The sequence below is a fragment of the Ranitomeya variabilis genome, chromosome 4 (genome assembly GCF_051348905.1).
Source record: "Ranitomeya variabilis isolate aRanVar5 chromosome 4, aRanVar5.hap1, whole genome shotgun sequence".
Taxonomy (NCBI): domain Eukaryota; kingdom Metazoa; phylum Chordata; class Amphibia; order Anura; family Dendrobatidae; genus Ranitomeya; species Ranitomeya variabilis.
The window spans coordinates 213,229,800-213,301,888 of NC_135235.1; the positions used below are offsets into that span (position 1 = coordinate 213,229,800).

The 72,089-nt window shown below is 46.1% G+C and overlaps 1 protein-coding gene across 1 annotated transcript; it reads right to left on the reverse strand.

The window, feature by feature from the left end:
* Positions 1–20,104: 20,104 nt before the first annotated feature.
* LOC143768641 (cell adhesion molecule CEACAM7-like) lies at positions 20,105–46,121 on the reverse strand. The gene is made up of 7 exons (XM_077257287.1): positions 46,069–46,121; positions 45,572–45,925; positions 44,652–44,918; positions 43,903–44,052; positions 43,211–43,269; positions 21,849–21,881; positions 20,105–20,466 (listed from the first exon to the last, which is right to left on the reverse strand). The coding sequence occupies exons 1-7, from the start codon at positions 46,088–46,090 to the stop codon at positions 20,419–20,421; spliced, it is 933 nt and encodes a 310-aa protein (XP_077113402.1). The 5' UTR covers positions 46,091–46,121; the 3' UTR covers positions 20,105–20,418.
* Positions 46,122–72,089: the final 25,968 nt, after the last annotated feature.

Sequence of the window (72,089 nt, forward strand, 5' to 3'; positions counted from 1 at the left end):
CTTTGGCGCGAAAGTCGCGTACCGCATGGCCGACCCCACACAGGGATCGGGTCGGGTTTCATGAAACCCGACTTTTCAAAAAGTCGGCGACTTATGAAAATGACCGATCCGTTTCGCTCAACCCTAGTCATGATTAGTGTTGAGCGATACCTTCCGATACTTGAAAGTATCAGTATCGGATTGTATCGGCCGATATCCAAAAAATATCGGATATCGCCGATACCGATACCCGATACCAATACAAGTCAATGGAACACAAGTATCGGAAGGTATCCTGGATAGTGTTGAGCGATACCGTCCGATACTTGAAAGTATTGGTATCAGAAAGTATCGGCCGATACCGGCAAATTATCGGATCTAATCCGATACCGATACCCGATACCAATACAAGTCAATGGGACACCAAGTATCGGACGGTATCCTGTATGGTTCCCAGGGTCTGAAGGAGAGGAAACTCTCCTTCAGGCCCTGGGATCCATATCAATGTGTAAAAGAAAGAATTAAAATAAAAAATATTGATATACTCACCCCTCCGGCGGTCCCGGCTCTCACCGGTCCAAGCGTGACCGCTACGCGACCAATCACAAAGCAGTGACGTCACCTAAGGTCTTTCAAGCGCTTGAAATACCTTAGAAGACGTCCGCAGCTTCTGATTGGTTGCGTAGCGGTCGCGTGACCGCTACGCGACCAATCACAAAGCAGTGACGTCTTATAAGGTATTTCAAGCGCTTGAAAGACCTTAGGTGACGTCACTGCTTTGTGATTGGTCGCGTAGCGGTCACGCGACCGCTACGGACCAATCAGAGCGCAGTGACCTCATCTAAGGCCCTTCAAGCGCGCATTCTTAGGTACAACGGCTCCCGGTTACGGCGGTAAAGTCCAGGAGCCGCCGGAGAGGTGAGTATATCCCTATTTTTAATTTTAATTCTTTATTTTACACATTGATATTAATCCCGATACCGATTCCCGATACCACAAAAGTATCGGATCTCGGTATCGGAATTCCGATACCCGCAAGTATCGGCCGATACCCGATACTTGCGGTATCGGAATGCTCAACACTAATCCTGGATGGTTCCCAGGGTCTGAAGGAGAGGAAACTCTCCTTCAGGCCCTGGGATCCATATTCATGTGTAAAATAAAGAATAAAAATAAAAAATATTGATATACTCACCCCTCCGGCGGTCCCGGCTCTCACCGGTCCAAGCGTGTGCCTCCGTTCATAAGAATGCAGGGAGTGAAAGACCTGCGATGACGTCGCGGCTTGTGATTGGTCGCGTGAGCGGTCACTCCGGTTGCAGCGGTTACAACCAGGGCACGCCAGAGGGTGAGTATATCCCTATTTTTTATTATTTATTTTTTACATGAATATAGATTATAGAGTCTCCTCTCCTCCAGACCCTGGGAACCATACACTGGGAACTTCCTATTCCGATTTCCGATATCACAAAAATATCGGATCTCGGTATCGGAATTCCGATACCGCAAGTATCGGCCGATACCCGATACTTGCGGTATCGGAATGCTCAACACTAGTCATGATCCGTTCCGGGGTTTTGTCCTGTCTGCCCTTTTTCCAGGCGGATCATGTCAAGGGTTAACTTTGCTCTGCCTCATTCTGGGTTCTGGTTTGCTATTTAGCTCTGATGCATCCTGCTGGCAGTGTCAGCTATAGTTCTGCCTTCGGTGTGTGTTCCTGACTCTGGTAGATCTTGATTTGTCCTGCTGTGATCCCTGACTTGCCCCATGTCTGTTGACTCCCTCTGTCTGCCCTTTCCCAGTGTTTCCATGTAAGTTTGTTTGATTCCCTGGTTTTGATTTGGCTTGCATTCGGACTCGCTTCTGCCTTCTGTCTTTGTCTTATCCACTTCTGACTGTTGCTGAACCACCTGGCTTGTTCCTGACCATGTGTACTGCTGCAACCTCTGGCACTTCTGCTTCTGACTGTTTTTTGACTCGGCTTGTCTGACCACTCTCTCGCCACTTGGTGGCGCCTGTGCTGCTGCTCTGTGGTGCTACTGCTCTGTGGTGCTAGTCTGAGTGTGCAGCCACACTTCCCTCACAAGCTCCCAATGGTGGAGGTTGCGCTATACTGCACTGCAGCAGCATGACACACAGTACCTTGATGATAATTGCCATGAAGGAAGTTTATACTATAATGTGTTTTGGCATCCTTTTTATCACTGGGTGCATTTCAGGGTCTTTAAAAAATAAACCAATACAAAAAGTAAATTAAAAAGTTGCATTAGATTTATGTAAAAGCAGACATCACTCTCTATCAAGTTATCACCTACACTTAGGATAGGTGATAACTTGCTAGTCGCTCAATGTCAAATCCCAGGAAGGAAGCTTTATAGTGCCTCATCTGAATAGAACTCTGTTCAAGGGTGCTCGCCACCGCTTCAATCATTGTCAACGGGGGTGCCCGACATATCTGAGTTCTGCGACATCTAAGTTCTGTATATTACCTTCTATAGCAAAATATGCTATTATGTTTAATGCATTATTCCTTAAGTCCATACAGAAGCCCCTATAGATACAGTATTTTGAGTAGATATGATCTACAAGAAGGATATATTGTGTACAATAAATGGTATAATTGTGTAGAGTCCTCTACTCGAGACACTCCTCTCTGAGCCAAACTCTAAAACCTCTAACAAAGGGTAGCTCATGCTTCGACAGATCCATCTGTTTTAGGGAAATGCTCATTTACATGACAATTATTTATTACATTCAATGTAATTGCCACGTAAACTGCGAAAATGCACTAATCAGATGTGTTGAAATAAAATCACTGGTAGATCTACTCCTAAAAGGGTCACCTCTTCAGGTCGTGTTCAGTAGGTATGGTACACAGACAACATACTTAAGCATCAGGCCTATATGGCATTGCTTCTCAGAAGGTCAAAAAGTCAATGTCTCTTGGAGTACTGTCAAATCATCCGCCCACATGTCTGAACTAGGGTTGAGCGACTTTCACTTTTTTAGGATCGAGTCGGGTTTCGCGAAACCCGACTTTGTCAAAAGTCGAGTCGAGTGAAATCATCCGATTATCGCCAAAAGTCGGGGATCGACCGAAACACGAAACCCAATGCAAGTCAAGGGGGAAGCATAGTCGACAGTGAGTGGAGGCCAGGAAAACACCTACAGTGCCCATTTTAATGGCAAAAACATCCATTCTTGTTACTGAAGCTTGTCAATCTTAATTTACCTTATAGTTAGGCATTGGAATTGGGGGTCATTTGGCTAAAGTTGTGGTGGGTAGGGCTGGTTCAAGTTTTTAGTGGGCCCAGGAAACGTGGACTATGTCACGGCGGTGGAGCAGTGAGAGGTAAGTATTTCAACTTTGCAAGTGCTGTGATCCTGAGCAAGCAGGGGGGGCCCACTCTTTGGCATTGGCACTGGCACAGGGCCCCTCAAAGTACGGCGGTGTGTTTGAATGGCGGGGGCGCCTCCCACAGGCAGTGACACTTTTGCGTACTATGAGGGGCCCTATGCCAGTGACGTCTCCAATGAGTATGCCCCCCCACCCGATGAAGGAACCTGCACTTTCATCTGCACCTTCCTCTTTGTTCCTGTGTAAGGTGGTATAGTATGCGGGAAGGGGAACCTGACTTTCAGCAGGGTCAGATTGTGGCTGTGTAGCGTGCAAGGGGAATGTAGTGGTCTGGGTCAATGTACCACAAGAGTCATCTAGCACTGGCTGGGCAATGGGCAGGATGAGGAGGAAACACAGATATAGGCCCAAATAATAAAGTGGGCTTAATGCAGTTCAAAATTGGTAAAAGGACTAACCAGGTGGCATTGCTTAGTTCAGTGGAGGACAACTGTAATGAGAGGCAGACACAGTTAGTAGGCCCAAATAATAAAGTGGGCAAAATAAAGTTCAAAATTGGTAACAGGAGTAAACAGGTGGCACTGCTTTGTTCAGTGGAGGAGAACACCTTGGAGCGGCAGACACCGTTAGTAGGCCCCAACCAAACTAGTAGGCCAACTGCAGTGTTATATTAACTACTTAATGAGAGCCTGAAGATTGAAGCTCAGGCAAGTAAACCTGGAGAAAACCTTGGAGCGGCAGACACCGTTAGTAGGCCCCAACCAAACTAGTAGGCCTAATGCCGTGTTATATTTACAACAACTTAATGAGAGCCTGAAGATTGAAGCTCAGGCAAGTAAACCTGGAGAACACCTTGGAGCGGCAGACACGGTTAGTAGGCCCCAACCAAACTAGTAGGCCAACTGCAGTGTTATATTAACAACTACTTAATGAGAGCCTGAAGATTGAAGCTCAGGCAAGTAAACCTGGAGAACACCTTGGAGCGGCAGACACCGTTAGTAGGCCCCAACCAAACTAGTAGGCCTAATGCCGTGTTATATTAACAACAACTTAATGAGATAAAGACAATGCACACGGCACTCGAGGATCCTATATGGTGCCCAAGTCAGGTTTCCAGCCCGTCAGTAAGATAATAACAAATCACTTGGCACTCAGAGTTTCTTTGCAAGATGAGAAGGTGGCCCCCGGGAGCTCCTGACATAGCGCCACGGACCTGGCTACCTAAGCGTCACCCATAATGGCGGGTTCTCGCCTCTCCCCAGTGCATTCATCCAGGATCCCAGAGACGCTCCAGGGGTTATTTTCGTTCCGGGTTTACCCAGTTCAGGCCGTTCGGCTTTCACACACCCCTTGTTTATTGCTTCCAGTTTTGTTAAAGATATTTCTGATGAAGGTCTTGTGTATGGACCGAAAACGTTTAAATCTTTGAACTGGATGCACAAATAAACGGAATACTCATTCTCATCTTGCAAAGAAACTCTGAGTGCCAAGTGATTTGTTATTAACAACTTAATGAGAGCCTGAAGATTGAAGCTCAGCTTTGTTCAGTGGAGGACAACACCAGGGAGCGGCAGACACCGTTAGTAGGCCCAACCCATTTAGTATCCCAAATGCAGTTTCATATTTCAAATATAGGCCGAAAGCCTGAAGATTGAAGCTCAGGAAAAAAAAACAGGAGAACAACAAGGAGCTGCAGACACCGATAGTAGGCCCCAACCAAACTAGTAGGCCCAATGCAGTTTTCAAATTCCTATAGGCTGAAAACCTGACAATTGAAGCTCAGCTTTTTTCAGAGGAGGACAGCTGTATTGAGTGGAGCAGACAGACACAGGTAGTAGGCCTTAAACAAAAAAGTTGGCTCAATGCAGTTTAAAAAAGGTTACAGGCGTACACAGGCAGCATTGGTGTGGTCAGCGGAGGACGATTGCAAGGAGGGACCGCAGACAGACTTACTAGGCTGTTATGACCCCAATGGCGAGGGTCTCAGAGATATCAGCAAGTCTGCAAAGTACAAAAATCCAGCTCATAGGGCAGTGGTAACTGGGTTGACCATATATCTACTCCTAACGCCAACCCTAGAAGTAGCCGGGGAACATGCCTACGTTGGTCGCTAGATGTCTCGCGCCAGCCGGAGAGCTAACTACCCCTAGAAGAGGAAAACAAAGACCTCTCTTGCCTCCAGAGAAAGGACCCCAAAAGTAGGATACAAGCCCCCCACAAATAATAACGGTGAGGTAAGAGGAAATGACAAACACAGAGATGAACTAGGTTTAGCACAGAGAGGCCCACTTACTAATAGCAGAATATAGTAAGATAACTTATATGGTCAACAAAAACCCTATCAAAAATCCACGCTGGAGATTCAAGAACCCCCGAACCGTCTAACGGCCCGGGGGGAGAACACCAGCCGCCCTAGAGCTTCCAGCAAGGTCAGGATACAGATAATATACAAGCTGGACAAAAAATGCAAACAATAACGAATTGCAAAAAGCAAAAAAAGCAGACTTAGCTTAAACAAGCAGGAACCAGGATCAGTAGACAAGAGCACTACAGATTAGCTCTGATATCAACGTTGCCAGGCATTGAACTGAAGGTCCAGGGAGCTTATATAGCAACACCCCTGACCTAACGACCCAGGTGAGCATAAAAGGAATGACTGACAAACCCAGAGTCAAATCACTAGTAGCCACTAGAGGGAGCCAAAAAGTAAATTCACAACAGTACCCCCCCCTTAGTGAGGGGTCACCGAACCCTCACCAAGACCACCAGGGCGATCAGGATGAGCGGCGTGAAAGGCACGAACTAAATCGGCCGCATGCACATCAGAGGCGACCACCCAGGAATTATCCTCCTGACCATAGCCCTTCCACTTGACCAGGTACTGAAGCCTCCGCCTGGAGAGACGAGAATCTAAGATCTTCTCCACCACGTACTCCAACTCGCCCTCAACCAACACCGGAGCAGGAGGCTCAGCAGAAGGAACCACAGGCACAACGTACCGCCGCAACAAGGACCTATGAAATACGTTGTGAATGGCAAACGACACCGGAAGATCCAGGCGAAAGGATACAGGATTAAGGATCTCCAATATCTTGTAAGGACCAATGAATCGAGGCTTAAATTTGGGAGAGGAGACCTTCATATGAACAAATCGAGAAGACAGCCATACCAAATCCCCAACACGAAGTCGGGGACCCACACCGCGGCGGCGGTTGGCAAAACGCTGAGCCTTCTCCTGTGACAACTTCAAGTTGTCCACCACATGATTCCAGATCCGCTGCAACCTATCCACCACAGAATCCACCCCAGGACAGTCAGAAGGCTCCACATGTCCCGAGGAAAAACGAGGGTGGAAACCAGAGTTGCAGAAAAATGGCGAAACCAAGGTGGCAGAACTAGCCCGATTATTAAGGGCAAATTCAGCCAAAGGCAAGAAGGTCACCCAATCATCCTGATCAGAAGAGACAAAACACCTCAAATGCGCCTCCAGAGTCTGATTAGTTAGTTCCGTTTGTCCGTTAGTCTGTGGATGAAAAGCGGACGAAAACGACAAATCTATGCCCATCCTACCACAAAAGGATCGCCAGAACCTGGAAACAAACTGGGATCCTCTGTCCGACACAATATTCTCAGGAATGCCGTGCAAACGAACCACGTTCTGGAAGAACACAGGAACCAGATCAGAAGAGGAAGGCAGTTTGGGCAAAGGAACCAGATGGACCATCTTGGAGAAACGATCACATATCACCCAGATGACAGACATGCCCTGAGACACCGGAAGATCCGAAATGAAATCCATAGAGATGTGTGTCCAAGGTCTCTTCGGGACAGGCAAGGGCAAGAGCAACCCGCTGGCACGAGAACAGCAAGGCTTAGCTCGAGCACAAGTACCACAGGACTGCACAAATGACCGCACATCTCTTGACAAGGAAGGCCACCAAAAGGACCTGGCCACCAGATCTCTGGTGCCAAAAATTCCCGGGTGCCCTGCCAACACTGAGGAATGAACCTCGGAAATGACTCTGCTGGTCCATTTAGCAGGCACAAACAATCTGTCAGGTGGACAAGAGTCAGGCCTACCAGCCTGAAATCTCTGCAACACACGTCGCAGATCTGGAGAAATAGCTGACAGGATAACTCCTTCCTTAAGAATACCCACAGGTTCAGCGACTCCAGGAGCATCAGGCACAAAGCTCCTAGACAGAGCATCGGCCTTCACATTCTTAGAACCTGGTAAATACGAAACCACAAAGTCAAAACGGGAGAAAAACAATGACCAGCGGGCCTGTCTAGGATTCAGGCGTTTAGCAGACTCGAGGTACATCAGATTTTTGTGATCAGTCAAGACCACCACACGATGCTTAGCACCCTCGAGCCAATGACGCCACTCCTCAAATGCCCACTTCATGGCCAACAACTCCCGATTGCCCACATCATAATTTCGCTCTGCCGGCGAAAACTTCCTAGAGAAAAAGGCACAAGGTCTCATAGTAGAGCAACCAGGGCCTCTCTGCGACAAAACGGCCCCTGCCCCAATCTCCGAAGCATCCACTTCAACCTGAAAGGGAAGTGAGACATCAGGCTGGCACAAAACAGGCGCTGAAGTAAACCGGCGCTTCAACTCCTGGAAAGCCTCCACAGCAGCAGGAGCCCAGTTAGCCACATCAGAGCCTTTCTTGGTCATATCCGTCAACGGTTTAACAACGCTAGAAAAATTAGCGATAAAACGACGGTAGAAGTTAGCAAAACCCAAGAACTTCTGAAGACTCTTAACTGACGAGGGTTGAGTCCAATCATGAATAGCTCGAACCTTGACTGGGTCCATCTCCACAGCAGAAGGGGAAAAAATGAACCCTAAAAAGGGAACCTTCTGTACACCAAAGAGACACTTTGAGCCTTTAACAAACAAAGAATTTTCACGCAAAATCTTGAAAACCATCCTGACCTGTTCCACATGCGAGTCCCAATCATCAGAAAAAACCAGAATATCATCCAGATAAACGATCAAAAATTTATCCAGATACTTCCGGAAAATGTCATGCATAAAGGACTGAAAAACTGAAGGTGCATTAGAGAGCCCAAATGGCATCACCAAGTACTCAAAATGACCTTCGGGCGTATTGAATGCGGTTTTCCATTCATCTCCTTGCTTAATGCGCACAAGGTTGTACGCACCACGAAGGTCTATCTTGGTGAACCACTTGGCACCTTTAATCCGGGCAAACAAGTCTGACAACAACGGCAAAGGATACTGAAATTTGACAGTGATCTTATTCAAAAGCCGATAGTCAATACAAGGCCTCAAAGATCCGTCCTTTTTAGCCACAAAAAAGAATCCCGCACCAAGAGGGGAAGAAGAAGGACGGATATGCCCCTTCTCCAGAGACTCCTTGATATATGAACGCATCGCGGTATGTTCAGGTACCGACAGATTATACAGTCTTCCCTTAGGAAACTTACTGCCTGGAATCAAATCTATTGCACAGTCACATTCCCTATGAGGAGGCAATGCACTTGACCTAGACTCGCTGAAGACATCCTGATAATCAGACAAATACGCCGGAACTTCCGAAGGCGTAGAAGTAGCAATAGACACGGGCAGGGAATCTCCATGAATTCCATGACAGCCCCAACTTGACACTGACATTGCCTTCCAGTCCAAGACTGGATTATGGGTCTGTAACCATGGCAACCCCAAAACAACCAAATCATGCATCTTATGCAGAACAAGAAAACGTATCACCTCCCGATGTTCAGGAGTCATGCACATGGTAACCTGTGTCCAAAACTGCGGCTTATTTTCTGCCAATGGCGTAGCGTCAATACCCCTAAGAGGGATAGGATTTTCTAATGGCTCAAGAACAAAACCGCAATGCTTGGCAAATGACAGATCCATAAGACTCAGGGCAGCACCTGAATCTACAAACGCCACGACAGGATACGATGACAGTGAGCAAATCAAAGTTACAGATAGAATGAACTTAGGTTGCAAATTACCAATGGCGACAGGACTAACAACCTTAGTAAGACGCTTAGAGCATGCTGAGATAACATGTGCAGAATCACCACAGTAGTAACACAAGCCATTCTGGCGTCTATGAATTTTCCGCTCATTTCTAGTCAGGATTCTATCACATTGCATTAAATCAGGTGCCTGTTCAGATAACACCATGAGGGAATTTGCGGTCTTGCGCTCCCGCAACCGCCGGTCAATTTGAATCGCCAGGGCCATGGAATCATTCAGACCTGTGGGAATGGGAAAACCCACCATCACATTCTTAATGGCTTCAGAAAGGCCATTTCTAAAATTTGCAGCCAATGCACACTCGTTCCACTGGGTCAGCACGGACCATTTCCGAAATTTTTGGCAATACACCTCAGCCTCGTCCTGGCCCTGAGACATAGCCAGCAAGGCTTTTTCTGCCTGAATCTCAAGATTGGGTTCCTCATAAAGCAAACCGAGCGCCAGAAAAAACGCATCAATATCAGCCAATGCCGGATCTCCTGGCGCCAGCGAGAAAGCCCAATCCTGAGGGTCGCCCCGTAAAAAAGAAATAACAATTTTCACTTGCTGAGCGGAGTCTCCAGAGGAACAGGGTCTCAGGGACAAAAACAATTTACAATTATTCCTGAAATTTCTAAACTTAAATCGGTCTCCGGAAAACAGTTCAGGAATCGGTATCTTAGGTTCTGACATAGGATTTCTGGTAACATAATCTTGTATGCCCTGCACACGAGCAGCAAGCTGGTCCACACTTGTAATCAAGGTCTGGACATTCATGTCTGCAGCAATCACAAGCCACTCAAAGGTAAAGGGGAAAAGAAAAAAAAAAAAAAAATGAGAGAGAGAAAAAAAACTCAGAACTTTCTTTCTTATAATCCCACTTCTGCAATGCATTTAACATTTAGTACTGGCCTGGCAAACTGTTATGACCCCAATGGCGAGGGTCTCAGAGATATCAGCAAGTCTGCAAAGTACAAAAATCCAGCTCATAGGGCAGTGGTAACTGGGTTGACCATATATCTACTCCTAACGCCAACCCTAGAAGTAGCCGGGGAACATGCCTACGTTGGTCGCTAGATGTCTCGCGCCAGCCGGAGAGCTAACTACCCCTAGAAGAGGAAAACAAAGACCTCTCTTGCCTCCAGAGAAAGGACCCCAAAAGTATGATACAAGCCCCCCACAAATAATAACGGTGAGGTAAGAGGAAATGACAAACACAGAGATGAACTAGGTTTAGCACAGAGAGGCCCACTTACTAATAGCAGAATATAGTAAGATAACTTATATGGTCAACAAAAACCCTATCAAAAATCCACGCTGGAGATTCAAGAACCCCCGAACCGTCTAACGGCCCGGGGGAGAACACCAGCCGCCCTAGAGCTTCCAGCAAGGTCAGGATACAGATAATATACAAGCTGGACAAAAAATGCAAACAATAACGAATTGCAAAAAGCAAAAAAAGCAGACTTAGCTTAAACAAGCAGGAACCAGGATCAGTAGACAAGAGCACTACAGATTAGCTCTGATATCAACGTTGCCAGGCATTGAACTGAAGGTCCAGGGAGCTTATATAGCAACACCCCTGACCTAACGACCCAGGTGAGCATAAAAGGAATGACTGACAAACCCAGAGTCAAATCACTAGTAGCCACTAGAGGGAGCCAAAAAGTAAATTCACAACACTAGGCCTAAAATAAAAAAGTAGGCTCTATGAAGGTTTAAATAGGTTACAGGGTTACACAGGCAGCATTGGTGTGGTCAGCGGAGGACGATTGCAAGGAGTGACCGCAGACAGACTTACTAGGCCTAAAACAAAAAAGTTGTCTCAATGCAGGTTTAAATAGGTTACAGGGTTATACAGGCAGCATTGGTGTGGTCAGCGGAGGACGATTGCAAGGAGGGACCGCAGACAGACTTACTAGGCCTAAAATAAAAAAGTAGGCTCTATGAAGGTTTAAATAGGTTACAGGGTTACACAGGCAGCATTGGTGTGGTCAGCGGAGGACGATTGCAAGGAGTGACCGCAGACAGACTTACTAGGCCTAAAACAAAAAAGTTGTCTCAATGCAGGTTTAAATAGGTTACAGGGTTATACAGGCAGCATTGGTGTGGTCAGCGGAGGACGATTGCAAGGAGGGACCGCAGACAGACTTACTAGGCCTAAAACAAAAAAGTTGGCTCAATGCAGGTTTAAATAGGTTACAGGGTTACACAGGCAGCATTGGTGTGGTCAGCGGAGGACGATTGCAAGGAGGGACCGCAGACAGACTTACTAGGCCTAAAATAAAAAAGTAGGCTCTATGCAGGTTTAAATAGGTTACAGGGTTACACAGGCAGCATTGGTGTGGTCAGCGGAGGACGATTGCAAGGAGGGACCGCAGACAGATTTACTAGGCCTAAAATAAAAAAGTAGGCTCTATGCAGGTTTAAATAGGTTACAGGGTTACACAGGCAGCATTGGTGTGGTCAGCGTAGGACGATTGCAAGGGGGGACCGCAGACAGACTTACTAGGCTTAAAATAAAAAAAATAGGCTCTATGCAGGTTTAAATAGGTTACAGGGGTACACACGCAGCATTGGTGTGGTCAGCGGAGGACGATTGCAAGGAGGGACCGCAGACAGACTTACTAGGCCTAAAATAAAAAAGTAGGCTCTATGCAGGTTTAAATAGGTTACAGGGTTACACAGGCAGCATTGGTGTGGTCAGCGGAGGACGATTGCAAGGAGGGACCGCAGACAGACTTACTAGGCCTAAAATAAAACAGTAGGCTCTATGCAGGTTTAAATAGGTTACAGGGTTACACAGGCAGCATTGGTGTGGTCAGCGGAGGACGATTGCAAGGAGGGACCGCAGACAGACTTAGGCTACGTTCATATTTGCATTGTGCGCTGCAGCGTCGGCGCCGCAACGCACAACGCAAGCAAAAACGCAGCAAAACGCATGCACAATGCTGCGTTTTGCTCCGCATGCGTCCTTTTTTGATTGATTTTGGACGCAGCAAAAATGCAACTTGCTGCGTCCTCTGCGCCCGGACGCGTGCGCCCCAGTGACGCATGCGGCGCAAAATGCAAGTGCGACGCATGTCCATGCGCCCCCATGTTAAATATAGGGGCGCATGACGCATGCGGCGACGCTGCGGCGCCCGACGCTGCGGCGCCCGACGCTGCGGCGCAGACTGCAAATGTGAACGTAGACTAACTAGGCCTAAAATAAAAATGTAGGCTCTATGCAGGTTTCAATAGGTTACAGGGTTACACAGGCAGCATTGGTGTGGTCAGCAGAGGACGATTGCAAGGAGGGACCGCAGACAGACTTACTAGGCCTAAAACCAAAAAGTTGGCTCAATGCAGGTTTAAATAGGTTACAGGGTTACACAGGCAGCATTGGTGTGGTCAGCGGAGGATGATTGCAAGGAGGGACGGCAGACAGACTTACTAGGTCTAAAATAAAAAAGTAGACTCTATGCAGGTTTAAATAGGTTACAGGGTTGCACAGGCAGCATTGGTGTGGTCAGCGGAGGATGATTGCAAGGAGGGACCGCAGACAGACTTCCTAGGCCTAAAATAAAAAAGTAGGCTCTATGCAGGTTTAAATAGGTTACAGGGTTACACAGGCAGCATTGGTGTGGTCAGCGGAGGACGATTGCAAGGAGGGACCGCAGACAGACTTACTAGGCCTAAAATAAAAAAGTAGGCTCTATGCAGGTTTAAATAGGTTACAGGGTTACACAGCCAGCATTGGTGTGGTCAGCGTAGGACGATTGCAAGGGGGTGACCGCAGACGGACTTACTAGGCCTAAAATAAAAAAGTAGGCTCTATGCAGGTTTAAATCGGTTACAGGGGTACACAGGCAGCATTGGTGTGGTCAGCGGAGGCCGATTGCACCGAGGGGCAGACACAGTTAGTAGGGCCAAAAAAGTAATAGGCAAAATGCAGTTAAAAATAGGTTACAGGAGTACGCAGGCGGCCTTGCTTTGTTCAGTGGAGGACAACTGTAAGGAGTGTCTGACACAGTTAGTAGGCCAAAATAAAAAAGTGAGGTTAATGTCTGGCCCCCCAAAAAATTCACAAACAAACAGGTGGCATACCTAGGTACAGGGGTGGGCTCCTGTGCTGACTGGCAGACAGTGGTAGTTGGCACAAAGTATTAACTGGTGTAAATGTAGGGCAGGGCCCCTGAACATTTTTACTATCAACAATCATGTCAACAAATTGGTATTGGCAGTGCCATTGAAGGATTTAACAGCACAGACTAAACAGTGGTGGAGCAGTGAGAGGTAATTTTGCAAATGGTAGAGCACTGTTTGAGCTGGGGGGGAACACTCTCTCGTGGGCGGCGGTACTGGCTCAGGGCCCCTCATGTTACGACGGTGTGTCTGACGTTGGGTGTGCACCACCGCCGCCAGAGACACTTCATTGTACTATGAGGGACCCTGTGCCAGTGCTGTCGCCCAAAAGGGGGAACACCCACCTGTTTAGTCAAACGGCTCTCGCACGGGTGCTTGCGCCAAGAGGTGACCACGGCCCCGTGGGGGGGGAGTCAGCCCATTTAGGGAGGTGTAAAAAAGGACTATGGTGCACATACAGCAGCTGCAAATGGAGAAATTGGAGCAGTCAGTAAGACGAGTCCAAAAGCAAGACCTTTTTACAGGAAAGCTAGGTGTCAGCAGGGAAAGGTGGGGCAAAATAATTAGAAATCCATGATTGGTTCATTTTAATGAAGGTTAGATCATCAACATTTTGGGTAGCCAGACGAGTCCTTTTTTGGGTCAGTATTGAACCAGCAGCACTGAATACTCTTTCTGATAGCACACTAGCAGCTGGGCAAGCGAGCTCCTGTAATGCATATGCAGCGCCCCAGAGTCCTGGTCGTTGCAGTACTGATGCTCCGCCGCTAAGGGGGGCTATGGTACGTCTGATGGCACTGAAGGAGTTCACCTGACCAAGTATCACAGACACCAATACACTTCACGGTCTGGCCTCCAGGGGAGCTAAGGGTGCTATGTATTAGGCCACTCCTCACAGTCTGGTAAAACTGGGGGTTAGATAGGAAGTTAGAGAGAAGCTGACTGGGTTGGAACCAGGCAACATCCTGTGGCAGAGGGTGTTGCAGGGGAAGATTCGGGGGGGTCCCTGTCAGGGGTGGGATCCTGACAGAGGCCTAGCGAACAGAAAGAACGTTACGGGACTGCGCCTGCACTTAATTGCGGCGGTTCCCCAAGAAAGGACAAGAAGCGAGGTTTATTGTGCTGAGTGAGAAACGAGATCAACGCAACAAGGAGAAACACCAGTAGGAGTCGTGCTGTAAGACGAGGCAACATCCTACTGAGGCGCGCAGCCGGTGGCCGGAAATGCCGAGGAAGTATTGAGCTCCAGGCCTTACTTCAAACCTACGGCAGGACAGTCAGTTATAGGCCAACATCACCTAAGCAGACATAGGGGGCAACATTTGGAGAGGGGCGACACTAGGGTCCCGGAAGACCTCCGAGCCCACAAGTCATACGGGTGCGTCCTAGCCATATCATCTGGGGGGACGAAGAAGAACATCATAATCGAGTTGTGAGGGAACTTCAGAAACAGACACAACAGTTGTGAGGACTATCCCGTAAGCACAGCAGGGAAGGACTGCAACACACAAGCGCTAGAAGGTAGGCACAGATTTCCAACTGCAAAGGGAACTCTGGAGGTGCCATCGGACCGGCCGGACTCAGGTAGCCCGGTTGACCGTATTCCGGACTGAGGATCCTGAAGCCTTCAGTAAAGAGGTAAAGAGACTGCAACCTGGTGTCCTCGTTATTCACCGCGACCTACACCACACCACAACATCTGCACATTGGCAACTTTCACTGGACGCCCCTCAGCAGGGTCACGGACCGGGCCTAGCCACCGTGACAACCCCAGAACCGAGACACAGAGGCCCGGTACCGGGTGCCCCTCGGCCCTGCAGCAGTGGGGGCGCTTCACATATTCTGCCAATTCAGGCCAGGTGTCTGTTTTAGATGCCCAGTAATCAAAGGGGAATGACGTGTGAGGTAGAACATCGATAAGGGAGGAAAAATAGTTAGTAACCATACTTGACAAATGTTGTCTCCTGTCACTTTGAATCGATGCTGCAGTACCTGTCGTGTCTGCGGTCATTGCGAAATCACTCCACAACCTGGTCATAAAACCCCTCTGTCCAACGCCACTTCTGATTTGTGCCCCTCTAACACCTCTTGCATGTTGCCCCCTGCAGCTTGTGTGAGAACCATCACAGCCGCTGTGTGCTGGGAATGCCTGAACCAAACGATCTACAAGAGTTGCTTGTTTGGTAGCCAATATTTGCTCAAGGTTCTCATGTGGCATGATATTTTGCAATTTCCCTTTATAGCGTGGATCCAGGAGGCAGGCCAACCAGTAATCATCATTGGTCATCATTTTGATAATGCGGGGGTCCCTTTTTAGGATACGCAAGGCATAATCAGCCATGTGGGCCAATGTTCCATGTGTTAAATCAATCCTTGTGCTGGGTCGAGGAGCACTTTCTGGCAAATCCACATCACTTGTCTCCCGCAAAAAACCTGTACCTGACCTTGCACCACCAACACTTTCTATTCCCCCCTGAGATGCTTCCTCCTCCCATAAATAATCATCCCCATCTTCATCCTCCTCCTTTTCATCAGCAGCCTCGTCCCCGAGACTTCCCTGAGCAGACAATGGCTGACTGTCATCAAGGCTTCCCTCCTCGGCTGCAGACGCCTGCTCCTTAATGTGCATCAAACTTTGCATCAGCAGACGCATTAGTGGAATGCTCATGCTTATGATGGCGTCGTCCGCACTGACCAGCCGAGTGCATTCCTCAAAACACTGAAGGACTTGACAGAGGTCTTGGAGCTTCGACCACTGCACAGCAGACAACTCCATGTCTGCCATCCAACTGCCTGCCCGTGTATGTGTATCCTCCCACAAATACATGATAGCACGCCTCTGTTCGCACAGCCTCTGAAGCATGTGCAGTGTAGAGTTCCACCTTGTTGCAACGTCGATTATTAGGCGGTGCTGGGGAAGCTTCAACGATCGCTGATGGTTCTGCATACGGCTGGAGTGTACGGGCGAACGGCGGATGTGAGAGCAAAGTCGTTGCACCTTGAGGAGCAGGGCTGGTAACCCCAGATAACTTTTCAGGAAGCACTGCACCACCAGGTTCAAGGTGTGAGCCAGGCAAGGTATGTGTTTCAGTTCTGAAAGGGCTATGGCAGCCATAAAATTCCTCCCGTTATCACTGACTACCTTGCCTGCCTCAAGATGTACACTGCCCAGCCATGACTGAGTTTCTTGCTGCAAGAACTCGGCCAGAACTTCCGCGGTGTGTCTGTTGTCGCCCAAGCACTTAATTTCCAACACAACCTGCTGACGCTTACCACTAGCTGTTCCATAATGGAACACTGGCAGCTGCGGATGGAGTGGTCGTGCGACTGCGCTCTGTGGATGAGCTTTCGCTTCGGCTGGAAGAGGAGGAGGAGGAGGGGTGGCAAACGCTTACAGCCAACTGTTTCCTAGACCGTGGGCTAGGCAGAACTGTCCCACTGTGGCTGTCCCCTGTGGACATTGTGTCATTATCCTGCTGTGTCATTATCCTGTTATTCAGTCTGATTCGCTTCAGAATTTCTGATCATAATTCACCACTGACTGGATGAATTCCAAACCCGATCATCCCCTCTAAATAATTATGTCTTTTAAAGAGCTAATGAATAGTGATGAGCAAATATACTCATTACTCGAGATTTCTCGAGCATGCTCGGTGTCCTCCGAGTAGTTTTTAGCGCCGCAGTTGAATAATTTACATCTGTTAGCCAGCATAAGTACATGTGGGGATTCCCTAGCAACCAGGCAACCCCCACATGTACTTATGGTGGCTAACAGATGTAAATCATTCAGCTGCGGTGCTAAAAACTAAAACTCCGAGCACTAAAAAATACTCGGAGGACCACCGAGCATGCTCGAGAAATCTCGAGTAACAAGTATACTCGCTCATCACTACTAATGAAATTTGAGTATTCCTTCCTTAATGGCCACATAAACAGGAACCTAGGAAAGGAAGCATTGTCATCTGTGACAGGATTTGAATAGCTTGTTTGGAACATTAATCTACTTTATCCTCTTATTTATCCAATAACCCATAGTGCGTATTATGTGAAATTTACTGTAGGCTTGAGAAGAACAAGAATACGAGCTACACATACACGGCATCTCAGGTTTTTGTTGTGCACCTCCACATTACTCCTACGAGAACTTTTCTGACCTTCTACTCTACATCCATAGACAATGATATGGAGTCGGCTCCACTGCAGATATAACAGCTCACGCTCTTCTGGGAAGACTTTCTACAAGATTTTGGTGGCATCTGCGAGAATCTTTGTCCCCTCAAGAGCATTTGTGAGGTCAGACCCTGATGTTGGGGAGAGGTCGGGTTCACAATCTCCATTCTAGGTGTTGGACGGGGTTGAGGTCCGGGTCATATTCTTCCACCAAACTCCCTCAACCATGTCTTTATGAACCTTGTAACCTGGGCTCAGTCATGCGAAACAGAAAAGGGTCTTCTACAAAGTAGATGTTAAAGTTGGCCAAGATGTCTTAGTATGCTGTATGTTACGGGGTCTCCACTTTGTGGCTGACTTGCTGTGGTTCCTTCCGCTTCTCATTAATTTAACTCACAGGTGATGAGGGAAGATTCAGAAGGGAAGAGATGTCATGAACGGCCTTGTCACCTTGGTGCCTCCTATTACAGGACCACACTTGTATCAGTGAGCTCTACACCAACAGCCATTCTGTCCGTTCAGAATAGACAGATGGCATGATGGAGGTTGGAGATTATACACCAGGGTTAGGGGGGCAGAAGTTATTCACCGGCAGTGAGTGATCCTCATATTATACACCAGAGAGTGAAGGGCCTAGTATTATACACTGGGGCGGTGATTGGCTGGATGTTATGCACCAGGGATGGGAAGCCGGATGTTATAAAACAGAGGTGAGGGGTCAGATGTTATATATCAGAGGTGAGGGGCCGCATGTTATACACCGGGGTGAGGGGCCGGATGATATACACTAAGGGACAATGAGACTGGATGTTATATACTAGGGGCAATTGGGCTGGATGTTGTACATAGAGGGCGGGGGCAGATGTTAAACACCAGGGGCAACTGGGCAGGAGGTTAAATACCAGGGGGGCAATGGGACCTGAGGTTATACATAGGGGCAATGGGGCCAGAGGTTATACACAGGGGCAAAGGGGCTGGAGGTTATATACAGGGGGCAAAGGGGCCAGAGGTTTTACACAGGGGCAATGGGACCAGAGGTTATGCACAGGAGGCAATGGGACCAGAGGTTAAACGCAGGGGAAAATGGGACAGGAGGTTGTACACAGGAGGCAATGAAACCCAAGGTTACACACAATGGACCATAGAGCAGTAAGTTTTTCTTTCCCGGGTGAATGTTATACACAAGGGGCAAAGGACTGGATGTTATACACCAGGTGTAAGGGTCTGGATATTATATTCTGGGGCGAGGGGTGGATGTTATACACAAGGGGGTGAGAGGCTTAATGTTATACAATGGGGGTACAATGGGCTGGATATTATACCCGTGTGACAATGGGACAGAATGCGGAACCTGAATTCAATGTTAAAGACAGGTGTCCCAATACTTTTCTCCTTACACAGTCCCTGATTTACTATAGAGTTACAGTATGTTAGTTATTTCTTACACCAGATGCCCTTTTTCTTGTTCACTGTGGATTTTAATACCGTGCTTGCCCAATGCTCACGCTGCCTCCTTGTCACAGCAGAAACCTCCGATGGAGAACACTCCTGTGGTCGCAGCCTCGTTTTCTAGTGTGACCTTGGATTTTGGTGACTCTCCTCTCCATTCCCCATTTTTTCTCTGTGCTGTACTTTCTGTGCTAATCCGCTATAGTTCGCTGACTCCTCTGCTTTGTGTAAGTTGTATTATATCTCTGTTCTACAAGCACAGCAATGTGAAATCACCCTTACTGCCGCGTTCACATTGTCCACTAGGTGTCAGTACCATCCGCATTCACCCATGACCGGTCTTCCATGAACTACTGGTGTATTCTCTGTGTACTGGTGTCATGTCCAATTGTAATCCTCCACGTAATAACATGAGATGTCTGCCCAGAAATTATCTATACAGAAAAGTAAATATTTGTCTACGTTCATACCTGTAATCAGCAGTTCTGTTGCCAGTTGTGGTTTTAGGAACCTAACGAAGGGAAAATTGTCCAAAATGGATCGGTTGTAAAACTGTTTATTACCAGCACAAAGCTACTTTATGATATAAGGATTATATGGCTATTCTGATGTAGATTTTAAAAGCAAGTATACCAGCCTCATCAGGTCTACTTGCTCATTTGTATTGTGAGTCTAGCGAGAAGTCCACTTTGAGTAAATGCTACAGCCAAAACTCCTAGCAAGTTTACGTACTATTTTAACTTTCTAAAACAATCAAACTTGAAGTAATCTAGAAAAGAAATTCTGGAAGGGGCAAAATACTTTTTTTGTTCTAGTGAAAAATTAGACTACAAAAAAATTGCAACTTTATGTTTCAAAAATAATGAGCAACTTAATGAGAGGGGAAAGAAATACAGATCAAAAGTGGTGAATAATGTACCTTACAATGGCAAAACTAAAAGTGGGGCAGACATTGAGGTCTACAGTAAATGCCAGAAGTGATGTAAATATATCAATAATATCAAAACTACTGTCTTAAAATAAGCATATTTATTATATACATATATTAAAATATAAAATATTAAGCAACAATAGCAAAAAAACACACATACATTTTTTGCAAAAATAGCACACAAATGTAAACATAAAATGTATTAAGCTTTGTCATTACGTAATTATTTGTTTTTTATTTTATTAAATTTTTTCTCTATTGTTTCCATTTTTTTGCCTTTTAGAACAAAAGTATACCAAAACAGTGTAATCCAGCTACATAAACAGAAGAAGTTACAATCCGTGGGATGGTCCAAGAGGGGCTCGACAGGAAATGTTGATGGAAGAGGTTTTGGATGGGTCAGCTCTGTAGATCGCTATACATATCTTGAGATGGAAACTGCAAATCCTACAAAAAAAATGGTCAAAGTAGGATAAATTTCCTATAAATTTCCTAACCCAAAGAGGAAGTAGGTATTTCAGGTGTTTGAGGGTTAACATAAAAGGGGGAGACGCTGAGCTTGGAAACAACGTTTTCTTTTTTTATGTAAAAATAAGGACATGTCTGTTAAAGGGAATCTGTCAGCAGGTTTCTGCTATGTAATGTGACCGGACCATGATGTAGGGACTGAGACCCTGATTTCACTGATGTGTCACTTACTAGGCTGTGTGTTGTTATTCCCAAAAAAGAATCATTGTTTTATTAGCAGATTATTACTACAGGACTAGGTGTCTTGTGCTTCCTGGTCTAATCCCACCTCCTGCACTGATTGGCCGCTTTCTGTCAATGGGCAGTTTAAACAGAAAGCAGCCAATCATTGCTGGGGGCGTAGCTGGACCAGGAGGCATGAGTGACCTAGTCCTGTAGTGATAATCTCCTGCTAATAAAACACTGATTTAATTGAAACAGCAACACATAGCGCAGTAAGGTTACTTTCACGCAATGAGGTTTTGGTGAGTTTTCCAAAAAAATATGCAAATAACCTATTTTACTTAATGGATGTAGAAAATCTGCAGCATCAAAAGCTCACCATGGGAACTCAGCCTTAGTAACACATCGCTGGGAATCAATGTCTTAGCCCCTATATCATGCTGCTCTCAGATTACATAGGAAAACCTGCTGGTAGATTCTCTTTAAGTAAAAATGAGCTTTACCGATGAAACATCAATTCTGGCGTAACTTTTGTTAGAAAATACTTTGTGCCTATTATTTTTTTTTTTAACCTGTGAGGCTGGAAATAAGCGGGTAAAAATCCGCATTGTCAACATGGTTGAAACACAGTTTATTAATCAACGCGCTTTGAAGTAAACATGCTTCTTCATGGGGACAAAATAAAAAGGTCAGCAGAAAAAGAAGCTTACAATACACAGTCTTCACTAGTTCTTTCCTTTGTGTTACATTCCCGTTTTTAATAGGATGTATGTCACACCTTCAGCACTGATTTGACAGTGTCGGTGTAAAAAGAGAAGGTTTCGATTTTTTTTCCCGCCTTTATGACTGACCAGAGGTATAGTTTCAAGCCATTGTGAATCAAAAGAAACTCTAAATACAGTTCCACCCCTTCCAATAACTCCAAAAGTGACTTTTATTTTTCACAGCTCTCAAAATTTTTTAATCTTTTGGCACAAGAACCGGCAAAATTGTGCCAAATTTCGTAAGATGCTCTCAATAAATTGGGCAAATCTTACTCCAACAGGCTTGTGTTTAAGAACAGAGCGTGAAAGTCCAGTCTTAAATAATTTCCCACTATATATTCCCAGTATTGGAATGATATGTAGAAAGACACTTACCATATAAGTAGGCTCCTGGTTGTCAACTTTAGGCTGCAAGATAGTGCAGAAAGAAATTGCATAAGTTTTTCCAAACTTTCCAGCACATTGTATCTAGAAAGAATTACTTTTCCCACTGGCAAAAGCTGGAACGTAACTAAGTTCTAAACACAATCTGTTTTAAGAAGAAATTGGTTCCCAGGCGTTCCTGAATTTTCTCCACTATGAGCAAACCCTTGGTGGCACGTGTAATAAAATACAATTTTTATCTAAAAGTTAATTTTATGATATCCGCAAATTAGCTCTAATCCGGAAAATATAAAACTGACCTTGCAGTGCCCAACAACTTTTGTTATCCTGTAGGTCAATGATTGACTTATAAAGAGCCTTGAAAAATGATGGATATTAACAAAACAAGACACTTATTTGTAGACAGTCACCCATTTTTGTGTTCTTGCCCCTCATACATCGCCAGTCGGCTCGATCAGAAGTCTGATGCAGATCTGGGGTCCGGGTTTGTATTGAGGACATACATCTGTTATATAAATTCTCATATTTCAAAGCTCATTTATCCCAAAGATAGAGGATACCTTTCCAACGTGAGATCACCCTCACTTTGGGACTCCATAACAAGCTGAATGTCCACAATGAGAACCATAATATCTTTCCCTGGAGTTGCATAAATGTCAAAAATCTCCTGTGCAGATCAGCATTCAGTGATATCGCTAGTCAAAACCAGTGAAAAAGTTAAAGGCTTATTTCAACAATAGCAATTTTTGTTTTTACAAACTACTGTATTAGCATGAACATTTAATATTCAGTACAGGCCAATTATAAAGTATCCTTCTTGTGCCTTTGTATCTTTTTTTTTTTTTTTTTTTCATTTTATTTTGCCCCTCTGTGCATCCAGCTTCCCAGAGATAATGGTCAGTTCCATACTTATCTGAAAGCTACATGTCTCTGCAGCACCCTGCTTCTCCTCAGGGCTGCAGGCCTCTCTATCTGCTTACCTATGTGCGAACTGATAGGGATAAATTGATCTCAACTAGTGTTGAGCATTCCGATACGCGGCAAGTATCGGATACCGGAATCGGAAGTTCCCAGATTCAAACTGCACAAATTCAGCCAATGAGAATGATTCCAAGTGTGGGCACATCCTGTTCAGCATGGAGGGCATGAAACTACTGGAAAGGTTGTCTCCAGCTCAGGGTTCTTCACTGCGTCATACCGTAAAATCAATTTTCCTTTTGTTTTAAGTAGTGCAGGCTGCTGCACATTTTTTCAAAAAATTCCTATTAGTGTCTTTCCACCCGTCTCCAGCTAACTTGTGGAAAAACACTACATAGGATAACGTAGAGGAGGGTTTTTGGGCCTTGCAGCGCCGTTTACGGCTGTCTGCACGGTCTCCGTGTGACTGCAGCTCTCTCTGTTGTCAGTTCAGTCCCCAAAAAATAAATAATAAAGTTCACCAAACACACCAGTGACACCACTTAACATTTGTGTAGGCCACATTAGCTCATATTAAAGTCTAGTCCACACTTTAGAAAATTAGTGTTTCTTATACCTGTTAGGAGTTGTTCAGGAATAAGCACACAAAGCCTTTAGTACTTTTCTGCTTATCTTTATCAGTCAACCAAGATGAAGAAGGCAGTGAGTAAGGCACGTGGGCGTGGGCGCGGAGCAGGGAGGGGACGTGGGGATTCTGTGCCTGCTGCGGGCACCGGTGACTCATCAGCACCCACTTTCGCCAGGGAACAGTCATTCATGCGCAGCTTTGTCGCAGAGCGCCGTACACCGCTGCTGCGTGAAGAACAAATTGAAGCCGTTGTCGGATGGATGGCAGCTAATGCATCAACTTCAATTAGTGCCACATCCTCTCAGACACAGAGCACTGGAGAGCAGCCATCTGTCTCTTCACCACCTGCCAAATTGCCCAGGCAGACAGAGAGCCCAGGACAGGAGCCGTCTCTACTTCTGTTCTCTGAATCTCTTGGCTTGGAAACAGGGGGCCAGCCAAGCAGCATTGGAGAAATGGAAGAAGAGGCAGGGTGCAGTGATGCCCAACAGCTTTTTCTCTCTTCCTCTGAAGAGGCGGGTGGGCCAGTGCTTCCGGTCACCACATCGCAGGCCGCATCCGCTGATGATGACACTCAGGTGCCACTTTCTGGTGCGTGCTCTGCTGCTGAGACTACCCAGGAGGAGCAGTTGGGGGCAGAGGGTAGTGTAGATGATGAGGTCCTTGACCCATCTTGGCGTGAGGGACAGGAAGGTGGTGGGAGCAGCTCTGAGGAAGAGATTCCCCGTACGGCCCAAAGAGGGAGAGGGAGGGGGAAGACTGCGGATCCTGCAGCCTCCGCTTTGGCACCCGTTAGGAGCATGTCTCTTCCAAAAGCCAAAAAGGGCGCTCCCAAGACTTGCAGTGCCTGGTCCTTTTTTGACACAGTTGCAGATGACATTTGCTATGTCAAATGCAAGGTGTGTCATCACAAAGTAAAAAGAGGTCGAAATGTCAGCAACCTCAATACCTCCAACATGTGGAAACATGTGCGCAACAGGCACGCGGCGGAGTTACAAAAACACACTGAAGAGCTAGGCCAAACAACAGCGGCAGCTACCACCTCTTCAGCTCATGTTGCCTCTTCCTCCAGCTCACACGCAGCTGGTTCGGCTTCCTCCCAGGATCGCCGTGGAAGAACCTCTGGCCCTGTTGTCCAGAGACCCGCTGTAATTCCACCCGCAGCACCACGTTCCCAGTCATCCACACACTCCCAGTCCAGTATACAGCCATCGGTAGTACAGGCATGGGAGAAAAGGCGGCCTTTCTCGTCAAACCACCCACGAGCACAGGCTCTGACTGCAGGCATTGCCAAACTTCTGTCACTGGAAATGCTGTCATTCAGGCTGGTGGAGACTGACAGCTTCCGTGACTTGATGTCATTGGCAGTCCCACAGTACAATGTGCCCAGCCGCTTTTACTTCAGCAGGCAAGCCGTCCCTGCCCTGCACAAGCATGTGGAGGGACACATAAAACACGCGCTACTGAATGCCGTCAGTAGCAAGGTCCACCTCACCACCGATGCGTGAACCAGTCAACATGGACAGGGGCGATACCTTTCCCTCACTGCCCATTGGGTTAATGTCGTTGAGCCGGGTACAGATCGTGCGAGTGGCGCAGGACGTGTCCTGCCCACTCCAAGGATTGCAGGAATCCATTCTGTACGCATTGACTCCTCCTCTTACACCAGTTCCTCAGAATCATCGCTGCAGGAGCCGTCACAGTCCACCTCCACATGGACCCGTGATGAACGTTTACCTGTTATGACCGACATGAGCACAGCCGTGGCCAAACGTCAACAGGCCGTCTTGAAATTAATTTCTTTGGGGAATCGAAGCCACACAGCGCAGGAGCTCTGGAATGCCATCAAGCAGGAGAGCGATGTGTGGTTTGTGCCAGCGAATCTCCAGCCAGGCATGGTAGTGTGTGATAATGGCTGAAATCTGGTGGCAGCTCTGGGCCTCGGCAACCTCACTCACATCCCATGTCTGGCACATGTGCTCAATTTGGTCGTGCAGAGTTTTTTGAGGGACTATCCGGATCTTGATGCACTGCTGCACAAGGTCCGCCTAGAGTGTGCTCACTTGCGGCGTTCCAGCACGGCAAAAGCGCGCATTGCGGCTCTGCAGCGCCGACACCACCTGCCGGAACATCGCATCATATGTGACCTACCTACCAGGTGGAATTCCACGTTACATATGTTGGAGCGGTTGTGTGAGCAGCAGCAAGCTGTAATGGAGTACCAGCTGCATCAGGCACAAAGAAGTCGCACTCCGCGCCGTTCAGACTTCACAACCACAGAGTGGGCCACTATGAATGACGTCTGCCAGGTTTTGCGTCCCTTCGATTATTCCACGCGGATGGCGAGTGCAGATGATGCACTAGTCAGCATGACTGTCCCCCTTATCTGCCTGCTTGAAAAATCACTGCAAGCGCTAAGGGATGATGTTGTGGAAGAGGTGAAGGATGAGGATTCAACATTTCCATCATCTTCTGGACAGTCAGCGCCACGTGGTTCCTCACAAACGCGTAGGCAGGGGACAGTTTGTGAGGAGGATGAGGAGGAGTCAATGGAGGAGGAAGACATCCGTCCAGAGGAGGGAGTTACACAATTGTCCACTGTCCAGTACTCAGTGTGTACAGCGAGGGTGGGGTGATGATGAGCGGGCAGAGATCACGCCTCCAGCAGGGGACAGCGTTTCTTGGGCAGTTGGCAGTCTGCAGCACATGGTGGATTACATGCTGCAGTGCCTGAGAAACGACCGCCGCATCGCCCACATTCTCAACATGTCTGAATATTGGGTGTTCACCCTCCTCGATCCTCGCTACCGGGACAACGTAGAAAGCCTCATCAGACCGTTGAAGCGGGAGCGAAAAATGCGGGAGTACCAAGACACACTGGTGAATTCCATCATCTTCTCCATTCCAAGTGAGAGAAGTGCTGCTAGTGCATTACAAAGCAGCTCAGTGCGTCCAGGCAGTGGTGGAGGCTCTGCACAAAGAGGGAGCAGAAGCAGTGCCTCTGCCCAAGGCAAGAGCAGTATGGCCCAACTGTGGCACAGTTTTCTGTGCCCGCCACAAAAGTCAACACCATCACAGACGGCTCCAGTCAGCAGGAGGCAACGGTTCCGTCAGATGGTGACAGACTACATGTCTTGCCCTCTTGCTGTACTCCCAGACGGCTCTTCACCTTTCAAGTTTTGGGTCTCAAAGCTGGATACATGGCCAGAGCTAAGCCAGTATGCATTGGAGGTGCTGGCTTGCCCTGCGGCTAGTGTATTATCGGAACGCGTCTTTAGTGCTGCAGGTGGTGTACTAACTGACCGTCGCATGCGACTATCCTCCGATAACGTTGACCGGCTTACTTTCCAGAAAATGAACAAGGCCTGGATCTCGCAGGAATTTGCCACTCCTCTTCCTGATTAAATAATTAGGTGACTGTCTACGTTATCCAGGTCTCCTGTTGTGTTCATCTTTCTACCACCTGAACTTAAATTCCTGGGCTCCAACACCGCCAGTTGAGGCTCAGAAGTGCCGTCTGCACAGTCAAAACATACGACCCAGTGTTATTGGGTTTCAGTAACGTCAGCTGATCCCCAGCTGTGTAGCCGGCAATGTGTCCTGCGACCGCCACACTGACACAACAACTGAAATGTAAGGGAACCTGTCCCCCCCCCCCAAGGCGTTTGTTACTGAAGGAGCCACCTTGTGCAGCAGTAATGCTGCACAAGGAAAAGGTAGCTATTTTTGTTTAGCTCCTTGCACACGCAGAACTTAACACTTATAAAATGTGTCCACTGATACCGTAAAACCGTCCAGGAGGTGGGACTTTCCTTCGTAATTTCACGCAGCACAGCCGTCATTCTTACCCCCCCGGCGCGGTGCGCCGGCTGCTCAGCGTTGTTTGATTCCGTCCCAGAGCCTGCGCTGTTATGTTATCCCTTGGCCAGGCACACTTAGCGCTGCCCATCTTCTGACATCATTTGTGTCAGGCTGGCTGCGCCTGTGCGGCCGCGCTGGCCGAGAGCCCGCCTCGCAGTGTCTTCTGATTTAATCCCACTGGGGGCCTGAGATCCATGGACATGCGCAGTGCATATCTGAACCTCCACCTCTCACTCATCTCCCTACGGCTTCTTCAGACTGTGCGGTGTCAGCTGGTCCCTAATAGCATGCCACGGCCGTGACACCGCCCAGTCTGAATAAGCCGTAGGGAGGGGAGTGAGAGGCGAGGATATGCACTGCGCATGGCCATGGATCCCAGGCCCGCGGTGGGATTACATTAGACGTCACTGCGAGGCGGGCTCTCGGCCAGCACGTCCGCACAGGCGCAGCCAGCCTGACACCAAATGATGCCAGAAGATGGGCAGCGCTAAGTGTGCCTGGCCAAGGGATAACATAACAGCGCAGGCTCCGGGAAGGAATCAAACAACGCTGAGGAACCGGGGCACGGCGCCAAGGGGGTAGGAATGACGGCTGTGCTGCGTCATATTACGAAGGAAAGTCCCACCTCCGGGACGGTCTCACGGTATCAGGGGACACATTTTATAAGTGTTCAGTTCTGTGTTTGCAAGGAGCATAATGAAAAGAGCCACCTTTTCCTTTTGCATCCTTTGTGCTGCACAAGCTGGCTCTTTCAGCTACAAACGCCTTGGGGGGGTTAAAGGTTCCCTTTAGACTTTCTCCAATCAGGCTTCGGCCTACACTGTGTTCCTCTCCTCCTCCTCCTGTCCCTGGGCTCCAACACCGCTAGTTGTTGCCTGGTAGTGCTGTACGCACAGTCAACAGTCGCTCCTCTGTTATTGGGGTTCAGTAACGTCAGCTGTTCCCCAGCTGTGTGTGGCAATCCCTCCTATCTCCTCCACCTCCTCCTCCTCCTCCTGTCCCTGGGCTCCAACACCGCTAGTTGTTGCCTGGTAGTGCTGTACGCACAGTCAACAGTCCCTCCTCTGTTATTGGGGTTCAGTAACGTCAGCTGTTCCCCAGCTGTGTGTGTGGCAATCCCTCCTATCTCCTCCACCTCCTCCTCCTGTCCCTGGGCTCCAACACCGCTAGTTGCCGTCCAGAAGTGCTGTCTGCACAGTCCCAACAGTCCCTCCTCTGTTATTGGGGTTCAGTAACGTCAGCTGTTCCCCAGCTGTGTGTGTGGCAATCCCTCCTATCTCCTCCACCTCCTCCTCCTCCTCCTGTCCCTGGGCTCCAACACCGCTAGTTGCCATCCAGAAGTGCTGTCCGCACAGTCCCAACAGTCCCTCCTCTGTTATTGGGGTTCAGTAACGTCAGCTGTTCCCCAGCTGTGTGTGTGGCAATCCCTCCTATCTCCTCCACCTCCTCCTCCTCCTCCTGTCCCTGGGCTCCAACACCGCTAGTTGTTGCCTGGTAGTGCTGTACGCACAGTCAACAGTCCCTCCTCTGTTATTGGGGTTCAGTAACGTCAGCTGTTCCCCAGCTGTGTGTGTGGCAATCCCTCCTATCTCCTCCACCTCCTCCTCCTCCTCCTGTCCCTGGGCTCCAACACCGCTAGTTGCCATCCAGAAGTGCTGTCCGCACAGTCCCAACAGTCCCTCCTCTGTTATTGGGGTTCAGTAACGTCAGCTGTTCCCCAGCTGTGTGTGTGGCAATCCCTCCTATCTCCTCCACCTCCTCCTCCTCCTCCTGTCCCTGGGCTCCAACACCGCTAGTTGTTGCCTGGTAGTGCTGTACGCACAGTCAACAGTCCCTCTTCTGTTATTGGGGTTCAGTACGTCAGCTGTTCCCCAGCTGTGTGTGTGGCAATCCCTCCTATCTTCTCCACCTCCTCCTCCTCCTCCTGTCCCTGGGCTCCAACACCACTAGTTGCCGTCCAGAAGTGCTGTCCGCACAGTCCCAACAGTCCCTCCTCTGTTATTGGGGTTCAGTAACGTCAGCTGTTCCCCAGCTGTGTGTGTGGAAATCCCTCCTATCTCCTCCACCTCCTCCTCCTCCTCCTGTCCCTGGGCTCCAACACCGCTAGTTGTTGCCTGGTAGTGCTGTACGCACAGTTAACAGTCCCTCCTCTGTTATTGGGGTTCAGTAACGTCAGCTGTTCCCCAGCTGTGTGTGTGGCAATCCCTCCTATCTCCTCCACCTCCTCCTCCTCCTCCTGTCCCTGGGCTCCAACACCGCTAGTTGCCGTCCAGAAGTGCTGTCCGCACAGTCCCAACAGTCCCTCCTCTGTTATTGGGGTTCAGTAACGTCAGCTGTTCCCCAGCTGTGTGTGTGGCAATCCCTCCTATCTCCTCCACCTCCTCCTCCTCCTCCTGTCCCTGGGCTCCAACACCGCTAGTTGTTGCCTGGTAGTGCTGTACGCACAGTCAACAGTCCCTCCTCTGTTATTGGGGTTCAGTAACGTCAGCTGTTCCCCAGCTGTGTGTGTGGCAATCCCTCCTATCTCCTCCACCTCCTCCTCCTCCTCCTGTCCCTGGGCTCCAACACCGCTAGTTGCTGCCTGGTAGTGCTGTACGCACAGTCAACAGTCCCTCCTCTGTTATTGGGGTTCAGTAACGTCAGCTGTTCCCCAGCTGTGTGTGTGGCAATCCCTCCTATCTCCTCCACCTCCTCCTCCTCCTCCTGTCCCTGGGCTCCAACACCGCTAGTTGCCGTCCAGAAGTGCTGTCTGCACAGTCCCAACAGTCCCTCCTCTGTTATTGGGGTTCAGTAACGTCAGCTGTTCCCCAGCTGTGTGTGTGGCAATCCCTCCTATCTCCTCCACCTCCTCCTCCTCCTCCTGTCCCTGGGCTCCAACACCGCTAGTTGTTGCCTGGTAGTGCTGTACGCACAGTCAACAGTCCCTCCTCTGTTATTGGGGTTCAGTAACGTCAGCTGTTCCCCAGCTGTGTGTGTGGCAATCCCTCCTATCTCCTCCACCTCCTCCTCCTCCTCCTGTCCCTGGGCTCCAACACCGCTAGTTGCCGTCCAGAAGTGCTGTCCACACAGTCCCAACAGTCCCTCCTCTGTTATTGGGGTTCAGTAACGTCAGCTGTTCCCCACCTGTGTGTGGCAATCCCTACTATCTCCTCCACCTCCTCCTCCTCCTCCTGTCCCTGGGCTCCAACACCGCTAGTTGCCATCCAGAAGTGCTGTCCGCACAGAGCCAAACACCTCGCCGATGTGTTAGTGGGGTTCAGCACCGCCAGCTGTTCCCCTGCTGTGTATACGGCAACGTGTACTGCGACCGCCACGCAGGCACAACAAGTTAAATTTAAGGGAACCTGTCCCCCCCCCTTCCCAGGCGTTTGTTACTGAAGGAGCCACCTTGTGCAGCAGTAATGATGCAAAGGGAAAAAGTGCCTCTTTTCGTGGTGCTCCTTGCACATGCTGAACCTAACACTTATGAAATGTGTCCCCTCCTGCCGTGATACCGTCCGGTTGGTGGAACTTTCCTTTGTGATGTGACGCAGCACAGCCGTCATTCTTACCCCCTTGGCGCCGTGCGCCGCCTCCTCAGCGTTGTTTGAATCAGTCCCGGAGCCTGCGCTGTTAGGTTAGCCCTTGGCCATGCACACATTTTGCGCTGCCCGTCTTCTGACATCATTTGGTGTCAGGCTGGCTGCGCCTGTGCGGCTGCGCTGGACGAGATCCCGCCTCGTAGTGTCTTCTGATTTAATCCCACTGGGGGCCTGAGATCCATGGACATGCGCAGTGCATATCTGAACCTCCACCTCTCACTCATCTCCCTACGGCTTCTTCAGACTGTGCGGTGTCAGCTGATCCCTAATAGCATGCCACGGCCGTGACACCGCCCAGTCTGAATAAGCCGTAGGGAGGGGAGTGAGAGGTGAGGATATGCACTGCGCATGGCCACGGATCCCAGGCCCGCGGTGGGATTACATTAGACGACACTGCGAGGCGGGATCTCGGCCAGCGCAGCCGCACAGGCGCAGCCAGTCTGACACCAAATGATGTCAGAAGACGGGCAGTGCAAAATGTGTGCATGGCCAAGGGCTAACCTAACAGCGCAGGCTCCGGGACTGATTCAAACAACGCTGAGGAGGCGGCGCACGGCGCCAAGGGGGTAAGAATGACGGCTGTGCTGCGTCACATCACAAAGGAAAGTTCCACCAACCGGACGGTATCACGGTAGGAGGGGACACTTTTCATAAGTGTTAGGTTCAGCATGTGCAAGGACCATAATTAAAAGAGCTAAGTTTACCTTTTCCAGCATTAGTGCTGTACACGATGGCTCTTTCAGCTACAAACGCCTGGGGGGGGGGGTTAAAGTTTCCCTTTCAACTTGCTCCAGTGCAGGCTTCGGCCTACACTCTGCTCCCTCTCCTCCTCCTGCTGACCCTGGGCTCTAACACCGCCAGTTGGGGCCCAGATGTGCTAGCTGCACAGAGCCAAACACCAGCCAATGTGTCAGTGGGGTTCAGCACCGCCAGCTGTTCCCCTGCTGTGTAGCCGGCAACGTGTCCTGCAACAGCCACGCAGACACAAGAACTGAAATTGTAGGAAACCTGTCCCCCCTCCCCCAGGCGTTTCTACGTTTTACAGCCACCTTGTACGACAGTAATGCTGCATGTGTGCAAGGTGGCTCAGAAACTTATTCTCCTTGCCCACGTTGAACTGAACACGTCTAAAATGAGTCCTCTGCGACCATTAAAACGTCCCTCAGGTGTGATTTTCCTTTGTATTGACACGCAACAAGCTCCTTGGTAGCGCTGCCCATCTTCTGGCATCATTGTTTGGCTGCCTGTGCCTCTGCGGCCGCCTTGCCCCACACAACGCCCCTCGGTGTCTTATTTATTTGGACTGCGAGGGTGTGATTGATGGGCATGAACGGTGCATTTCTTCGCCTGTCCCTCATCTCCTTCCGCCTTCTTCAGACTGTGCGGCTTCATGGCCGTGGCATGTGATAAGGGATCAGCTGATGCTGCATAGTCTGAAGCGGGTGGAAGAACCCAAGCGAGAGGCGAACATATGTACTGCGCCAGGCCATGAATCCCAGCCCCGCAGTGTTTTAACAATGTTAAGACACTGTGGGGCTGGGATTCATGGTCATCGCAAACCGCAACGGCCGACATTACATGATGTCAGAGGATGGGCAGCGCTAACAGCGCAAGGCCAAGGGATAACACGAAAGCGTAGACTCCTGTGCAACAAATAACGATGCTCAAGAGGCTGCGCAAAGCACCAAGGTGGCATTTTTGCCAGCTGTACTGCGTCTCTTTACGAAGGGAACTCACGCCTCAAAATCAGTTTGACTGTGTAAGGGCCTAAATGTTATACGTGTTCCTTTCAGCGTGTGCAAGGAGCAAAATTAAAAGAGCAACCTTTGACTTGTGCAGCATTACTGCTGCATAAGCTGTGGCTCTTCTACTTTGTAACACCTGAGGGGGGGTTAAAGGTTACCTTTGAAATTGGTTCAATTAGGCTTCGGCCTACACTCCGCTCCCTCTCCTCCTCCTGCTGACCCTGGGCTCTAACACCGCCAGTTGGGGCCCAGATGTGCTGGCTGCACAGAGCCAAACACCTCGCCAATGTGTCAGTGGGGTTCAGCACCGCCAGCTGTTCCCCTGCTGTGTAGCCGGCAACATGGGTTTATGAGAAATCGCTCATGTCAAACCAATCTAATCAGTTTTTATGAAGAGGTAAGCTATAGGCTAGACCATGGTGAGTCATTGGACGTGGTATATCTCGATTTTTCCAAAGCGTTTGATACCGTGCCGCACAAGAGGTTGGTACACAAAATGAGAATGCTTGGTCTGGGGGAAAATGTGTGTAAATGGGTTAGGAACTGGCTTAGTGATAGAAAGCAGAGGGTGGTTATAAATGGTATAGTCTCTAACTGGGTCGCTGTGACCAGTGGGGTACCGCAGGGGTCGGTATTGGGACCTGTTCTCTTCAACATATTCATTAATGATCTGGTAGAAGGTTTACACAGTAAAATATTGATATTTGCAGATGATACAAAACTATGTAAAGCAGTTAATACAAGAGAAGATAGTATTCTGCTACAGATGGATCTGGATAAGTTGGAAACTTAGGCTGAAAGGTGGCAGATGAGGTTTAACAATGATAAATGTAAGGTTATACACATGGGAAGAAGGAATCAATATCACCATTACACACTGAACGGGAAACCACTGGGTAAATCTGACAGGGAGAAGGACTTGGGGATCCTAGTTAATGATAAACTTACCTGGAGCAGCCAGTGCCAGGCAGCAGCTGCCAAGGCAAACAGGATCATGGGGTGCATTAAAAGAGGTCTGGATACACATGATGAGAGCATTGTACTGCCTCTGTACAAATCCCTAGTTAGACCGCACATGGAGTACTGTGTCCAGTTTTGGGCACCGGTGCTCAGGAAGGATATAATGGAACTAGAGAGAGTACAAAGGAGGGCAACAAAGTTAATAAAGGGGATGGGAGAACTACAATACCCAGATAGATTAGCGAAATTAGGATTATTTAGTCTAGAAAAAAGACGACTGAGGGGCGATCTAATAACCATGTATAAGTATATAAGGGGACAATACAAATATCTCGCTGAGGATCTGTTTATACCAAGGAAGGTGACGGGCACAAGGGGGCATTCTTTGCGTCTGGAGGAGAGAAGGTTTTTCCACCAACATAGAAGAGGATTCTTTACTGTTAGGGCAGTGAGAATCTGGAATTGCTTGCCTGAGGAGGTGGTGATGGCGAACTCAGTCGAGGGGTTCAAGAGAGGCCTGGATGTCTCCCTGGAGCAGAACAATATTGTATCATACAATTATTAGGTTCTGTAGAAGGATGTATATCTGGGGATTTATTATGGTGGAATATAGGAATATAGGCTGAACTGGATGGACAAATGTCTTTTTTCGGCCTTACTAACTATGTTACTATGTTACTATGTGTCCTGCAACTGCCACGCAGACACAACAGACCCAAAGCTGCCGCCAGTGCAGGCTTCGGCCTACACTCTGCTCCCTCTCCTCCTCCTGCTGACCCTGGGCTCTAACACCGCCAGTTGGGGCCCAGATGTGCTAGCTGCACAGAGAAAAACACCAGCCAATGTGTCAGTGGGGTTCAGCACCGCCAGCTGTTCCCCTGCTGTGCAGCCGGCAACGTGTCCTGCAACAGCCACGCAGACACAAGAACTGAACTTGAAGGGAACCTGTCCCCCCTCCCCCAGGCGTTTGTATGTTTTCCAGCCACCTTGTACAGCAGTAATGCTGCATGTGTGCAAGGTGGCTCATAAACTTATTCTCCTCGCACATGTGGAACTGAAAACACGTCTAAAATGTGTCCTCTGTGTGACCATTAAAACGTCCCTGAGGTGTGACTTTCCTTTGTAATGACAAGCAGCAACCCCCTTGGTAGCACTGCCCGTCTTCTGACATCATTGTTTGGCTGGCTGCGCCTCTGCGGCAGCCCTGCCCGACACAACGCCCCTCGGTGTCTTATTTATTTTGACTGCGAGGCTGTGATTGACGGGCATGAGCAGTGCATATCTTCGCCAGGCTGTCACTCATCTCCTTCCGCCTTCTTCAGACTGTGCGGCTTCATGGCCGTGGCATGCGATAAGGGATCAGCTGATGCCGCACAGTCTGTAGCAGGTGTAAGGACACGAGCGAGAGGCGAACCTATGTACTGCGCCAGGCCATGAATCCCAGCCCCGCAGTGTGAAACACTGTAAAGACACTGCGGGGCTGGGATTCATGGGCATCGCGAACCGCACTAGCCGACATGAAATGATGTCAGAAGATGGGCAGCGCATGGCCAAGGGATAACGCAACAACGCAGACTCCTGTACATCAAAATGCGATGCTCAGGAGGCCGTGCCACGAACCAAGGTGGTGTTTTTGCCAGCTGTGCTGCGTCTCATTATGAAGGGAACTCCCGCCTCCAAGACAGATTGACTGTATAAGGGCCAAAATGTTGTACGTGTTTCATTCAGCTTGTGCAAGGAACAAAATTAATAGAGCAACCTTTAACTTGTGCAGCACTACTGCTGCATAAGGCGTGGCTCTTCTACTTTGTAACACCTGAGGGGGGGTTAAAGGTTACCTTTAAAATTGGTTCAATTAGGCTTCGGCCTACACTCTGCTCCCCCTGCAGAGCCTGGGCTCTAACACCGCCAGTTGGTGCCCCGAAGTGCTGGCTGCACAGAGCAAAACACCAGCCAATGTGTCAGTGGGGTTCAGCACCGCCAGCCTTTCTCCTGCTGTGTAGCCGGCAACGTGTCCTGCAACAGCCACGCAGGCACAACAGACCCAAAGCTGCCGCCAGTGCAGGCTTCGGCCTACACTCTGCTCCCTCTCCTCCTCCTGCTGACTGTGGGCTCTAACACCGCCAGTTGGGGCCCGGTACTGCTAGCTGCACAGAGCAAAACACCAGCCAATGTGTCAGTGGGGTTCAGCACCGCCAGCTGTTCCCCTGCTGTGTAGCCGGCATCGTGTCCTGCAAAAGCCATGCAGACACAAGAACTGAAATTGAAGGGAACCTGTCCCCCCTCCCCCAGGCGTTTGTATGTTTTACAGCCACCTTGTACAGCAGTAATGCTGCATGTGTGCAAGGTGGCTCATAAACTTATTCTCCTCGCACATGTGGAACTGAAAACACGTCTAAAATGTGTCCTCTGTGTGACCATTAAAACGTCCCTGAGGTGTGACTTTCCTTTGTAATGACACGCAGCAACCCCCTTGGTAGCACTGCCCGTCTTCTGACATCATTGTTTGGCTGGCTGCGCCTCTGCGGCAGCCCTGCCCGACACAACGCCCCTCGGTGTCTTATTTATTTTGACTGCGAGGGTGTGATTGACGGGCATGAGCAGTGCATATCTTCGCCTGTTGTCACTCATCTCCTTCCGTCTTCTTCAGACTGTGCGGCTTCATGGCCGTGGCATGCGATAAGGGATCAGCTGACGCCGCACAGTCTGTAGCAGGTGTAAGGACCCGAGCGAGAGGCGAACATATGTACTGCGCCAGGCCATGAATCCCAGCTCCGCAGTGTGAAACACTGTAAAGGCACTACGGGGCTGGGATTCATGGTCATCGCGAACCGCACCGGCCGACATTAAATGATGTCAGGAGACGGGCAGCGCTAACAGCGCAAGGCCAAGGGATAACACGACAGCGCAGACTCCTGTACAGCAAATAACAACGCTCAGGAGGCTGCACCCAGCAACAAGGTGGGATTTTTGACATCTGTGCTGCGTCTCATTACGAAGGGAACTCTTTTCTCCAACACAGTTTGACTGTATAAAGGGCTAAATGTTATACGTGTTTCATTCAGCGTGTGCAAAGAGAAAAATTAAAAGAGCAACCTTTGACTTGTGCAGCACTACTGCTGCATAAGGTGTGGCTCTTCTAGATTGTAACCCCTGAGGGGGGGTTAAAGGTTACCTTTAAAATTGGTTCAATTAGGCTTCGGCCTACACTCTGCTCCCCCTGCAGAGCCTGGGCTCTAACACCGCCAGTTGGGGCCCGGTACTGCTAGCTGCACAGAGAAAAACACCAGCCAATGAGTCAGTGGGGTTCAGCACCGCCAGCTGTTCCCCTGCTGTGTAGCCGGCATCGTGTCCTGCAACAGCCACGCAGACACAAAGCTGCCACCAGTGCAGGCTTCGGCCTACACTCTGCTCCCTCTCCTCCTCCTGCTGACCCTGGGCTCTAACACCACCAGTTGGGGCCCAGATGTGCTAGCTGCACAGAGCCAAACACCAGCCAATGTGTCAGTGGGGTTCAGCACCGCCAGCTGTTCCCCTGCTGTGTAGCCGGCATCGTGTCCTGCAAAAGCCACGCAGACACAAGAACTGAAATTGAAGGGATCCTGTCGCCCCACCCCCAGGTGTTTGTATGTTTTACAGCCACTTTGTACAGCGGTAATGCTGCATGTGTGCAAGGTGGCTCATAAACTTATTCTCCTTGCACATGTAGAACTGAACACGTCAAAAATGTGTCCTCTGTGACCATTTAACCGTCCCGGAGGTGTGACTTTCCTTTGTAATGACACGCTGCAACCCCCTTGGTAGCGCTGCCCGTCTTCTGGCATCATCGTTTGGCTGGCTGCACCTCTGCGGCCGCCCTGACCCACACAACGCCCCTCGGTGTCTTATTTATTTTGACTGCGAGGGTGTGATTGATGGGCATGAGCAGTGCATATGTTCGCCTGTCCCTCATCTCCTTCCGCCTTCTTCTGACTGTGCGGCTTCATGGCCGTGGCATGCAATAAGGGATCAGCTGACGCCGCACAGTCTGTAGCAGGTGTAAGGACACGAGCGAGAGGCGAACCTATGTACTGCGCCAGGCCATGAATCCCAGCCCCGCAGTGTTTTAACTATGTAAAGACACTGCGGGGCTGGCATTCATGGGCATCGCGAACCGCACCAGCCGACATGAAATGATGTCAGAAGATGGGCAGCGCATGGCCAAGGGATAACGCAACAACGCAGACTCCTGTACATCAAAATGCGATGCTCAGGAGGCCGTGCCACGCACCAAGGTGGTGTTTTTGCCAGCTGTGCTGCGTCTCATTATGAAGGGAACTCCCGCCTCCAAGACAGATTGACTGTATAAGGGCCAAAATGTTGTACGTGTTTCATTCAGCTTGTGCAAGGAACAAAATTAAAAGAGCAACCTTTGACTTGTGCAGCACTACTGCTGCATAAGGCGTGGCTCTTCTACTTTGTAACACCTGAGGGGGGTTTAAAGGTTACCTTTAAAATTGGTTCAATTAGGCTTCGGCCTACACTCTGCTCCCCCTGCAGATCCTGGGCTCTAACACCGCCAGTTGGTGCCCGGTACTGCTAGCTGCACAGAGAAAAACACCAGCCAATGTGTCAGTGGGGTTCAGCACCGCCAGCTGTTCCCCTGCTGTGTAGCCAGCAACGTGTCCTGCAAATGCCACGCAGACACAAAGCTGCCACCAGTGCAGGCTTCGGCCTACACTCTGCTCCCTCTCCTCCTGCTGACCCTGGGCTCTAACACCGCCAGTTGGGGCCCGGTACTGCTAGCTGCACAGAGCAAAACACCAGCCAATGTGTCAGTGGGGTTCAGCACCGCCAGCTGTTCCCCTGCTGTGTAGCCGGCATCGTGTCCTGCAACAGCCACGCAGACACAAGAACTGAAATTGAAGGGAACCTGTCCCCCCTCCCCCAGGCGTTTGTATGTTTTACAGCCACCTTGTACAGCAGTAATGCTGCATGTGTGCAAGGTGGCTCATAAACTTATTCTCCTCGCACATGTGGAACTGAAAACACGTCTAAAATGTGTCCTCTGTGACCATTAAAACGTCCCTGAGGTGTGACTTTCCTTTGTAATGACACGCAGCAACCCCCTTGGTAGCACTGCCCGTCTTCTGACATCATTGTTTGGCTGGCTGCGCCTCTGCGGCAGCCCTGCCCGACACAACGCCCCTCGGTGTCTTATTTATTTTGACTGCGAGGGTGTGATTGACGGGCATGAGCAGTGCATATCTTCGCCTGTTGTCACTCATCTCCTTCCGTCTTCTTTAGACTGTGCGGCTTCATGGCCGTGGCATGCGATAAGGGATCAGCTGACGCCGCACAGTCTGTAGCAGGTGTAAGGACCCGAGCGAGAGGCGAACATATGTACTGCGCCAGGCCATGAATCCCAGCCCCGCAGTGTGAAACACTGTAAAGACACTGCGGGGCTGGGATTCATGGGCATCGCGAACCTCACCAGCCGACATGAAATGATGTCAGAAGACGGGCAGCGCATGGCCAAGGGATAACGCAACAACACAGACTCCTGTACAGCAAAATGCGATGCTCAGGAGGCCGCGCCAAGCACCAAGGTGTGATTTTTGACATCTGTGCTGCGTCTCATTACGAAGGGAACTCTCGCCTCCAACACAGTTTGACTGTATAAAGGGCTAAATGTTATACATGTTTCATTCAGCGTGTGCAAGGAGAAAAATTAAAAGAGCAACCTTTGACTTGTGCAGCACTACTGCTGCATAAGGTGTGGCTCTTCTAGTTTGTAACCCCTGAGGGGGGGTTAAAGGTTACCTTTAAAATTGGTTCAATTAGGCTTCGGCCTACACTCTGCTCACCCTGCAGAGCCTGGGCTCTAACACCGCCAGTTGGGGCCCGGTACTGCTAGCTGCACAGAGAAAAACACCAGCCAATGTGTCAGTGGGGTTCAGCACCGCCAGCTGTTCCCCTGCTGTGTAGCCGGCAACGTGTCCTGCAACAGCCACGCAGACACAACAGACCTACAAATGCCTCCAGTGCAGGCTTCGGCCTACACTCTTCTCCCCCTGCTGACCCTTTGCTCCAACACCGCTAGTTGGGGCTATAGGAAGACAAGCTTGAATAGGTCCCCATCCTGGTTCCAGCACCGTCAGCTGGTTCCGGGCAGAGCCTTTGGCTTAGGTGCCTCCCTCTGGGTATCCGAGTTCCACCAACGTCAGGTGGTCCTTGGTAGTGCTTTCAGGCACGGGTACCTCCTGCTTAGTAACCGGGTTCCAGTAACGTCAGCTGGTCCTCGGTAGTTCCATTGGCTCTTGGACCTTCGGCTACCCATCCGGGTTCCAGTACCGTCAGCTGGTTCTCGGCAGTGTCTTTTGCTCTTGTACCTTCTGCTCCCCATCCTGGTTCCAGTACCGTCAGCTGGTTCCGGGCAGAGCCTTTGGCTTAGGTGCCTCCCTCTGGGTATCTGAGTTCCACCAACGTCAGGTGGTCCTTGGTAGTGCTTTCAGCACGGGTACCTCCTGCTTAGTAACCGGGTTCCAGTAACGTCAGCTGGTCCTCGGTAGTTCCATTGGCTCTTGGACCTTCGGCTATCCATCCGGGTTCCAGTACCGTCAGCTGGTTCTCGGCAGTGTCTTCTGCTCTTGTACCTTCTGCTCCCCATCCTGGTTCCAGTACCGTCAGCTGGTTCCGGGCAGAGCCTTTGGCTTAGGTGCCTCCCTCTGGGTATCCGAGTTCCACCAACGTCAGGTGGTCCTTGTTAGTGCTTTCAGGCACGGGTACCTCCTGCTTAGTAACCGGGTTCCAGTAACGTCAGCTGGTCCTCGGTAGTTCCATTGGCTCTTGGACCTTCGGGTAGCCATCCGAGTTCCAGTTCCATCAGCTGTTTCTCGGCATTTTCTCAGCCTTCTTGTACCTTCTGCTACATTTCCAAGTTCAAGACCCTAAAGACGACGACCCGGAAGACCACCCCTAAGATGACGACGACACCAGAGACGACGACCACTGAGATGACGACGACCCTGGAGACGATGACCCTGAAGACCACCCCGATGACGACGACCCCGGACACGATGACCCTGGAGACGACGACCCTGGAGACGACGACGACATGGGAGACCGAGAAGCAGAAGAACAAGAGGCTGCAGAACAAAGAGCAGAAGAACATTAAGCATAAGACTAAATATCAGAGCAAAAGATATTATCTAAATTATAAGCAGAAGAAGACTAAGCAGTGTATGGGGGAGAGTCCGTTCCTCCTCGTGGTGCCCCTGGATAAAGCCTGATGCTGCAGGCCAAACTGAACGCGGACAAATGTAACTCTTTTGTGACAGGCAGAACGGAAGGTGTAATCTTCAAACTTTTATAGATAACAACTACGGGAATGCCTGTCACAAATAAGAATATGATGAAGAAGTTGAATATGAAAAAGATAATAGTTAAATAAAAAGAATATGAACAATGTAAAAAAAAAAAAATATAGGTAGAAGAAGAAGAAGATGAATAAGGTGAAGATAGTTGATGTCAAAGAAGCTGATGATGAGGATAATGAAGAAGAAAGTGGGAGAAGTAAAAAAGAAGGTGAAGGACGTGGAAGTAGTGAAACATCAATATCTGAAAAAAAAAATAAAATAAAATAACAGTCAAAATCTTTCTAACGCCGAACGTCATAAAAAAAACAATAAAAACCTGCTATTCTATTTGATTGGTCTAAACCTCTGTGCCTTTAATGTCTCCGCCACCTCCCCCAATACATCCTACATTATTCTTAGTTGTTTTCCTTCATGTAGAATTTACCTACAAGGAAAGAAAGGGTTTATTTTAATTCCGATATTTTCGTCCCATTGACTTGCATAGGGATCGGGTATCGGTATCGGATTAGATCCGATACTTTGACGGTATCGGCCGATATCGGAAGGTATCGCTCAACACTAATCTCAACATATAGAGAAAAATATGAAAGACAGAAAAATTTGAGAATGAGTAAAAGGAATAAGAGAGAAGAGAGGGACCAAGAGAAGAGACAGAGTGTTATGCATGTGTAGCAACTCACTCAGAAACATAGGTAACACTAAAAACTGCAACTGTCTCTTCGGATTCCTGTACAGACTAGAATCTGGACCCCACAGTCCCTAGTGGTTCCTGCATGTGCCGAGATAGCTCTAACCACAGACTAGATGATGGCAACTCAGACCTATGCTGCCTGAAAGGCCATTGAGATATATGTTCCTCCTAAAGAATTGGAGGGCAAAGCAGAGTGTAAATTACCCACAGATGGGAAAGTGTGCTGAGATAGAAAGAGATCCCAAATGATGAAATACAAAACAAAGGATTAAATATGTACTTTTAGAAAATATGTTGCCTACTTTCTAAAAAGAAACAGAAGATAGGTGTAAGGTAAAGAACATAAATAGTAGAGAGATAAACCCTAGCTGGTCTTTCACTGACTGGAGTAAACTACAATAGTATGGCTGTACATCCAAATGAGACTATCACCAGCAGGAAATACCAGCAGGGGGAAAGTATATAAAGCCGCACTTGAAAGGTGATAGGACAAGTAAATGTGTTAATGAAAACATCTGTTACCCTAAAAACATTGAAACAAGGATAACAGAAACTAAACATCAGGAGAAAAGGTGTATGTGCTGTTGCTCAGAGGACAGAGAAGCCAACCACAAAGCAGAGACTCAAGGATTCAAACCCAGACGCATGACATAGAGAGGCAGAAAGGAAATAGAAGCAGTGTAGTCAACTATTGTACTTACTTATCACTATTAGTACAAACATGATTTCTTTTCATAAGATTACTTTTGTTAAAAAAAACAATATATCTATATCTATTAATCAATGCTATGGGTTATCAGAATGTTGAGCTGCTGTACAAGCATTGCATAAACATTTTATGTACCTGCAATTTACCCTTGAATGTTCTAGTCTCCTTTAGTAAATATGGTCATGCTCACCCTGCATGCATAGCCGAGCCGAGTATAGCACAGCTGAGCTACAATCTGGCTTTCAGAGCAATGAGTATGCAAAGAGGGCCTTTTATTAGACAGGGTAATTAGGTGCATCTACTTTTCATTAATCAGATAAGATTATTAGTAGCATCTGCAGCTGGTACAAGTGGGATCTTCAGAGTTGAGCATAACATAGCTGAATTCTGCTGCAATCTAGCTGTTAGCTCAACAAAGATGCCTTGAGAGTGTTTTATTACACAGGGAGGGTCATTAGGTGCATCTGTTCATGCTTGACCAGCAGGATTAGGACTGCCTAAGGATGGATCAAGGAGAAAAAGGCAGGTGAAGTCAGCCCTGGGGGGCATCATTAGGGGGAGTAGCTGTGAGTTATTGCCAATTAAAGAAATATGTTGTATTGGCAAACTTGCTTAATTTTGTATGTACAGAAAACTGAAGTTTGTGGAGGAAAACCAATTTCAGGTTCTTAATCCCAATTTATGTAAACCAAAGACTATTGATAAGTTCATGTGAGTAATGGACATTACCAAGTCCATTTCCGGACTCCCTGCTGACACCGCCAAGACAGTTGGGACAAACAAATGTTGAAAGATAAAGGAAATTAAAACAGACAAGAATAGGAACTCTTAGTAATGATGACGATTGCCACATTCAAGGAAGACGCTACCAGATGAACATTAGTGAATTTTTGGTTTCTCACCACTGTTGTAGCTTGCACGTTGTAATACTCAACGGGATGATCCTGTTTAATTTCTTCTTCTGTAAGTTATAAAAAAAAAACTTTAGATACCGCATTCTACAGAATCATCTTGCCAAATATGGAGAATCGATCTGTTGACATATTGTTGGGTTGAATCTATGAAAGATACAAAACATTATCACATACACAAGACGTGTTGTATTGTGCAAACTGTTATCAGCTGATTTCACTTTGCACTTTTAAGGATATAACTAGAGATGAGTAAATGTCTCAATATTTTTTCCATCAGATTCACTTTAATTCTCCCACAGATTTAATTTGGTCTGAATCGAAAATGCCCCGTAGACAAGTTTAATGTGGTCCGAGGACTCTCCATAATCCAAAGCATAAAAAGTGAAAAATGCTCTGAGAGGGGACAGGGAGCCACCTGAGAAAGATGTTTCATTGGCTTGAGCATACAGCAAAGCTCTTACAACACTTCTCGGAAATCCCAGCTAATAAAATAAAACCCTATAATTTTCTAGTGATATCTACTGGTAAGAAAAGAAAAGCTTGTCTCTCAGATCCTTGGTCTGTACATGATCAAGGATCTATTCTAGAAATCTAATGATGGTCTACAAGTCACACACATGAACAAATAATGTCAATTCTTATTTTAAGTATTCATCTTTATTTTTTTTCTTTTTCCTCACCTCCTGTCTCTTCCCTTGCAGGATGTTTGTGTCTTTGAAAGAAAAGAATAAGAAGGAATCCACCAGCCAACAGGGCAAGTCCAAGTATGGTCCCAATGATGATTCCTGAAATATCTCCGACACTGAGGTCTGAAGTGGATCCACAGATGCCTTTAATACCAATGCATGGATGCAAGAAAAAGGAGATAAGTATAATATAAAGTCGGTAAAGGTGAGCTAATAAACTTATAGCATCCACAGCTTCTCTTTAGAGTAGCTGGCCTGTGGCAATGTCATCATTATGGCATGTGACATCACGTCAAGCTGGTTAACTAAGAAAAAAGCTGCAAATGCCAGCAAGTAGCTCATGGTTCACAGCACCCTCGTCCAGATAACACAGGATGACAGCCTGTCCAAGGGTACCATGATGGCCAATATTTCATTCCTCCAAGACCTCGATCACAGCCTGATCAGGAGCCCTCCGAAACGACTCCTACCTGCCAGCATCCACAGCCACTCTTTTAATTAGCAGACCTGGGGCAACGTCTACATTGAGGCGTGATGCACACACGACATTGCACAAGGCCAGCTAAAACCAAAAGAAAAGATTCAGATGATGGAAAATTGGAAACAGTTCACATGGCTTCAGTTGTGGAATTACTACCTGGACCAGGGCATACACATATAGCACATATGAACACCCCTTAGACAAAATCATACATTGATGATGATATTACAACCACCACTGTCAAATTACTGCTGTTACTCACAATAAACACTCAAAGTGTAGATCTCACTGGTCATCTTGTTTATAGGACTCTGGGCCTCACACCAATAGTTTCCTGCATCTGAAGGTCTGACATTAGGGAAAGTGATGGTCCTGTTATCAGGAGATCGAATGACACCAGGAGGAAACGGTTTTCCAGTTCTTCCCCATTGGATCTTCACCGAATGGATTGTGCCACATTCCAGTCTAAACATCTCATCTCTAATTGCATACGTAGCAGACGCATTGATAAATGGTTTAATAACTAATTCTGAATGAAAAAGGAGAAAACAAGGTTATAAAAACACAAAGGAAACAGTTAATACAATAATATGTGAGAAAAAGAAAAAAATCTAAGGAATGGATGACCAAAGAACATTGTGTGTCCATGTAGAAGTCAAGATTAGAGATGAACGAATATATTTGAACAATCCTGGTCCAGCGACTGAGATCAGCTCCTCTTTTGATTTACCGGCCTGAAGTGACATCATTGCTGTGGGGCGTCGCACACATGACATCACGCCATGCTGGCTAATAAAGAGAGGAGACACGGATTCTGGCAAATAGGAGGTGGTTCTCAAGGCTCCCGTCCAGAGGCCAATGACTAATGACCTTCCTTCTGGACCAAGATCCTACAAATGTATTTGCTCATCTCTATCCAATATGCTTGCAAGAGGTAATCCTCAATTATAAAGATGGTTTAGCGACACTCAAGGTTGATTAGGTGGACAAGGAGACAACTATTAAAATAGATTTTCTGATGAACAATTTTTTTTTACGTTGATTTCGAAAATGAGAATAAATTGGGCCCACTTACTCAAATGGGGAAGTTTTGGCGGCACGACAGTCATTTTGAAGTTTGTATAGAGGTCTCCCTTTAAGAATATCGTTGTAATTAGGAATCTAGTACCCAATCGTACTCACCATAAACATGGAGTTGGACTGTACTGCGATCTTGCCCATCATTCATGGAGACTTGCACAGTGTAATTATCTTGATCTCCAGTGTGAAGATCTGAAATCTTCAAGGATGCATTTGGAAAACTACTGACTCGAGGAAAATACAAAGGTCCCGGACTCTCAGGTGGGTTATCTCTTTTATTATACGAGAGGATCTGATGCTGTGACCTGGCGAGTTCTCCTCTAAACCAAGAAAAAGTCCGGATTGAACCATCAATATGTGTAACGTGTAGAAGAACTGATTGATTGAGAAGGGGATGAGGAGGAATCAACTCAATTTTAATTCCAGTAATAAAAGTCATCCAAAGACAGAAGACACCTAAGAAAGCAATATGAGAAATATCATCATCTGGAAAGTCATGAAACCAAAATCCAAAATATCTATTAATCCAAACACATCAGGTCTCCTAAATTAGTCGAAGATGTAGAAAGCCATAGGGCACAGGGAGACACCTTCATTACCTGCTAAATTGAAGCCCCTCATGTCAGTGGTGTAGGCTGGTGTCTGTCTCCTGCAGGTAAAACTGCTGAGCTCAGTATGTTATGTATATTAGATCATGTTGTAATGTTTAACCAGCTCTGACACACACAGTCTCACTCTCAACCTTCAATGGCAGTTGTGGGGGAGACAGATTTAGAACTTTTGCAAAGAGAAGGTTTCGGTCTGGATTATTTAGCAAGACCTTGTGTTACGTGGCTGCCAATTCATGTGGTAGGCTTACCAAACAACTGCATACTTAACAGTCCTGGCCTTGCCAAGACTGTCCTGATTTCTCAGAAGGAGTCCAGGCAAACTTGTGAGTGCCCACCAGAGTTTACAAGCTTCACCTTTAATGGGCAGTTTTTGTGCTGGATTGGGCAGTCACAGATGGGACTGAGGAAGAAATAAATCAATCCTAAAATGCCCAAATCAATGTTTGCAACTATGTCCCTTGTAGTAAATGTCATGACCGCAGGTAGAACACGTGGTTTCATGGACCCACTGTGTCACAGGGTGGGCTTGCCTAGGAAGGGGCTATCCTGAAGGTAGAGATGGGCTGGGCTGCAGGTAGTTGCCAGGTGTCACTCCTCAGCAGAACCCGGTATGGCAGCTACTTACATTCATTAAGGACTAGGGCTTCTCTAGAGAACAGTCACTGACATGGATTCGGGCTCCATTCAGACTGGGCTGATTTGGAGATTGATTTTAGCACAAATGGGCTGGGGAGAGGTTTCAGGTACTTGCCGCACATGAACCAGGAGGTAGGTTCTGGCACTGGTCGCATACGGACCAAGGGAGTAGGTTCTGGTACTGGCTACACACGGACCAGGCGTTCAGGTTCAGGACACTTGCCACACGGGGACCAGGGATTCAGGTTTCGGAGTCTGACCACAACGGGACAGGGATTCAGGTTCAGAACACTGGCCACATCAGGACGATGGGACCTCACAACTCACTAGTAGGAGTGTACACTAATAAATATTGTTGCTTTGGCAACTTCCTAAAGGGGAGGGAGAATTTTTGGCTGGGAGCCATCTTGCTGGTGTACTCTAATCCTAAATGCTTCCCAGCTATTGGCTGGGGGTGTTTTACCATGTGCACGCACTGCCCCTTTAAGAACAGGGGAGCGCGAGTGCGCACCTACACCAGGAAGTGTAGTGTTCTCAAGCAGGATACATACCAGCAAACGGGGACAACGCCGGGGAGGCTGTATCGGTGAGTATGCCAGCGTTTCTGCATGGAGGGCGATGGAGAACAATGCAGGGGCAACGGCAACAGCATTACAGTAAAATATTTTTTTTGCAACTTAACATATAGGCTCATAGAATATAGGACACTTATAGGCAAACGCTCTAAAACACTGGAACAGTATTGCGGCACAGTGGGTTGCTATGCAGCAATGTTATTGTGCCCTCTTGTGCTGTTAACATTTCAGCAAAGGCAAGTGCGGGAGCAGAGCACTACTGAGTGGGGGCATAATGGCTATGTGAGGGGCACCAAGGCGACACCATTACTGACTTACTGGGGAGCCAAGGAGAGATCTTTTATAGTGATATGGAGCACGAAAGTGTCTCTTTTAGCACGTTGAAAAGGGTGAACAAAGTAGCACCATTAATTAGTAGAGACCCTAAGGATGACAACTTTGGCTAGTGAAGACACTCAGAGTCATCATTACTGAGGGAAGGAACTAAGGGGCACCATTCCTGAGTGGGGGAGGGGAAAATACCATATGTAGGATACTAAGTTTACACCAATACTAGTGTGCAATTTTGCTTTGTGCAATGGCACTATTACTGTACAGAGAATGAGGGCACAATTGCTTTGAATAGGGTTACATAATGGGCACTATTATTTTGTAGCAGACTCACAATTGGTACTGTTACTTTGTGAAGATACTACAACAATGAGGAGCAGACTCTAAGGAGGAACTATGAATGTGGGGTGGTAGCCTGAAGAAGTCATCCTGGTGATCTCATCTGTGCCGGTAAAAGAAGAAAAGAACAAAGTAGGAACTACAATCAGAGGTGGTAGTTAGATGAAGTCATCATGGTGGTCTGGGCCAAATAGAAGAAAAGAATAAAGGAAGTACAACAATCAGAAGTAGTGGCCAGAAGAGGAAATCCTGATGGTCTGGACAAGATAGAGAAGAAAAGAATAAAGGAAGAACTACAATCAGAGGTGGTAGTTAGAAGACGTCATCATGGTGGTCTGGGGTGGGCCAGATAGAAAAGAATAAAAGAAAGACAACAATCAGAGGTGGTAGCCAGGAGAGTAATCCTAATGGCCTGGGCCAGATAGAGAAGAAACGAATAAAGGAATAACTACAATCAGAAGTGGTAGCCAGAAAAAGTAATCCTGGTGGTCTGGGCCAGATACAGAAGAAAAGAATAAAGGGAGAACTACAAGAAAAAATATAACACGTGAGTCTCTGGATATGAGGTCTATAGCATGATTGCTCTCTGCAAAGTGCCAGTGTATTGCTAACGTATAATGACTATATTTTCACTGTACGATGATATTATTGAATATTCTGGTCATTGTGTGGACTTATTATTTAGCTCTTGTACAGATGATTTGTTTAGTAAGTGCATGCCAATATTATTCAATGACAAGCTGATTAAACCTAAAATGTATTTCTTTCAATCTAAAATTACAAAATCAGGAAGTTGTAATCTAGATTTACACATTTTCCATCTGTACAGAAACCAAAGATCCCAACTCTTGGTGCAATGAACTCAGACAAGGTCAGTGACACAGCGTGACGTAACTCAGCTTTATTGACTTACAATAGCAGTCAGCCTTCTGTATATTATGCTGGATCAAAGAAAATTGCTAATGAAAGACAATTATCAGGTGTTTTAACGAGCCGAGAAAAAGTACCGGTTGGGATTTACCCGCCTCACCATGACTCTATTATTATGAATAGGAGAAGTTGTGTGGTTGCCCTTGCTAGCTCTTGGATAAGCCAAAGTCCTATCACTTATTTTACCACTTTTCTGTACCAGACTCCTCCTGGTCCATTGATGAGCTTTACTGTCACCAGAAAAGAGGACACCCCATTGTGGTAAGGATTCCTCTAGTGTTGGGGTAGTGAGAATAGTGGTGGTGTGTCTCTAGAAAAGAAGGAAACCCCACTATTCCTGAACATAATAGTAGTGATTTAGAGGTCATAGTAAAAAAAAAATCTAGGCCATTATCTCGTCAACGGAGCTGTGCTGTTCAGCTCCGTAACTGAGTAGTTTCGGCCCACGTTGACACCAGAAACTGCGGATTGACAGGAATGCCGTGTTTCACACCCTCACCAATCAGATACTAAGGATAGGCCATGTATGTTAAATTTGTGAACAACAACTTTAAAGTCTAAAAATTATCCATTGAAAATGGAACAAAAAAGTTGACTGATGCGTTTAAGTATGTTTTTTTTTTTTTTAAATACTGAATAAATTACAAAACAAATGAAAACTGTAAAATGTGAACAGCGCCTTGTCCGTCAGTGATCTTGTACCGAAGGGAGAGATTGTAATACTTTAATCTGCCTTTTTCAGAGCTCCTTTCAGCTAATGTAGAACCACAAAGTTCAGGTCAATTTGGATGTGGTCTGTGGTTATCAACCAGCACCAGGGAATTCAGAAATAAAAGAAATACGCTGCACAGCCGGCTGTCAATCAAAGTGTCGGAGTGTGTGTACTGTTTGGCACTGTGATTGACAGCTGGCTTTGATTGACAGCTCCTAGTAGGAAACAAGTTAATTTTCTTCAAATATTCGCACTTTCAGTAAAGTGGCCGTAACTCTATTTACCTACAGATTAACCCTACTGTATATCTGCAGGTAAATAATGGTTTCGGAGGCGACATGTGAGACTAATGCATTACCTCGTTTTGCCAGTTGAGGGCAGATTGCATCAATAAAGTTTTAAAATATAATTTTTAGGTACGAAGGAAAGAAATAATCCCCAGATGTAGATGATATGGTGTACTGACTGCAGGAGGAGCAGTGCACAAACTTGGAGCGCTGTATTTTGACCCGATGATGTGTTCTTTCCGTGGGTGAGGTTTGTAAAGACGCGCACCCACATGCATGCACTTGGGTAGTTGTCAAAGAGTCATTTACAGCTTAACCCCTTCATATCCTTGCAATGTTTTTTTTTTGTTTTTGCACTATAGTTTAGTTTCTTCCCACCCTTGTCCCTAGAGCTATCATTTTTTTTTATTATTATTATTATTATGTCGAAATGGCTGTACGACAGCTTATTTATTGCAGGGAGAGTTGTAGTTTTGAGTGACACCATTCACACTTCCAAATTGAAAAAAATTCTAAGAGCAGTGAGATGATAAAATAAACACAATTCCTCCTTTGTTTCTTGGGTTTTATTTTTACAGCGTTCATTGTACATTAAAAATACCAAGGCAACATAATTCCCCATGGGAGTAGGAATATGGCAAAATCAAACTGTATAATATTTTAGATAAATTTTTTAGTAGTTTAAAATAAAATTCGGGGGTTGTGCTGTCATTTTCTGAGATCCATAACTTTTTATTTTTCCATGAGTTGAATTGTATTATGAGTATCATTGGTTATGTATTATGAGTATCATGAGTATCATTGGTTTATGAGATTTTCATAGCTTCATCTTAGTATACATTTAAGATTATACATTTTGTTCTTCATGCCCAGGCACATTTTAGGTTGCATTTTTTTATGTTTGTTTGTTGTTTTTTGTGGTTGTTTTTTGGCTATTTTTTGTTTTGTTTGCTTTTTTTTACATGTAGAGTTCGAAAGTTTTGTATCATTTAATTACTCATAGAATTTTGGCTTCATTTTTTTCTTTATGCTCGAAAATAGAAGGATAAAAATAATACATTTTTACATAGTTTCCCTATCCACTGTAATTATTTTTATATATTGGATATTTATGCTTTTGTTTTTTTCCCTTCAAAGCTGTAGCTAGAAACCACTTTTCAGACTGGAGGTAGCTATATTATTTTTCATTTTTTTATTTTTTTTATTATTTTCTTATCTTACATATTTATTATCACTTATTTCACACATTGTGTAAGCTTTTTAAAATACATCTGAGAGGGTGGGGGGCATTTCAACATTGTTTTTATGCTGATTTCCACTGTAACTGAGTCTGGCATCCAAAACCTCCCACCTAAAATCTCAGAATATTGTTTTGGATCCCCCCAAAAAAGACAAAATGAATCAATCTGTGTTTGGTGATGATAGGATGGGACACAGTTTTGCCGTCACATTCTGACCTTGTTCTTAACAGAGCATCGAAAACTGCCTAAAAGATGTGTGTGTAGGGGATATGTCTATAAAGGATTTTTTCCTCTTTTTATAAAATTTCCTTCCTTCTGACCATTTTTCAATGGGCAGGTGAGGAACCTGGACTAATTGGTGAAGAAACCGGACTAACCGGTGAAGAGGATCAAAAGAGAGGCAAGTACGAGTTGTAGAAAACACTGAGTAATATCTTGTAGATATTGATATGAATTATTCAGTATCCCATCTTTCAGCCAACAGATACTATGAGAACTACGACATTGATTTGCATACAAATAAAATAAATGATCCACCCAATATATTTATAACCTCTAACAATGAATACATTGTCTTTCAATTACATTATTATTAAAGTATTGAGGACGGCACACCCTGCAATGGGGCGCACTCTTCTTTGGAAACTTCACGTCAACCAGTTTGAAAGTTAAGAGACCAATATGAGGAAATTGTAAACTCTAAATGAAGGCAAATTTGAGACACCCCAATAATCATAAGGCAGTCGGGTGTTCTTGTACCCAGAGAAGGCTTTTAGGGCAGATCAGGAAAGGAAAAAAAAGAAAAGACAAAAAAAGGGGGGAAAAAAGAAAAAAAAAAAGGGAAAACAAAGAAAAGAGTAGACACTAGGAGTGTATAAGACATTAAAAGATAAGCCCTTCTTGACTAGAAAAGGCCAAAAAGTATCAAGCAATATTATGGCATGAAAAAGTCATGGGGCCCAGTTCATTGGTTCCTTATTTGTAATGTATTGAAGTTATTTTTCTTTTTTTTTTGTTCTGTAGTGTTCGCTGATGTTTTTCACTCCACCTACTTCAAAATTCAAAAATGCTCTTTTCTTTTTGTCTTAATTTAGTTTTTGCAACGTTTTAGGACCAAAAGTCACAAATCCTTTAAAAAGTCTCAAAATTGTGCTAAATTGAAAACTCCTCCAGAATCCTCACTCCGAGGGGAGACTAGAAATAAGATGTGCCAAAAAAATGTGATAATTGGTAACAGTCGAATTTCATGAATCTGTCTAAAACTGGGCTAAATGGATTATTATGCCAATACTGGAAAACATGACTAATTTACTCCAAAAACAGTGCAGTGCCAAAACTTATCCCATGGTTGTTTGAAGTACTGTAGCTCAGCGTAATGTACAGTACTTCTGTCGAGCTGACCTGAAATACCAGACACAACCAGTGGACTGGTGGGGCACTGTTTATGAAAGAAAACTGTCCATTTTGAAAGATGGATATTGTCATGTGTCTGGGTTCCAACCCTGAGACTGTGCTTTGTGGTCGGCTTCTCCATCCTCCAAGCCACAGCTGATACACCCTTTCTCCAGGTGTTTAGTTTCTGTTATCCTTTCTTTAGTCTTCTCAGGGTGACATGTGTTTTCATCTACGCATTTGTCTACCCTATCACATTTCAGGTGCGGCTTAATATATTTTACCACTGCTGGTATTTTCTGCTGGTGATAGTCTCATTAAGATGTCCAGTAATAGTGCTGTAGTTCATGCCAGTCAGTGAAAGACCAGCTAGGGTTTTTCTCTTTGCTGTTATGTTCTTTACCCTGTACATTGTCTTAATTCTGTGGATCAGTATCAACACTATATTTTTGAAGCGTCACAAAAAGAATACGTTTTAAAACGCCAAAAAATAGTGGCAGAATTTCTGTTTTCTTTATATTCCATGAAGAGTTAAGAAAAGTTTGCTAGTAAGTTAGACATTTAGCTCATCCCAAAAACAACTATGTCGTTACAAAATAAAAAAAGTTATGACTCCTGGAACATGACGATACGAAAGTCAATGGTTTGTCGTCGTAAAGGTAAAAACTGTCTTAGTTGGCGATAAATTAAATTCCCAACTGACACTTAGTACTTGTATGTCATAAAGGACTGCGACCCAGCTCTAAATTAACATCAAAAGAGGTTGTCCACTACTATTTGATTGATGACCTATCCTCATGAGGGGATGGAAGACATCTCTCCCTTTAGTAATGGCATAGTACTAATGCAAACAACTAGCTACCATCAGCTGATGTATACTCAATGCCAGCCGGCAGTGCTAAAGGGGTTGCACACCAAGTGACAAACACATACTTTTCAGAGCATAAAGGGCAGAAGGCGCCTTTTTTTGTTTTCAGTCCCTATCAGTGATCTTTATTGACCTGTCTATGTGACGTATCAGGAACTACAAGATTTAAAACCTCTTAATTATAGGGTTGGTAACAAAAAATAACTGGCAATGCCCTGCATTCATTTCTTGGTACTGTCAGCCTCCGATACTTGGGAGATGGATTTGACTCCCTAGTTATGCAAAATATCTTGCTCTCTATTCTTCCATGAGATTTTTATAGCTCTTACAGATTCCTGCATATTCCGAAATTATACAGTGAGGTCATTTGGCTTTTGAAGACATTTGATGTGTTTTTTGCTTGCTTTTTAAGATTTTTAGCCTGCAAGCACCAAAAGGAAAAGGTTGCACGTGAAAGTGTACAGACAGAGCTGAACTTAATTTATCAATGTAAAACAACAAAATTTATCATTGAGTTTTAACTTGCCAGAACATAACAACATGAGTTATCCGTTTTTCAAAAATTTTCCAGTAAACCTGATGTGTTATCAAGGGGTGCAACTAAAGGTTCATAAGCAAAAGTTCAGTTTTGCAGCTCTTTGTGACTGTGACCTCAAAAGTATAGTGTCATGGTCATTGTTCCATATTCATTGGCACAATGCCTAAAATATAAACATTAATATGAAGTTGGGTGCCAGAATGACCTCTATTACTCTGGGAAGGAGTTCTACAAGATTTAGGAGGCATCTGTCGAAATTTGTGCATACTTAGCCAGAAGAGATTTAGGGAGGTCACTGATGTTGGGGAGATGGTCAGGCTCACAAGCTTGGTTCTAGTTCATCCCAAACGTGTTGGATGGGGTTACAGTCATGACATTGTGCAGACATCCAAAGCCCTTCATATCAAGCCAAGTCTTTCAGGTCCCCACTTTGGAACAGGAAAGAAGCATCCTTATTTCAACAAATTTGGATGTGACAGCTGTACAATGTGTCTTTCTATGGTGCAGAATTTACATGGCTCCCATCATGTTATATTGAGTCAAACCTTGAAAACAATCTCATAACATTACCCTCTGCTTCCTTTCTTTCCAGTAGAGTAGCATTCTCTGGTCAACAGCCAAATCCAGATTCTTCCATCAGATATTGAGAAGTGATTTATCACTCCAAAGAATTATTTTCTATTGCCCAAAGTCCACTGGTATCATAGATTAAAAAGTGCTGAAAAAGTCATATAAACCCTATATGATTTACAGACTGTCCTTCAAAAAACAAACCCTAAAAAACTCAACCAATGGACAAAAGGAATGATGGTTCTCAGAATAATGTGATCCAAAAACTAATTTTTTAAGAGTGTTTATATTGTGAAAAAAATGATAAATTTTGCATTTTAATTGTAAATTGTATTCTGCGAGAAATACCCATAACTCAAAAAGCAATCAATATTTCTTGTAAGCCAAGAGAAACAGCACCATAAATGCTTCTTCCCACCAGAGGAGAAAACCAGGAGAACAGTCTTTGCAAAATACAGTGGAGTGGAGCCAATTTTGTTGGATGAGTAAGTGCTAGTTCTTATGTTGCCAGTCTCATTAGTGCATCAATAAATTGTACCTTTTACTTGTAAAGATCTCACCTTTCCAAGCTCCAATGATTCATCTTTTGCATCCTTACAGCTTATTTACAAGATCTTTAAGTTGGGTTGGACGGCAAGCGAAGAATGGCTGCGGGATTTCCAGCCAGTCAAAATTTAAGCTGTAGTACATTATTTGGGAATGTTCCTCACTATTCGCTATGCCAGTTAAAAGGGGGGTTTTTTTACCAAATTTTTTGTGACTCATCTTTCCTGACTTTTTATCATAAACTCCACAGTACTCATATACTCCACGGTACCACATACAACTATGTTCTTGCTCACTCGACAGCCCGTCGTTTTGGTTCTACCTGACCAAAATTACCTTCCTCTCCTGTCTTGTTTAACTTTGTTTACTGTTTGACCTCTTTTAATTGCGTCAGTTAGTCTCGCATCTATTTACTCCCGCATTTCCAGTTAGTTAACATCTGCCATACGTGTACAGCACCAGGATCTGCCTCTAACATTCACGAGTGTCACAAAGCGACCCCGGTGATCATTAACCTGTTAAATTCAGCTGTCAAACTCTAACAGCGACATTAAAAGCATGCTGACAGAGGACGCATCATTCAATGCCACCATCGGCGCGCTCATGACATGGTCATGGGTCACCATTGGTTGCTACGACACCAGGAAGTTTGTTGAAGACCTTCTTGACTGTTATTACTGACCTCCCTTGAAACTCTGCCTGTTACCGGGCTTCAAAGGAGACTGTGATTTTTCACTACATGCAGAAAAACTGTGATATTGCCTTATATAGCATAAACAATCAGTCGATCACAGGTTAAAGTCCCCTACGAGGACTAACAAGTACAATGAAAGTTAAAAAAAAGTTTAAAAAATATGAAAAAATAAAATAACATAAAGGTTCAAATCACCCCGCTTTCCCTCCATTAAAAGTAAAGTTAATACAACAAAATAAAATACCATATTTTCCGGCATATAAGATGACTTTTTAACCCCTGAAAATCATCTCAAAAGTTGGGGGTCGTCTCTCAGCGGTGCAAGCGGCAGCCTCTGTTCCTAAGGATGCAGTGAGTGAAGGACCTTCGATGACGTCACGGTCACGTGACTGGTCGCGTGACCGCGACGTCATCGAAGCTCCTTCACTCACTGCATCCTTAGGAACGGAGGCCGCCGCTTGTACCGCTGAGAGCCGGGGGCCATCGGAGGGTAAGTACCGTATATCCTATATTTAATATTTTTATTCTTTTTTTTTACATGAATATGGATCCCAGGGCCTGAAGGAGAGTCTCCTCTCCTCCAGATCCTGGCAACCATCCACACCACACACGCCGAATAAGATGGCTGCGCGTATAAGATTACCCCCGTCTTATACGGCGGGTATATCTTAAATTCCATATTTTATATGGAAAAGTTGGGGTTGTCTTATACGCCCAGTCGTCTTATACACCAGAAAATACGGTACGCATTTGTGGTATCTCCACGTTCACTCCTATCTATAAAAACATAATAATAATAATTAACCAGATCGGTAAACATGGAAAACGGAAAAAATAGAGGAGCGGCAAAATTATGTTTCTTTGGTTGCTGCAATACCACAAAAAATACTGCAACAAGCGATCAGAATGTCATATATATCTCAAAATGGTACTAATAAAAATATTGTCTTGCCCCGCAAAAGATAAACCATCACACAGCTCCATCAATAGAAAAATGTAAGCACATTTGGTCTTGGAAAATGGAGACATCCCTACCCCCAATTTTTTTTTTCAACTCCTGATTCATTTTTCAAAACTAAAATAATTTAAAAAACTTGACATCATTGGTATCGCCGTAATCATACTGATGAGGAGAATCATATTTCAAGGTCATTTATAGCACAAAATATAGACTGTATAAGCAGTTTCCAAAAAACAATATCACAGTTGTGTCTTTTTCACAATTTCTCCCTACTTGGAATTTTTTTCCCGTTCTCCAGTACACTGTGTGGTAAAATGAATGGTATCATTCGAAAGTTCCGCAATAAACAAGCCCTCATATGTCTGTTTGTGCAGAAAAAATATAAAAGTTATGGCTCTGGGAAGAAGGGGAGTAAAAAAAAACGAAAACACATTGGTCATAAATTATCGTCACTGCTCTGTTGTGTTTATTGACTTCTTCTCATTTCCTTTATGGTCGATCACTTGTCATTTAATGCACAATGTTTTCAAGGACAACTAAAAAACTTGACCCAAATTGAAGTCAATGGAACAAGGGTCACTATCTGTGGACTGCGCTATTCGGATTGGTTCTCATCCTGGGTATCGTAGTAAGGAATATTGCACATTTCTGTACACAAATTGGAGTAGACTTGTCCAGTAGAGTTGGTGCAAATCGATTCGCAAGACCCAGTCCATCGGCCACTTCAGTAATCTGTGTCCACTGGATAGGAACCCCAAAAATCACCTTATATTTGATGGTATCTGCAGCTTTTCTTTTGATTATCTGGCCTAACCAGATTATAATAAATTCAAAGAGAAGCAACAGATACTGTTAGATAAGAAGCAGTTTGACAGGGCTTCCATCCAACAGCCATAGATCACTGACTGGGTCAATGGACCAAGTCCCGAAGATTGACTTGCACCAACTCTCCTGCTCAGCTATTGAGCTAGTAAGAGCAAAACTGGCAAGGAGCTTCACACTTGACTCCATTGACTTCACTAACATCTTTAGCCTTTTTCTATTCCGGATTAACTGCTTCTGTACATGGTTGCAAAAGTATTCCACACCTTGGCTTTTTACATACAGGTCCTTCTCAAAAAATTAGCATATAGTGTTAAATTTCATTATTTACCATAATGTAATGATTACAATTAAACTTTCATATATTATAGATTCATTATCCACCAACTGAAATTTGTCAGGTCTTTTATTGTTTTAATACTGATGATTTTGGCATACAACTCCTGATAACCCAAAAAACCTGTCTCAATAAATTAGCATATCAAGAAAAGGTTCTCTAAACGACCTATTATCCTAATCTTCTGAATCAACTAATTAACTCTAAACACATGCAAAAGATACCTGAGGCTTTTAAAAACTCCCTGCCTGGTTCATTACTCAAAACCCCCATCATGGGTAAGACTAGCGACCTGACAGATGTCAAGAAGGCCATCATTGACACCCTCAAGCAAGAGGGTAAGACCCAGAAAGAAATTTCTCAACAAATAGGCTGTTCCCAGAGTGCTGTATCAAGGCACCTCAATGGTAAGTCTGTTGGAAGGAAACAATGTGGCAGAAAACGCTGTACAACGAGAAGAGGTGAGCGGACCCTGAGGAAGCAGTGGACTGAGTCTGGTGTGGAAACATCCAGAGCCACCGTGCACAGGCGTGTGCAGGAAATGGGCTACAGGTGCCGCATTCCCCAGGTAAAGCCACTTTTGAACCATAAACAGCGGCAGAAGCGCCTGACCTGGGCTACAGAGAAGCAGCACTGGACTGTTGCTAAGTGGTCCCAAGTACTTTTTTCTGATGAAAGCAAATTTTGCATGTCATTCGGAAATCAAGGTGCCAGAGTCTGGAGGAAGACTGGGGAGAAGGAAATGCCAAAATGCCTGAAGTCCAGTGTCAAGTACCCGCAGTCAGTGATGGTGTGGGGTGCCATGTCAGCTGCTGGTGTTGGTCCACTGTGTTTCATCAAGGGCAGGGTCAATGCAGCTAGCTATCAGGAGATTTTGGAGCACTTCATGCTTCCATCGGCTGAAATGCTTTATGGAGATGAAGATTTCATTTTCCAGCACGACCTGGCACCTGCTCACAGTGCCAAAACCACTGGTAAATGGTTTACTGACCATGGTATTACTGTGCTCAATTGGCCTGCCAACTCTCCTGACCTGAACCCCATAGAGAATCTGTGGGATATTGTGAAGAGAAAGTTGAGAGACGCAAGACCCAACACTCTGGATGAGCTTAAGGCCGCTATTGAAGCATCCTGGGCCTCCATAACATCTCAGCAGTGTCACAGGCTGATTGCCTCCATGCCACGCCGCATTGAAGCAGTCATTTCTGCCAAAGGATTCCCGACCAAGTATTGAGTGCATAACTGAACATTATTATTTGATGGTTTTTTTGTTTGTTATTAAAAAACACTTTTATTTGATTGGACGGGTGAAATATGCTAATTTATTGAGACAGGTTTTTTGGGTTATCAGGAGTTGTATGCCAAAATCATCAGTATTAAAACAATAAAAGACCTGACAAATTTCAGTTGGTGGATAATGAATCTATAATATATGAAAGTTTAATTGTAATCATTACATTATGGTAAATAATGAAATTTAACACTATATGCTAATTTTTTGAGAAGGACCTGTATTTGTTATATTGCAACCTGTGGTTAAATATTTTTTGTAATCCAATTTGTGTGTGATGCATCAGCACTAAATAGTCTAAGTTAGTGAAGTGGGAAGAATATAGGCATAAATTACATTTATGGGATCAAATGACTAGAAATTGAAACATGCAAAGGTATTAACGTCTTTTGCGATGAAGCCCCTAAACATTTCTGATGCAAGCAATTGCCTTTATACGTCACATGATTACTGTTCCCCAAAAGCACCATCAAATCTATTATCATCAAATGAAAAGAACATTGGACCACAACAAACCTGCTAAGAGAGGGCCACCCACCAAAACTCTCAGCCCAGAAAAGAAGTGCAATAATCAGAGAGGAAGCACAGAGTCTAAAGGTCACACTGAAGTAGCTAAAGAGTTCACAGAAACTGGAGTATCTGTCTATACAACCACAATAAGCCGTACACTCAATAAAGGTGGGTTTTATTGAAGGATAGGCAGAATAAAAAAACCTTTATTTACACACAAAAATTGTAAGGCTCATTTTGAGTTTGCCAAAAGACACATGGGAGACACCCCACATATATGGAGGAAGGTGCTTTGGTGAGATGAGACCAAAATTAAACTTTTTGGCCACCAAGGTAAACGCTACGTCTGGTGCCAAACCAACACAGCTATTGACCCCAAGAACACCATCTCCACAGCGAAACATGGTGGTGGCTGCATCATGGTGTGGGGATGTTTTTCGGCTGCAGGGACAGGGAAAATGATCTGAGTCAAGGGGAAGATAGATTGTGTGAAATACAAGGACATTCTTAAGCAAAACCTTTTTCAGTAGGTCAGTGATTTGAGACTGGGACTTATGTTCACCTTCCAACAAGACAAAGACCCAAAGCATAATGCTTAATCAACAGTAGAGTGGCTTAAGGGGAAACATGAAAATGTTTTGGAGTGACCAAGTAAAAGCCCAGACCCTAATCTAACTGAGAATCTGTGGTCAGACTTGAAGATTGCTATTTACCAAAGGAAACCATCTAACCTGAAGGAGCTGGAGCAGTTTTGCCTTGAGGAATGATCAAAAATCCCAGTGGCAAGATGTGGAAATGCCATAGAAAATTATCCAGAGTGACTTGCAGCTATAATTGCCACAAAAAGAGGTCCTACATAGTGATGAGCGAATATACTCGTTACTCGAGATTTCCCGAGCACACTCGGGTGTCCTCTGAGTATTTTTAGTGCTCGGAGATTTAGTTTTCATCGCCGCAGCTGAATGATTTACACCTGTTAGCCAGCATAAGTACATGTGGGGGTTGCCTGGTTGCTAGGGAATCCCCACATGTAATCATGCTGGCTAAGAGATGTAAATCATTCAGCTGAGGTGATGAAAACTAAATATCCAAGCACTAAAAAATACTCGGAGGACACCCGAGCGTGCTCGGGAAATCTCGAGTGACGAGTATATTCGCTCATCACTAGTCCTACAGAGCACTGACTTTAGGGGGGGAACAGTTATGTAGAATATTACTGATTATTACATATTTTTAATTTTGAAAAAATTATTTTCAGGTTTTAACAAATGTTAGACGGTGGCTCATGTCTCTTCCTTTTGCTTATCCACTGCCAAGTAAGTAGCCATGAGACCAACTAGGTACAGGTGAGCTGAATATTCCTCTTCTTCTGTGCTTATGACCTGTGTAAACAGGCGAATAAAAAAATCAAACATCTTATATCAAGTTCATTGGGGTTAATTAATTATCTAAAATCACCCAGGTTAAACAACAATTACTCTATAATCCTTTATTAATTAGCTTAAACATAATATCTTAAAAGGTAATAAGATACAAAGCAATTTAATCCAATTAGGTATACAATGAATGCAACTAATAACACATAGAAGGTAATTAAAGCATAACTGTACTGGTTATGTGTCCTTACAACAGCACTAGTACGAATGTACAGCCGTGGCCAAGTATTCAAGGGCGAATTGTGGAAGTCTTGCGAAATAAGGGTCAAAACCGTAAATATTGAGATTTTGCCTAAACTTGATGTATTGTTAACAAATGTTTAAAAACTCATGAAATTCTAATCATTAGAGATGGGTGAATATTCGAACAGAAATGAATTCTACTTGAATTCTACAAAAATGTATATTCTCCAGATTGGGAAAATTTTCCAACATGGTTGCTGGGTAAACAATAGAGGACTTGCATAAGATAAAAAAAAAAATTAATAATACGTCCCGACCATTTCCTTTGCATACTCTCCCCTGTATAGTCCTCTCCACTTTTTCAAACCCATTGAGTATAAAGTCTAGAGATGAGCGGTGTTCGAGTCGAACTGTTCGCCAATTTCAAATTCGAGCTGTTTTGGGCGTTGTTCGAGTCGTTGGACGAACCCGAACAACTTGCTTAAAATTCGGCTGTTCGAGTTTCTGTTCGATAACTGTTCGTTCACCAAAAGCCCAGCTTGATTTGCACATTAAAACTGTTTATCATTGTTAATGGACTGTTTCAGTGTATAGTGGGCGGGGGAGGGGGGGCGGGGGATAGATCGGTGCTGAAATAACGCCGATCTCCATTTTTTTTTCTTTCCCGCATTTACAGAGGGGCGGTGCAGTCTCTCAGCCTATCAGCAGTGCACACACACAGTAATGTGCATGTGATGCACACAAGCAAGGGCATGTGTCATTGGCTGTGTATGTCACATGTCCTTGCCCTATAAGAACCAGCCATTTGCCCCGTCACCACCATTTCCTCACTGCTGCAGCTTAGTGTTAGACGGCACCACTGCTGCTGTGGGTGCTATACAGACTAAGAGTGTTTTTTTGGAGCGAATGGTCAGAGAGATAGGTTTAGGGAGTCGGGAGGAGTCAGGACTAGTTGTAATATCAGCCCTTTTCAGGGTAGGTTGCAGCAGTTCATAGCAAGGTTTGCCAGGCAGGTCTGAGCCAGTGCTGTGCAAGTGTTAATCACAGCATTTAGTGTAATCTAGCTCAGCCAATCCTTTTGGGCTAGTAGCATTGTCTGATAGTCATCTGAGTAGCCTGCCTATGAAGCTAGCTACACCGCATGTATCTCAATTTTTACTGCATCTAACCCAGTAAATCGTTTTGGGGGTTTGGGCTTAGTAGCAGTGTCTGCACATCAGCAGAGTAGCCCACCTGTGAAGCTAGCTACACCGCCTGTGTATATCAATTTTCACTGCATGTAATCCAGTTAATAGTTTTGGGCCTAGGAGCAGTGTCTGCATGTCAGCAGAGTAGCCTGCCTGTGAAGCTAGCTGCACCGCCTGTGTATATCAATTTTTACTGCATCTAATCCAGTTAATAGTTTAGGGCCTAGGAGCAGTGTCTGCACGTCAGCAGAGTAGCCCGCCTGTGAAACAAACTATACCGCCTGTGTATATCAATTTTCACTGCATCTAATCCAGTTAATAGTTTAGGGCCTAGGAGCAGTGTCTGCACGTCAGCAGAGTAGCCCGCCTGTGAAACAAACTATACCGCCTGTGCATCTCTATTTTCACTGCATCTAATCCAGTTAATAGTTTAGGGCCTAGGAGCAGTGTCTGCACGTCAGCAGAGTAGCCCGCCTGTGAAACTAACTATACCGCCTGTGTATCTCTATTTTCACTGCATCTAATTCAGTTAATAGTTTAGGGCCTAGGAGCAGTGTCTGCACGTCAGCAGAGTAGCCAGCCTGTAAAACAAACTATACTGCCTGTGTATCTCAATTTTTACTGCATCTAATTGTAATACTATTGTAGCAACTCAAGGATTCTGATAACGTGGGGCAATGAACAGACAGAGACGGGTTTCTTTAGTGCAAATAGTGTATTTGTACAACAGCAATAACACCCAAAGCAATATACTGATAACCCCCAGTGTCCTGGAATGAAAACAAGTCCTTGAAACATATACAGCAAATCGGCAGAGTTCTTAAGGCAGAGTCCTCAGAAAGGTGATCAAAAGGTGAGTGTGACAGGTGACGTGGTGCAGTTCCAAACACTGTCGGTGCAGAAAGAGTCAAATCCAGGTATGAAGTAAACACAGGGAAGTCCAGAACAAGTCCACAAGTTCATCCCAGGTGTGGTATGAACACGGGTAAGTCCAGAAACTAGTTCATAAGTTGATCCCAGATTTGGCATAAACACAGGTAAGTTCAGAAACAGGTTCACATAATTATTTTACTGGTGTTGTTTCCAACAGCTCCCACTGGGGGGGAGTAAATGAAGGATTAAGTAGGAACACAGTCCAGAAACAAGTCCATTAACAAAGTTCCAAAAACACAGTTCTTACCAGGAGGAATGAACCAAGGGTTAAGTTCCAAGTCAGCAGACTAATGATAACATAGAGAGTGTAGCTTACATATGCAGGGAATGTCCAGAGCCAGAGACACATTCAGAACCAGCGGCTGAGCTGAAGGAGAACAGAATCAGAATACTCCAGCCAAGAGGCTGACACCTGACCCAGGTTTTAAACAAACGAACAGGAAGTAGGGCAGACAAAAACAGCAAACTCCATCTTAACAAAGGGCAAAATCATTCACAAGGTAATTTAGAAAACCCAGAATACTGACACTCTGTCTGGCTCTGCACGGCTCTGCCAAGCTCAGCATGACTCTGTACAGCGAGGCTCTGCACTGCTGTGCATGGCTCTGCCAAGCTCTGCACAGCTCCAAACAGCTCTGCGGACCTTTGGACGGCACCAGAAACTTTGCCACCTCACCGAGCTACAGCCACACGCTTGTAATCTTTGTGGACCTGCCGAGCCACAGCATGCTGTCCTGAAAAAATTTTTTTGTGGACCCGCCAATTAACAGCAATCACCTCCACATGGCTTCTTGCACCATTGCCCGCAGTCTAGCACCATATTTAGTGCAGTGCTCACTGTATGTGTTGGGGGACACTTGCTTGGCAACAGGTTTAAGGCACACAGGCACGTTTCTCGCTTAAACAGTCCATATGGTTTATTATACACTCAGCGCAAACCACTGTAGGCCATGTTACACATGACAGACCTACCACAGCGTCCATAGCACTTCATAGTACATGTCCTAAATTGCAGTCGCTAAACACGCCGGACTTCTCTTTGTCCAGTTACCATGGGTGACCGCTCAGTTCATTCACTGACCCTCGTCAGTGCGCACAGTCCCGCCTACTCTGGGTTATCTTCCAGGAGCTCCGCTCCACAGGCTGACTCCTTGTCAGTCCTTTGTTCCTGGGGAAGCTGCCTAACTGGGATCACTGTCCTAGACTATGCCTCACTCCACAGGCCACCCGACAGTTCCAGACCCTCAGAAGGTCAGTAGCCATCACAGACTCTACAGGTACATGGTCCCCATGACCTCTTCAGGAATCCGGTCCACTTGCATGACCTTCCAACACACAGAGACCTGTCCTCTTTCAGGACCTTACAACACAGATCATGTGACCACACCACAGTCACATTATATAGTTGAATCCACCCCCATAGGTGGGAGGTGTGTGTGGTTAGCCAGTCCCGCCCAGCTCCTCGACTAACCCTGTAAGCCCTCTTTATAAACAAATACAAGGCCCATGGAACTACAGGTCCCAGAGCAACATTTCAGGCTTACAGCGCAGAGGACCTCCTCCTCTGTGACACATACCGGCCATTTACAACAATGCCGGTCACTGTCTCATACAGTAGAACACTGCAAAACTGAAAGCAGAGTTTTTGCAGTTACTCTTCATGGGTGGAAAAAAAATGCTACAAAAATGCTGATATGTTGCAGTTTTTAAAAACACAGAGGTTTTGCAATTCAGTCAGTAAAAAAATCAAGTGTGTGCTTGAGATTTCTGAGATCCCACAGCTCTTTCTGGTACTGTAAAAATCAGCTTTTGATTTGCATTAAAAATGTAGCAAAAACAAAAAATTGTAGCAAAAAACGCAATGTGTGAACATAGCCTAGGAAAGAGAGGGGCACTTTTAACTGAGGAATATAACATTTCTGAGTGTGTGGGGATATTAAAAATTGCTATCAACAGTAACAACTTAAACCAACAATTTAATCCCTTAACTACCGCCGATACGCCTTTTAACGGCAGCAGTTAAGGGTACTTAAACCACAGCTGTGGAAAAAGTAAATAGCGCCCCTGTTATGACCCCAATGGCAGAGGGTCTCAGGAATCAATACCAAGTCTGCAAACACAAAAAAACAGCTCATAGGGCAGTGGTAACTGGGCTGACCATATATCTAATCCTAGCACCACAAATAGAAGTAGCCGGGGAACGTGCCTACGTTGGTTCTAGACGTCTCGCGCCAACCGGAGAACTAACTAACCCTAGAAGGGAAAAGAAAGACCTTTCTTGCCTCCAGAGAAAAGACCCCAAAAGTTGGATACAAGCCCCCAACAAATAATAACGGTTAGGTAAGAGAAAAAGACAAACATAAGAATGAGCTAGGTATTTAGCAAAGAGAGGCCCACTAGCTAATAGCAGAATATAGTAAGATGACTTATATGGTCAGCAAAAACCCTATTAAAATATCCACGCTGGATATTCAAGAACCCCCGAACCGTCTAACGGCCGGGGGGAGAACACCAGCCCCCTAGAGCTTCCAGCAAGGTCAGAAATCACATTTAGTATAAGCTGGACAAAAATAGTAGCAAAGCAAGTAACTCAAAAAACAAAGAAGCAAGACTTAGCTTAATTTTGCAAGAGCCGGGACCAGCAGACAGGAGCAACAGAAGGATCTGATTACAACGATGCCAGGCACTGGACTAAGGATCCAGGAAGTTAATATAGCGACACCCCTGGACTAACGACCCAGGTGAGTGCCAAACAGAAAAAAGACAATCCCAGAGTCATACCACTAGTGACCACAAGAGGGAGCCAAAAAGTCTAATTCACAACACGCCCCCCAGAGTCGGATTTTCTCTGGGGTCTCGGTTATCGGGGTAGCCGAGACCCCAGAGAACATGATTGGGGTTTTTTTACCGACCCTGTTGTGAAATTGGATTTTGGGCTCCCCCGGTGGCCACTGGTGGAATTGAACTGGTGTGCATCATCCTCTCTGTTCACCTGTTTCCATCAGGATGTGGGAGTCGCTATTTAGCCTTGCTCCTCTGTCACTTCCATGCCGGTCAACATTGTAATCAGAAGCCTTTCTGTGCATGTTCCTGCTGCTAGACAACTCCCAGCTAAGTTGGACTTTAGTCCTTGTTTGTTTTTGCATTTTGTTCCAGTTCACAGCTGTAGTTTCGTTTCTGTGTCTGGAAAGCTCTTGTGATCTGAAATTGCCACTCTGATGTTATGAGTTAATACTAGAGTCTTAAAGTAATTTCAGGATGGTATTTTGATAGGGTTTTCAGCTGACCATGAAAGTGCCTTTTCTGTCTTCCTGCTATCTAGTAAGCGGACCTCAATTTTGCTAAACCTCTTTTCATACTACGTTTGTCATTTCATCTAAAATCACCGCCAATATTTGTGGGGGCCTCTGTCTGCCTTTCGGGGAAATTTCTCTAGAGGTGAGCCAGGACTATATTTTCCTCTGCCAGGATTAGTTAGTCCTCCGGCCGGCGCTGGGCGTCTAGGGATAAAACGCAGGCTACGCTACCCAGCTACTGTTAGTTGTGCGGCAGGTTTAGTTCATGGTCAGTTTAGTTTCCATCCTTCCAAGAGCTAGTTCTTATGTTTGCTGGGCTATGTTCTCTTGCCATTGAGAACCATAACAGTTTGACCAGCCACAAAGGGTTAAATTAATTGACAGAGAAAGGAGAGAAAAGAGAAGTCTGCTGAAGATTTTTTTTTTTTTTTTTCCTTCAGTTCTGAGTGTGCTTGTAATTGAATCTCTTGCAAGTCTGCCTATATTGCAGCCTTTCTCTCTCTCTCTCCTTCTAATCCTGGAATGGCTCTGTGTTCACCTGTTTAAAATGGATATTCAGAGTTTAGCTGCAGGTTTGAATAATCTCACCACGAAAGTTCAAAATTTACAAGATTTTGTTGTTCATGTTCCTATATCTGAACCTAGAATTCCTTTGCCTGAATTTTTCTCGGGGAATAGATCTTGCTTTCAAAATTTTAAAAATAATTGCAAGTTGTTTTTGTCCCTGAAATCTCGCTCTGCTGGAGATCCTGCTCAGCAGGTCAGGATTGTGATTTCCTTGCTCCGGGGCGACCCTCAGGATTGGGCTTTTGCATTGGCTCCAGGGGATCCTGCGTTGCTCAATGTGGATGCGTTTTTTCTGGCCTTGGGGTTGCTTTATGAGGAACCTCAGTTAGAACTTCAGGCGGAAAAGGCTTTGATGTCCCTATCTCAGGGGCAAGACGAAGCTGAAATATACTGCCAGAAATTCCGTAAATGGGCTGTGCTTACTCAGTGGAATGAGTGCGCCCTGGCGGCGAATTTCAGAGAGGGTCTCTCTGATGCCATTAAGGATGTTATGGTGGGGTTCCCTGTGCCTGCGGGTCTGAATGAGTCCATGACAATGGCTATCCAGATCGATAGGCGTCTGCGGGAGCGCAAACCTGTGCACCATTTGGCGGTGTCTACTGAGAAGACGCCAGAGAATATGCAATGTGATAGAATTCTGTCCAGAAGTGAACGGCAGAATTTTAGACGAAAAAATGGGTTGTGCTTCTATTGCGGTGATTCAACTCATGTTATATCAGCATGCTCTAAGCGTACTAAGAAGCTTGATAAGTCTGTTTCAATTGGCACTTTACAGTCTAAGTTTATTCTATCTGTGACCCTGATTTGTTCTTTATCATCTATTACCACGGATGCCTATGTCGACTCTGGCGCCGATTTGAGTCTTATGGATTGGTCCTTTGCCAAACGCTGTGGGTATGATTTGGAGCCTCTTGAAACTCCTACACCCCTGAAGACTCCACCCCATTGGCTAGCAATAAACCACAATACTGGACACAAGTAACTATGCGGATTAATCCGGATCACCAGGAGATTATTCGCTTTCTTGTGCTGTATAACCTACATGATGTGTTGGTGCTTGGATTGCCATGGCTGCAATCTCATAACCCAGTCCTTGACTGGAAAGCTATGTCTGTGTTAAGCTGGGGATGTAAGGGGACGCATGGGGACGTACCTGTGGTTTCCATTTCATCATCTATTCCCTCTGAGATTCCTGAATTCTTGACTGAATATCGTGACGTTTTTGAAGAACCTAAGCTTGGTTCATTACCTCCGCACCGGGAGTGCGATTGTGCCATAGATTTGATTCCGGGTAGTAAATACCCTAAGGGTCGTTTATTTAATCTGTCTGTGCCTGAACATGCTGCTATGCGAGAATATATAAAGGAGTCCTTGGAAAAGGGACATATTCGTCCTTCGTCATCTCCCTTAGGAGCCGGTTTTTTCTTTGTGGCTAAGAAAGATGGCTCTTTGAGGCCGTGCATTGATTATCGGCTTTTGAATAAAATCACGGTTAAATATCAATATCCGTTGCCACTGCTGACTGATTTGTTTGCTCGCATAAAGGGGGCCAAGTGGTTCTCTAAGATAGATCTCCGTGGGGCGTATAATTTGGTGCGAATTAAGCAGGGGGATGAGTGGAAAACCGCATTTAATACGCCCGAGGGCCACTTTGAGTATTTGGTGATGCCTTTTGGTCTTTCAAATGCCCCTTCAGTCTTTCAGTCCTTTATGCATGACATTTTCCGTGATTATTTGGATAAATTTATGATTGTGTATCTGGATGATATTTTGATTTTTTCGGATGACTGGGACTCTCATGTCCAGCAGGTCAGGAGGGTTTTTCAGGTTTTGCGGTCTAATTCCTTGTGTGTGAAGGGTTCTAAGTGCGTTTTTGGGGTTCAAAAGATTTCCTTTTTGGGATACATTTTTTCCCCCTCTTCCATCGAGATGGATCCTGTCAAGGTTCAGGCTATTTGTGATTGGACGCAACCCTCTTCTCTTAAGAGTCTTCAGAAATTTTTGGGCTTTGCTAACTTTTATCGTCGATTTATTGCTGGTTTTTCTGATGTTGTTAAACCATTGACTGATTTGACTAAGAAGGGTGCTGATGTTGCTGATTGGTCCCCTGCTGCTGTGGAGGCCTTTCGGGAGCTTAAGCGCCGCTTTTCTTCCGCCCCTGTGTTGCGTCAGCCTGATGTTGCTCTTCCTTTTCAGGTTGAGGTCGACGCTTCTGAAATCGGAGCTGGGGCGGTTTTGTCGCAGAGAAGTTCCGATTGCTCCGTGATGAGACCTTGTGCTTTTTTCTCGCGTAAATTTTCGCCCGCCGAGCGGAATTATGATGTTGGGAATCGGGAGCTTTTGGCCATGAAGTGGGCTTTTGAGGAGTGGCGTCATTGGCTTGAGGGGGCTAGACATCAGGTGGTGGTATTGACTGACCACAAAAATCTAATTTATCTTGAGTCCGCCAGACGCCTGAATCCTAGACAGGCGCGCTGGTCGTTGTTTTTCTCTCGGTTTAATTTTGTGGTGTCCTACCTGCCGGGTTCTAAGAATGTTAAGGCGGATGCCCTTTCTAGGAGTTTTGAGCCTGACTCCCCTGGTAATTCTGAACCTACAGGTATCCTTAAGGACGGAGTGATATTGTCTGCCGTTTCTCCAGACCTGCGGCGGGCCTTGCAGGAGTTTCAGGCGGATAGACCTGATCGTTGCCCACCTGGTAGACTGTTTGTTCCTGATGATTGGACCAGTAAAGTCATTTCTGAGGTTCATTCTTCTGCGTTGGCAGGTCATCCTGGAATCTTTGGTACCAGGGATTTGGTGGCAAGGTCCTTCTGGTGGCCTTCCCTGTCTCGAGATGTGCGAGGCTTCGTGCAGTCTTGTGACGTTTGTGCTCGGGCCAAGCCTTGTTGTTCTCGGGCTAGTGGATTGTTGTTGCCCTTGCCTATCCCGAAGAGGCCCTGGACGCACATCTCGATGGATTTTATTTCGGATCTTCCTGTTTCTCAGAAGATGTCTGTCATCTGGGTGGTGTGTGATCGTTTCTCTAAGATGGTCCATTTGGTTCCCCTGCCTAAGTTGCCTTCTTCTTCCGAGTTGGTTCCTCTGTTTTTTCAAAATGTGGTCCGTTTGCATGGTATTCCGGAGAATATCGTTTCTGACAGAGGTACCCAATTCGTGTCTAGATTTTGGCGAGCATTCTGTGCTAGGATGGGCATAGATTTGTCTTTCTCGTCTGCTTTCCATCCTCAGACTAATGGCCAGACCGAGCGGACGAATCAGACCTTGGAGACATATTTGAGGTGTTTTGAGTCTGCAGATCAGGATGATTGGGTTGCTTTTTTGCCTTTAGCGGAGTTTGCCCTCAATAATCGGGCCAGCTCTGCCACCTTGGTGTCTCCCTTTTTCTGTAATTCGGGGTTTCATCCTCGATTTTCTTCTGGTCAGGTGGAATCTTCGGATTGTCCTGGAGTGGATGCTGTGGTGGAGAGGTTGCATCAGATTTGGGGGCAGGTAGTGGACAATTTGAAGTTGTCCCAGGAGAAGACTCAGCTTTTTGCCAACCGCCGGCGTCGGGTTGGTCCTCGGCTTTGTGTTGGGGATTTGGTGTGGTTGTCTTCTCGTTTTGTCCCTATGAGGGTTTCTTCTCCCAAGTTTAAGCCTCGGTTCATCGGCCCGTACAAGATATTGGAGATTCTTAACCCTGTGTCCTTCCGTTTGGACCTCCCTGCATCTTTTTCTATTCATAATGTTTTTCATCGGTCATTATTGCGCAGGTATGAGGTACCGGTTGTGCCTTCCGTTGAGCCTCCTGCTCCGGTGTTGGTTGAGGGCGAGTTGGAGTACGTTGTGGAAAAAATCTTGGACTCCCGTGTTTCCAGACGGAAACTCCAGTATCTGGTCAAATGGAAGGGATACGGTCAGGAGGATAATTCTTGGGTGACTGCCTCTGATGTTCATGCCTCCGATTTGGTCCGTGCCTTTCATAGGGCTCATCCTGATCGCCCTGGTGGTTCTGGTGAGGGTTCGGTGCCCCCTCCTTGAGGGGGGGTACTGTTGTGAAATTGGATTTTGGGCTCCCCCGGTGGCCACTGGTGGAATTGAACTGGTGTGCATCATCCTCTCTGTTCACCTGTTTCCATCAGGATGTGGGAGTCGCTATTTAGCCTTGCTCCTCTGTCACTTCCATGCCGGTCAACATTGTAATCAGGAGCCTTTCTGTGCATGTTCCTGCTGCTAGACAACTCCCAGCTAAGTTGGACTTTAGTCCTTGTTTGTTTTTGCATTTTGTTCCAGTTCACAGCTGTAGTTTCGTTTCTGTGTCTGGAAAGCTCTTGTGATCTGAAATTGCCACTCTGATGTTATGAGTTAATACTAGAGTCTTAAAGTAATTTCAGGATGGTATTTTGATAGGGTTTTCAGCTGACCATGAAAGTGCCTTTTCTGTCTTCCTGCTATCTAGTAAGCGGACCTCAATTTTGCTAAACCTATTTTCATACTACGTTTGTCATTTCATCTAAAATCACCGCCAATATTTGTGGGGGCCTCTGTCTGCCTTTCGGGGAAATTTCTCTAGAGGTGAGCCAGGACTATATTTTCCTCTGCCAGGATTAGTTAGTCCTCCGGCCGGCGCTGGGCGTCTAGGGATAAAACGCAGGCTACGCTACCCGGCTACTGTTAGTTGTGCGGCAGGTTTAGTTCATGGTCAGTTTAGTTTCCATCCTTCCAAGAGCTAGTTCTTATGTTTGCTGGGCTATGTTCTCTTGCCATTGAGAACCATAACACGACCCCCGAGTTGCGATCGCCGGTAATTAACCATTTACAGGCGGTCGCAAAAAAAAACGCAATT

Coding starts and splice junctions, on each gene's coding strand:
- LOC143768641 (XM_077257287.1), bottom strand. CDS start 46,090: ATGAGGGGCTTCAATTTAGCAG. Junction 43,270..43,902: donor TGCAAGGGAAGAGACAGGAG/GTGAGGAAAAAG, acceptor TATAACTTACAG/AAGAAGAAATTAAACAGGAT. Junction 21,882..43,210: donor ACGTGCAAGCTACAACAGTG/GTGAGAAACCAA, acceptor ACTATCTTGCAG/CCTAAAGTTGACAACCAGGA.